At 37.1% G+C, this 53,216-nt stretch overlaps 7 protein-coding genes across 9 annotated transcripts in view; 3 read left to right on the plus strand and 4 right to left on the minus strand.

The window, feature by feature from the left end:
• Nucleotides 1-16,462: 16,462 nt before the first annotated feature.
• Nucleotides 16,463-18,259, plus strand: LOC110909015 (monothiol glutaredoxin-S6). The gene is made up of 4 exons (XM_022154019.2): nt 16,463-16,737; nt 17,690-17,763; nt 17,880-17,978; nt 18,077-18,259. Exons 1-4 carry the CDS (start codon nt 16,559-16,561, stop codon nt 18,130-18,132), a joined length of 408 nt encoding a protein of 135 aa, XP_022009711.1. The 5' UTR covers nt 16,463-16,558; the 3' UTR covers nt 18,133-18,259.
• Nucleotides 18,166-22,197, minus strand: LOC110907151 (probable methyltransferase PMT27). Its single transcript, XM_022152173.2, has 7 exons — nt 21,004-22,197; nt 20,786-20,935; nt 20,010-20,280; nt 19,549-19,659; nt 19,297-19,471; nt 18,942-19,214; nt 18,166-18,845 (listed from the first exon to the last, which is right to left on the minus strand). Exons 1-7 carry the CDS (start codon nt 22,195-22,197, stop codon nt 18,434-18,436), a joined length of 2,586 nt encoding a protein of 861 aa, XP_022007865.2. The 3' UTR covers nt 18,166-18,433.
• A 1,446-nt stretch (nt 22,198-23,643) lies between these two features.
• On the minus strand, nt 23,644-28,160 carry LOC110909011. The gene is made up of 13 exons (XM_022154016.2): nt 27,924-28,160; nt 27,685-27,843; nt 26,447-26,698; nt 26,228-26,347; nt 26,074-26,154; nt 25,886-25,981; nt 25,675-25,770; nt 25,543-25,596; nt 25,271-25,474; nt 25,017-25,142; nt 24,860-24,925; nt 24,479-24,778; nt 23,644-24,383 (listed from the first exon to the last, which is right to left on the minus strand). Exons 1-13 carry the CDS (start codon nt 27,984-27,986, stop codon nt 23,907-23,909), a joined length of 2,094 nt encoding a protein of 697 aa, XP_022009708.1. The 5' UTR covers nt 27,987-28,160; the 3' UTR covers nt 23,644-23,906.
• A 1,834-nt stretch (nt 28,161-29,994) lies between these two features.
• LOC110909012 (purple acid phosphatase 5) lies at nt 29,995-32,519 on the minus strand. Its single transcript, XM_022154017.2, has 8 exons — nt 32,362-32,519; nt 32,042-32,269; nt 31,584-31,695; nt 31,267-31,493; nt 31,008-31,146; nt 30,710-30,930; nt 30,495-30,616; nt 29,995-30,378 (listed from the first exon to the last, which is right to left on the minus strand). Exons 1-8 carry the CDS (start codon nt 32,512-32,514, stop codon nt 30,183-30,185), a joined length of 1,398 nt encoding a protein of 465 aa, XP_022009709.1. The 5' UTR covers nt 32,515-32,519; the 3' UTR covers nt 29,995-30,182.
• A 2,920-nt stretch (nt 32,520-35,439) lies between these two features.
• On the plus strand, nt 35,440-37,132 carry LOC110909010 (protein RTE1-HOMOLOG). Of its 3 annotated transcripts, none has more exons than XM_022154013.2 (3): nt 35,440-35,568; nt 36,026-36,327; nt 36,417-37,132. In XM_022154013.2, exons 2-3 carry the CDS (start codon nt 36,055-36,057, stop codon nt 36,840-36,842), a joined length of 699 nt encoding a protein of 232 aa, XP_022009705.1. In that variant the 5' UTR covers nt 35,440-35,568; nt 36,026-36,054; the 3' UTR covers nt 36,843-37,132. The 3 variants fall into 3 exon arrangements, with proteins under 3 accessions (XP_022009705.1, XP_022009707.1, XP_022009706.1); XM_022154015.2 differs by having other exon boundaries at nt 35,462-35,568; nt 36,047-36,327; XM_022154014.2 differs by having other exon boundaries at nt 35,472-35,568; nt 36,006-36,327.
• Nucleotides 36,983-47,519, minus strand: LOC110909009 (beta-galactosidase 3). The gene is made up of 19 exons (XM_022154012.2): nt 47,248-47,519; nt 47,078-47,173; nt 46,149-46,261; nt 40,635-40,701; nt 40,454-40,546; nt 40,227-40,370; nt 40,031-40,119; nt 39,833-39,938; nt 39,661-39,748; nt 39,392-39,510; nt 39,147-39,311; nt 38,890-39,068; nt 38,678-38,787; nt 38,497-38,606; nt 38,304-38,414; nt 38,111-38,224; nt 37,830-38,032; nt 37,411-37,747; nt 36,983-37,325 (listed from the first exon to the last, which is right to left on the minus strand). The coding sequence occupies exons 1-19, from the start codon at nt 47,416-47,418 to the stop codon at nt 37,200-37,202; spliced, it is 2,541 nt and encodes an 846-aa protein (XP_022009704.1). The 5' UTR covers nt 47,419-47,519; the 3' UTR covers nt 36,983-37,199.
• A 4,190-nt stretch (nt 47,520-51,709) lies between these two features.
• Nucleotides 51,710-53,216, plus strand: part of LOC110907150 (uncharacterized mitochondrial protein AtMg00810-like) — a 5,215-nt gene continuing 3,708 nt past the window's right edge. The window contains exons 1-2 of the mRNA XM_022152172.1: nt 51,710-51,888; nt 52,018-52,390. Coding sequence (XP_022007864.1) covers nt 51,710-51,888; nt 52,018-52,390 — 552 coding nt within the window. The remainder of the gene's footprint in view (nt 51,889-52,017; nt 52,391-53,216) is intronic.

The raw sequence follows: 53,216 nt of genomic DNA on the forward strand, positions 1-53,216 counted from the left end.
ATGCGCCCATATAACTATTTTCAATACTTATGTCCTAACATGCTTAGCATCATCAAACTAGGTAATCTGCTCGGAAGAACACGACTACGGGTTGACATGGTCATAATATTTACACATGCTAAACTATACATTGAATAATCCTTATTCAAGCACGCGGGCTTAGCTAGGTAACTTCTCACCACGTCGCCTCAATTGGTGAACTATCATACTGGATAGACAATCTTGAACTCGGTGCAACCGTTGTGTCAGACATATACGCGCAAGACTCATGGGTGTCAGGTTCTTAATCTTATCCTTAAATATGGTACTCTCACATAACTCGACAGCTTGACGGAATACTCCATAAGTCATATATTAAAAGAGCGCCTATCAGAATTGCCTACTAAACAAAAAGTGTCGATAAAGATCTCACCTTTATTTTACGCACACTTATCTACAATTCATTTAAACCGATTAATAAGCATGTCGGAGTCTTCTTAGCATGTTATACTTCATGTTTACTTGTTGATTTCTTTTTATTACTTATCAAGTTCAAAGCTACTAACATACTTTAGCAGCACCGAACTGGGGGACTAGCAGGGTATAGCACCATTACGCCTTAAAAGTGATCAGTTTTTCTCAGGCTGCCCATTAAGGTGATATCCACTGCACATTAACCCGCATCGGCTCTTATATAACGTGGATGTTTCAATACGCCAGACAATATTTATACTTCTCATATCATTTGGCCTACGACTATACCACTTAACCATGCATATGCAATTTGGTAGTCAAGACAAACGCACGACAAAACTAGTATACTTGATTATTCGAATAAGTATTCCACACGCTATGCGACAGGAAAAATACTTATTCGGATATGTATTCTCCACACCAGTCTGTGACATGGATAAAAGAAAACCCTCACGCCATAGTCGGTGAGGTAGTTTAAACAGACACGCCACCTACTATAAGCATTCCACACGCCAGTGCACGTCCAGGAAAAGCACGTAGTAGCTTACGTAAAGTGCTCATTCACGCCTAACGCGTATCAAGCATTTTATTATCTCAATGAGTGTTCACTCACGCCAAGCGTGTAGAAAGCACTTTGTTGTTCAAGTGTTCATTAACGCTGTGCGGGTTATAAAGCACTTTCTGATATCTACAAGTGTTCATATAAACATTTGTAAACACAACATACTACCGCATTTGAACTGCATATCGCGGTAAAAAACAACTCTAACACGAAATATTTTTCATAATAACAAAGTCAGATGATCAAATTATACAGCGCTACGAGTGGGCATCTTGGTAATAGATGTATTCAACCACTACTACTCCAGTGGGTATCTTGGTAATAGATGCACAACCACTGATGAAGAACCAAGTACTTATCCCACAATTATAAAAACATTGTGGGGAACATAAATAACGCTCTAAGCACCCTTCCGAGGTCACTGAGCATAGCAAGCACCTCTGCAGGGGTGCATTGTACATCATTCTTTCTGACTGCAACGATAACTGCTATAACCGGATCATCAATAGCGACTGGTACAACCACCAGCGGTTTCACATTCGCCTAAGGTGGCATAACATCCGCATATGCATCTATGACCACCAATGGCTGCATATTACGACAACGGAGACCCCGATGACACGGACGCTTGGTAGGGACCGTCGTCACATCAACATCAACTCTTTCAATGAATTGAACGCCGTTAGCGCACCATGTGTTAACCAACAAAAGTCACACCACAAGGTGGATATTCTACAGTAGCCCACACGACTGCGTGCGCACCGCTAAGGCAGGGCCACCTCCGCAAAAGTCATCCAAGGGCGAGACATTGAACTACCAAAACTCAGCCTGCTCCAAGGCTCACACGCGGGACCCAACCGCATATGCGCAACCTTAACAAGCTCGTGGCAATGCGCCAATACAAATGGAAATTGTCTATAACCAATCAGTGTGCGTCAGGTTTACCCAACCAATTTCCATGATGAACAATCGTATACTATTCATTGCTCCATTATCTCTACTCACAGCCAACGACAACCACAACAAACATGGCCAACAACTTTCTCGCACCCGGACGACATGTAAGCCTAAAATTAAGTGATCTTCGCTCCCGAGCTCCTAATAAGTCTAAGTGCTCCTCCCACGCTTGCACGCGGGAGCAACACTAGACTGGGGGACATGACGAGGTATGGTACTGGACCCGACCCGAACGGTCGGACTTTTCTACTATTTATCACTTTTATATTAATTATATATTATTATTATTATTGTGTACTAACCTGCGAAGCCCAGCGCATTGTAGTTTATACTACACTAGGCTGTGGGCTCGTAGAGACAACCCCTAACTGGGCCTGGCCCATTGAGGTTAGGGTTTTCCCATATCTCCTATATAAGGAGGTCTCCATCTCCTCATTAAGGCATGAGATATAGGGCAACACTTTTGTAGCTGGAAATAGGGATTCTTCCTCTACCGGTCGTCTCTACATTGCCTCCGTTTCTCTTTTCTTGCTTATAGGTCTAGGATGAAGTGGAAAAGACGAGGTGTAGCCATTCATCACCGTAGAAGTACCGACCCGCTCAGGTCCATGCTTCTTCAGCTGAGTTGTGGTGTCAACATGGCATGAGCGCCTCTAATGTATTAGCAAAATAAACAATGGCAATTTGAATAAATTGCATGAATAAATGATTTGATTATTTGATAAAGAGTGCAATTCTAAAAACACTTAAAAACTCTTTTAAATAGGCACTTGCTGCCTGAGTACAGGACAAGTATCTATTGAGCACCATCACACTCTGTAATAGTTTTATATAGGCAACAATATGTTTTTACTCATCTTTTCCTTATGTAATTGTTTCACGTGGAAATTAAATAGGTAATGAACTTTTTACTCATCTTTTTTTCAAACCAAGGTACAACTTTGGTAAGGATAGACCTAAGCCAGAATTCATTATGTGAAGCTACATATTTCGGAACGCAATTCTAGGTACAATCCTATTTTATTGCTTTATTTAGTAGCGCGACACACTTTTACTTGTTCAAACGCGCTTGGCATCTCATCGCACGCCCTTGGTCCACTCGACTATATATATAAATATCTATATAATGGTCCGTATATAACCTGACATGGCGACGCTACCTCAAAATTACAAAATCCTAAACGCATGAATGGAAGATTTCATTGCCCACACATGGATGGGGCCACGCTCGATCGGCCATCTGACATGTTGCATGCGCCCATATAACTATTTTCAATACTTATGTCCTAACATGCTTAGCATCATCAAACTAGGTAATCTGCTCGGAAGAACACGACTACGGGTTGACATGGTCATAATATTTACACATGCTAAACTATACATTGAATAATCCTTATTCAAGCACGCGGGCTTAGCTAGGTAACTTCTCACCACGTCGCCTCAATTGGTGAACTATCATACTGGATAGACAATCTTGAACTCGGTGCAACCGTTGTGTCAGACATATACGCGCAAGACTCATGGGTGTCAGGTTCTTAATCTTATCCTTAAATATGGTACTCTCACATAACTCGACAGCTTGACGGAATACTCCATAAGTCATATATTAAAAGAGCGCCTATCAGAATTGCCTACTAAACAAAAAGTGTCGATAAAGATCTCACCTTTATTTTACGCACACTTATCTACAATTCATTTAAACCGATTAATAAGCATGTCGGAGTCTTCTTAGCATGTTATACTTCATGTTTACTTGTTGATTTCTTTTTATTACTTATCAAGTTCAAAGCTACTAACATACTTTAGCAGCACCGAACTGGGGGACTAGCAGGGTATAGCACCATTACGCCTTAAAAGTGATCAGTTTTTCTCAGGCTGCCCATTAAGGTGATATCCACTGCACATTAACCCGCATCGGCTCTTATATAACGTGGATGTTTCAATACGCCAGACAATATTTATACTTCTCATATCATTTGGCCTACGACTATACCACTTAACCATGCATATGCAATTTGGTAGTCAAGACAAACGCACGACAAAACTAGTATACTTGATTATTCGAATAAGTATTCCACACGCTATGCGACAGGAAAAATACTTATTCGGATATGTATTCTCCACACCAGTCTGCGACATGGATAAAAGAAAACCCTCACGCCATAGTCGGTGAGGTAGTTTAAACAGACACGCCACCTACTATAAGCATTCCACACGCCAGTGCACGTCCAGGAAAAGCACGTAGTAGCTTACGTAAAGTGCTCATTCACGCCTAACGCGTATCAAGCATTTTATTATCTCAATGAGTGTTCACTCACGCCAAGCGTGTAGAAAGCACTTTGTTGTTCAAGTGTTCATTAACGCTGTGCGGGTTATAAAGCACTTTCTGATATCTACAAGTGTTCATATAAACATTTGTAAACACAACATACTACCGCATTTGAACTGCATATCGCGGTAAAAAACAACTCTAACACGAAATATTTTTCATAATAACAAAGTCAGATGATCAAATTATACAGCGCTACGAGTGGGCATCTTGGTAATAGATGTATTCAACCACTACTACTCCAGTGGGTATCTTGGTAATAGATGCACAACCACTGATGAAGAACCAAGTACTTATCCCACAATTATAAAAACATTGTGGGGAACATAAATAACGCTCTAAGCACCCTTCCGAGGTCACTGAGCATAGCAAGCACCTCTGCAGGGGTGCATTGTACATCATTCTTTCTGACTGCAACGATAACTGCTATAACCGGATCATCAATAGCGACTGGTACAACCACCAGCGGTTTCACATTCGCCTAAGGTGGCATAACATCCGCATATGCATCTATGACCACCAATGGCTGCATATTACGACAACGGAGACCCCGATGACACGGACGCTTGGTAGGGACCGTCGTCACATCAACATCAACTCTTTCAATGAATTGAACGCCGTTAGCGCACCATGTGTTAACCAACAAAAGTCACACCACAAGGTGGATATTCTACAGTAGCCCACACGACTGCGTGCGCACCGCTAAGGCAGGGCCACCTCCGCAAAAGTCATCCAAGGGCGAGACATTGAACTACCAAAACTCAGCCTGCTCCAAGGCTCACACGCGGGACCCAACCGCATATGCGCAACCTTAACAAGCTCGTGGCAATGCGCCAATACAAATGGAAATTGTCTATAACCAATCAGTGTGCGTCAGGTTTACCCAACCAATTTCCATGATGAACAATCGTATACTATTCATTGCTCCATTATCTCTACTCACAGCCAACGACAACCACAACAAACATGGCCAACAACTTTCTCGCACCCGGACGACATGTAAGCCTAAAATTAAGTGATCTTCGCTCCCGAGCTCCTAATAAGTCTAAGTGCTCCTCCCACGCTTGCACGCGGGAGCAACACTAGACTGGGGGACATGACGAGGTATGGTACTGGACCCGACCCGAACGGTCGGACTTTTCTACTATTTATCACTTTTATATTAATTATATATTATTATTATTATTGTGTACTAACCTGCGAAGCCCAGCGCATTGTAGTTTATACTACACTAGGCTGTGGGCTCGTAGAGACAACCCCTAACTGGGCCTGGCCCATTGAGGTTAGGGTTTTCCCATATCTCCTATATAAGGAGGTCTCCATCTCCTCATTAAGGCATGAGATATAGGGCAACACTTTTGTAGCTGGAAATAGGGATTCTTCCTCTACCGGTCGTCTCTACATTGCCTCCGTTTCTCTTTTCTTGCTTATAGGTCTAGGATGAAGTGGAAAAGACGAGGTGTAGCCATTCATCACCGTAGAAGTACCGACCCGCTCAGGTCCATGCTTCTTCAGCTGAGTTGTGGTGTCAACATGGCATGAGCGCCTCTAATGTATTAGCAAAATAAACAATGGCAATTTGAATAAATTGCATGAATAAATGATTTGATTATTTGATAAAGAGTGCAATTCTAAAAACACTTAAAAACTCTTTTAAATAGGCACTTGCTGCCTGAGTACAGGACAAGTATCTATTGAGCACCATCACACTCTGTAATAGTTTTATATAGGCAACAATATGTTTTTACTCATCTTTTCCTTATGTAATTGTTTCACGTGGAAATTAAATAGGTAATGAACTTTTTACTCATCTTTTTTTTCTAAAGTGCGTAATGATTTCATATGGAAATTAAATACAAGAAAAAAAGTGAGTGTGAAGCAAAACATTGTGATTAGTTAAAAAATGTAGTATGGCCCCACAGTCCCACACCTCCGCCCCATGCCTATGGCTCCATTCATGTCTGAGCCTCTCGCGCCCTAGGGAGACGGTGTTTGTTAGTGCAGAATATCTATCGCCTTCGTCAATCGGAACCGTAGCTGAAATAGAATTAAAATAGGCTTTATATTGTAATTTGTAAACAATAGGCAAGGTGGCATTATTGTAAATAAGGGGAAATCCCTTATAATCTTGTGCCTATAAATAGGAGCCTTAGGGTTTAGATTTAGAACTTTTGCCACATTAGAGCTTGGAGAGCTAGGTGCTTAGAGGGAGAAACTAGAGAGAGAAAGTGGCAAAACGTGATTCACGGAGCTTGTATTCGTCACATCATAAATAGAATCACCGATTAGTGTACGTTATTGTGTGTTCGGTCACGCACGTTCACGTGGTATCAGAGCAGGAGCTCGATTGCACTGATCTATCACACGATTTCGCACAGGATTACATCAGATTCAGATCTGAATTTCATCTTCTTCTTCGTCTTTTTCATATTTTTCACGGTTTTTACTGTTTTTCGTCAAATCGAACACGTTTTCACGGTTCGTTTCAGCTAAAATTTGGATATGTTGTGCGTATATACCTGATCTACAAACCTACCAAGTTTTAGATCGAAACTCCTAGCCGTTTAGGAGTAATCGAGGTTTTTCGGTTCGTTTTCGCGTCAAACGTACAGGTCCGCTCGTTCTGGTTCGCTTATGAGAGATCCGCTCCAAATTATATGTTTGGTTCGCTTTTTCGAACAACAATAGTAGGTCCGCTCATTCAACAGTTGAGATTCGCTTATTGGACAAAAGTATAAGGTTCGCTTATTAGTTGGTTCAATAGGATTGCTTATAGTGTTCAACAGATTCGCTCATTGATCACAGATTAGGTTCGCTTATTGTGACATAATTGGAGGTTCCCTCGTATTGATCATCTCTTTACTTGAACAGGAGAAAACTTCAAAGAGTTTGTGGGAAGCGTTAGGGAAAAAGTGTGTTGGTAGTAATGAAATTGTTAAAAACAAAAAGAAATTGTTTGATGCATTGCCCAAAGATCAAGATTGGCAATACTTTGCTCTAATGCTGAAGAATACAATCAAGCCTGATGATTTAAAGGTTGATTTACTGATTGAAAGGCTTGAAAGCCATGAGTTGGAGATAAAAAGATCTAATGTCAATAGTCCAGCTTATCAGCAGAATGTGGAACTTTACTACAGAGGGAATGTCCCACAAGCTGGGTCTCTAAAAACAGCATTCTCTGCAGAAAGTTCAAATTCAGTGAACAATGAAAGTCTTCACAGTGGTTTTCACAGTGGATCTTCTTCAAACACTTCAGACCAATCTGCTTTAAAGAATCTATTCCAGTGTAATATCGCAGTTGATTTGAAAAATGGGCAGAATTTCAGCGAAGAATCGGCGAAATAACAGATGGTTTTCTTGGCATCTGTACTTGAATCGTATGAAAGCCTCGTTGCAGGGAAGATTGGCAATACCAATTTGACGAAAGAAGATTATGATCAATTAGACCCCGAGGAGATGGAACTAATGGATATAAGATGGTGCATGGCCAGTGCGGTTCGTCGAGCACAACGGTTCATGGAAATCACGGGGAGAAAGTCAATTGGTGGACCAACTACCAAACTGGGATTTGATAAATCCAAAGTGACATGTTTCAGATGCAAACAAAAAGGTCACTTCAAGCGCGAGTGCATAAATGCGTATGCTGCTGATGATTCTGAGAACCCATTCAACGAAGATTACTACAAGAAAGCGATTTACCATCAGAACAAGTCTGAGCCACCAAGGTTGAAACAGCAAGAAGAAAGATCAAGAGCGCTTCCAGTTATCTACGACGATGAAGGATATGATTGGAGCAAAGAAGTTTTACCTGAGCAAGATGCTGTTGGGTATGCTTTTGTTGCTGATACTGATCCTGACAGGTGGTGGAAAGCAGACTATGCAAGGTGGGAAATTGGAAAGTTAGATGAACCTTTCAAAGAAGCTCAAAGAGCCAAACGATGGAATGAAGAGCTTGAATGTTACATGGATCCACGGGGTAATCCTGTTGTCGACCCTTCAAAAGTGGATTTCAAAGCTGTAACAAATCTGCTTCCAAGGCAAGCTACGTTCAACACACGAAGATTATCTGATAAAGAGTATTTGCCTGACTTGGAGAAGAAGATAAGAGAGGTTTTTGATGCAAGTCTACCGAAGGTGGTAGAGATGAGAAAGAGAAAAGAAGAGGAATTGAAGAAGTTGATTGAAGAAGTGAAGGCTGATGCGAAGACTGCTGCTGAAGAAGAACAGAAAGCTGAAAGAGACTGAGGAAAATGAATCTTCTGACTTATTGAATGTTGGTTTAATTAATGAAAAAGAAAACAAGTGCAGGAATTGCATAGAAATGTGCAAAGCCTGTACTGAAAAAGATGAAATAATAAAAGCAAAAGAAATTGAAGCAATCAAACTTGAAAATGTTTTCACAATAAAATGTAAAGAAATGATTGACAAAGAAGACATTTTGAAAACAAAAGTTGAAAAGCTAACACAGAAATGTCATGATTTTAAAGAAGAAAATAAAATTTTGAAAGAAAAATGTGCCGCAAAATGTGTTGATTGTGTTGAGAAAGAATCTAAATTTCTTGAGTTACAAAAACAATATGATTCTTTAAAGTGGTCGAGTCAGAGAGTACAAGAAGCTTATGATACTTTGAAGAGCCAAGTCAAAAGTTTTGATCAAAGATTGTCAGAAACTTTAGTCACTAAAGAAATGTATGAAAGAAAAGTTAAAGAAAAGCAAATTGAATTGAACAAATGTGTTGATGAAATTGCTAATCTTAAACAAGTCTTGGCTGAAAAAGAAAAGATTGTTACAAAACTTCAAAGTTATCATAACTCTTCGTACATTCTTGAACGCATCTTTAACATCACACCAGATGACAAAGATACTAATAACTGTAAAAAGGGTATTGGTTCAGAATATCATCAGGTACCACCACCATTGAGAGACAATTATACTTTTTATGATGAGGAAAAGGTGGCAAAGGGTTTGAACATAGCTGACCAATTACCTGAAAGTATCGATGTGACTTACACCAAATCTGATGATGCTGATGATTCAGAGGTTGTAAGTAAGGTGGTTGATAGTGTTTTGAAAGATGAGTCTGCAACAGGTAAGTCTGAATCACAGGATGAAGATGAAGGAAATCTTTATGATGGTTATCTGAAAAACACAAAATCTGAGAAAAATTTGAATGATGATTCAAAGGGATTGGTTTATACCATGATTGGATCGGACAAATTATTCTTAGATGTTGTATTCCCGATTCAGAATGTGATTTCAGAAAAGGTCGATAAAGTTTTCAAAATGGTTGAGATTGAGAAGTCTGAGATTCCGAAGTATGCTGGTAAAGGTCATAAATCTTTTTATAATAAACCTGGTTCTAAGAAGAAATACATGAAGGCTGGTTTGGGTTATAAAAGGAAACAGAACTGGAATAAAAGTAAACAACAAAATTTGCAACAAAAGATGAATTTTGTTCAAGGGAAAAGCTTGAAAGAAGAAGAAAAACTCAAATTTGGACAACAGTCTAATGAGGAGTTTGATGCTATGAAAAAGAAACAACAACAGGCCAAGGATGTTTCAAAGAAAGTGTGTTTTAAATGTGACCAAATTGGACATGTTGCACGAAAGTGTCCAAATCCAAAGCCTGTTGATGTTGAAAAACAGAAATCTGAAAGTGTGAAACCAAGGTCAACCAGATTTGATTCGAAACAAAATTGGAGGTACAATACAAACAAGTTTGCTTCAAATCAAAACTGGAAATCAAACCTAAACAAGTTTGATCCAAGACAGACCTGGAATTCTCACACACCCAGATTGAGAACAACACAGAGTTGGAGAACATCTGTTGATATGACAAAACCTCAAGAGTTTTGGAAACCTAAAAATGTTGTTCAAAATCAAGAGGTTCAGAAAGGAACAAATTTCTACAAAAGAGGTACTCCGAAAGGTCAAGTGTGGAGTGCTAAGAAACAAGTGTCGTCGGTAAAAGATGAGAAAGTTGAGATCAAAGCTGGAAAAGTTTTAAATGACAAAGAATTTCCAAAATTGAATGAAAATTATTGTGTTGAAATGCCTAAGGTCCAACAGACCTGGGCTAAATTGTTCAAATGATTGATAAAGTTTGAATGTGCAGGTGCTCAATGGTGATGAAGATTGTGAGATTGATAGTTGGAGCAGCCTGGCACGGGAGGAGGTTGCAGGACCCTGGTTTGGTTGAACAGGGAGTTTAGTTTAAGTGTTGTTTGTATATAAATAAACAATATTTTCAAAACCCAAAAAACTTGAAAAATTAAAAACCAAAAATATGTTATGTTTTAGTTTTTGTTAGAATAAGTGTTGATGGACTACGCCGAAACCCTCACGGCTGAACAAGCATGATTAATGTCACAGATTGAGAAACGGTTTTCTAACTGTCAAAATCAATGGGTTGTAAATCATGGGGGTACTTGATAGTGGATTTTCTGCAAATCAGAGCACTTTAAGCAGAAAATGGATGGCGAGACAAAGCTATCAGTATCGGTTTGTCAAATTTTTTTTTAATGATTTTGCATTTTAGGGGGAGAAAAATTGTCAGAAAATACAAAAACATTAGAAAATTTGAAAAATACAAAAACATGATAAAATTCAAAATTTTGAGTTGTGCGTAAAAAGAGGAAATGATAGTGCATCAGTAGACAGTTACAGTATGCTAAAGAATTGTAAAGAATTAATAAGTGTTAAACAGTCTCACTGATGATATGCCGATAGGTTTTTATACACTTAGTAAACCTTTCCAGGATATAAACCTAAATTCAAACACTTGCTTATTTCGTGGGGAACACTACTTGAATATATAGGTAACCCCTGAAATCTCGTTTGAAATGTCCCATATTCTGAGATACTAGGTCTTTATGCTCAGTGATATCTGGGGTATTATTCCGGGACTTCTGCTGTATGGAAGTACTGACCTAGTCCCGAATAATACTTTATGCAAAATGCTTGAAACATAGCATCGCCCTCAGCAAGCTGATGAAACAATAAAATTGATAGTCGCTGCTGTTGTAACAAAAAGATCCTCTAAAGGGGACACACCAAAAGTCGAGCCGTCATCTCTCTGCTGAACGGAAGTTCTGACCTGAGCTCTCACGGTTTCGCATCTAACCCCTTACAGATATCATCTGTGGTATACTCACCTGTAAGACTGAATATCTGGGATTCTGGATACGGGAGTATATTCAAGAGGTGGGACACATGAATGAGTTTAAGTTCTTAAAACATCTAAATCGTATCCTGAATCAGTTGAAACTTGTATGAAAATTTAAATGGATCAGTATATCGACAATCTAAGTGAATTGTTTAATTCTTAATGTGTATCTAAGCTCAACGGTACTTGTGACTTGTCAAAAACTGATATGATCCTCTGTCGCATACTCAAAACAAAAAATATTATTTGTAAATATGTTTGTACATATTTCTTTACTGCTTTATATTTTCAGAAAATACAAAAAGATTTTGATTTCTGCTTTATTTTCGACAACCGATATCTGAGTTCCTGAGTTTTAAAATCTAAGTAAGCTGATTGTGTTTCTGAAAATAAAACAAGTTCATTAATTTGAAACTTGAAATTTCTAGAAAAACTTCAAAAACAGTTTGTGAATATCTTCAAGGTTATTAATTTGAACTTGAATGATTAACTGAGAGGGATTTGGATGTGTAGATTGTTAAAATCTTTGTAATAGAGATAGTTTACGATCCGGTTTGTTAATATTGTCAAAACTATGAAGTTTGTTGACAGGGGGAGTGTATTAGAGAACATGTTTAATGATTTCGAAAATATTGTTACTTATGAATGTTTGAGGATTACAGGAAAGATCCAGACTACGATCCCAAGAGCTGAGTCTAAGGGGGAGTCTGAAGACAAGCTCAACGAAAATGAAAGCATACATAGAGCCAGATATCATTTCTCGAAGAGCTTGTAGCCGGAAAGCAAGGTGTCGATCCCAAAGCACGGAAGCTTGACGAAGGGGGAACCTGAAGAGTTTACCAAAAAGGGAAGCTGAAGCTGAAGACAGATCCACCGGGATTTTGTTTGAGAAAGAGGGAGTCTATGGTTGCTGAAACCGTCAAACCTTCAAGAAGACTCAGAGAGAGAGAGAGAGAGAAAGTCAAGTTGCTACGAGTTTGACTACAGATCGACTGCGACAATATCCAAGGGGGAGTCTGTTAGTGCAGAATGTCTATCGCCTTCGTCAATCGGAACCGTAGCTGAAATAGAAGTAAAATAGGCTTTATATTGTAATTTGTAAACAATAGGCAAGGTGGCATTATTGTAAATAAGGGGAAATCCCTTATAATCTTGTGCCTATAAATAGGAGCCTTAGGGTTTAGATTTAGAACTTTTGCCACATTAGAGCTTGGAGAGCTAGGTGCTTAGAGAGAGAAACTAGAGAGAGAAAGTGGCAAAACGTGATTCACGGAGCTTGTATTCGTCACATCATAAATAGAATCACCGATTAGTGTACGTTATTGTGTGTTCAGTCACGCACATTCACGGATTCCGCACGTCGAACGTTCGTTACGCAATCGTAAGGTGTCGAAACCGATGGTACAGTGTTCCACGCCCTTTTGGGTTGAGGTGGCAAGAAGCGCTATATCATTATACATAGTCTTATAGTCTATTAGTTATCCATGTAGTTGATGCGTGTTAATGTTTATTATCTAAATATTAATAAAAGACTTCATTTAATGTCACATGACATTCTCTCCTACAATCTCTCATTTTTTATTTATATTTTATTTAACAGATTAATAAAATTTAATCAAAGTCACCTCTTCAATTTAAATTTAAAAAAAAAATTATCTTTATCTTTTATCCTTTTATATTATTATCGAAATTATAGTTCATGATATTAATTAATTTTCATTTGCCTTTTATTACTATTATCTAAGTGTTGTATTTCTTTTGGAGATAACTTTATTATATATTATTGGGAAATTGGCCTATAATAATCCAAACTAGACCTTATTGGCCATTAATAATCCCACCTCAGAATATTTCCCCCACCAGTCCCACCTTTCACATATTTTTCCTACAATGGTCCCCCGTTAAAAAAACTTAACGGAGTTAAGCTTTTTTCCAAATTACAAACAGATTTTTTAGGGCTTTTGATTAGAACAACGATACGAGTCCATTGATGTAAAAGTTGCCTCGAAACGGTGCTCCAAACGATGAAAACGACGCTTCAATTCGGGTGTTTAAATTTCCAATTAACCAAAATCAAGTCACTTGGAGCATCATTTCGAAGTAAGTTTTACATCAATGGACTCGTATCATCGTTCTGATCAAAAGCCTGAAAAAATCTGTTTGTAATTTGGAAAAAAGCTTAACTCCGTTAAGTTTTTTTAACGGGGGACCATTGTAGGAAAAATAGATGAAAGGTGGGACTGGTGTGGGGAATATTCTGAGGTGGGATTATTAATGGCCAATAAGGTCTAGGTGAGATTATTACAGGCCAATTCCCCTATATTATTTTCCCTACTTTTAGTGTTATATTACACGGTTAAAATTTTATGGGTTTTCATATTTGTTTACATCTTATTAATATGTACAAAATAAATAATATAAATTACATCGTAACAAAATTTACAAACAAGTTTTCTAGACCTTTTAAAGAACAAATCTTACTTCTAATACACGATTTTAAAGAATATCACGTGTTAATACCATATCATCTCTAAAAAATCGTCTCTAATCAAATTGATTTTTTATTTATTTTTAAATCATGTTAATATCATATAATGGCAATATTGCTTCTTTTAAAATCATTACCTTAATATCCGCTCCTACTTCAAATATATTTTTAATTTATGATAATACTTTTGTGTTAAAACATACTAAAAACAGTTAAAATCTTTTATACTTATAAGGGTAAGAATAAGGGGTATTGGATTTTAATAATCCAAAGTTTCACTAATTGGCCAATAATAATCCCAACTTAAAAAATTGCCTACAACAGTCCCAACTTGTAAGATTTTGGCCACCAATGATCCTTGTCTAACTGGGTTATAACCTTGTTGGGCTGGTGACCTGCAACTTATTCCGGCGAGGCGTTTTACCCCTGAAACCACCAAACGAGACCACCACCAATCATCTCCGACCTCCTGTAATCTTCTCCGCTTCTCAAAAGTTTAAAATTTCCACCATCTACGCAACTCCGGTGACCTGCAACTTATTCCGACGACCTTCTTTACCCCTGAAACCACCAAAGGAGACCACCACTTGTCATCTCCAACCTCTAGTGACCTTCTCCGCCGCTCAAAACTTCAAAAAACTAACTGGGTTATAACTCAGTTAGATAAGGATCATTGGTGGCCAAAATCTTACAAGTTGGGACTGTTGTAGGCAATTTTTGAAGTTGGGATTATTATCGGCCAATTAGTGAAACTTGAGATTATTAAAATCCAATACCCCTAAGAATAATTATACTTTTGAATTAAATTGCCGAAAAAATGCAAAATCTACGAATTTTGAAATGTTTGAAACAAACTTCGAGTTACTATGGAGAAGATCAAATGTGAATTCAAGTATGAGTTTAAATATCTTTAATATTTAACTATATTACGTGATTTAATAGTTTAATCTTTTTATTATAAACTTTTACCTTTATCAATATAGCTTAACAATTTATTACTATAGCCTAACGATTTTTTAAATGTTTTCAGTGTTTAACTACATGACGTAAAAATAATTACAAAGCTTCGAAAAAATTGATGATTGAGTACTTTAGAAGCGGTAATGATTACTATGAGCAAAAGATTGCAAGTTTGTGAGATGATTATCATGTACATCTACTTGTCTTATTTATTGTGCAAACAACTAGTTTTTATTATTCAAATCGTGTAATACACGGGACTATAAACTAGTTTTTGTAATAAAAATATAAAATTTTAATGTTTATGATAAGATATTCATATGATATAAATTTTTAATTGTTAGCAAATATGTTGAGAAAGTCAATAATTAAAACAAATCAATTGAGAATTATTGTATATAAGATTCATGGCCAGTAACATGGTCAGACTATGTATCGATCGTCCAAATTATACATCAAAGCATATGTTAAGGTTAGGGTCATCCCTGAGATTTCGTATGTTTTGTATGACTAGTAAAACTAGACCCTTAAAATGAATATATGTCTCAAACTATAACAAAATTAGGGCCCTACAAGAGAGATGAGAAGTGAGAAACAAAGGTGTAGTTGCCAACTTTATAACCCATAACCTCATATAAAAGGTACCATTGTTTTCGCAACAATTCAACTCAAACATGTTGTTCTTCTTGCATAAGAGGACACTTATTGTCTTGAATTTAGGTTCTTTGCTCCTTCGATTTTATTAAAAGCACTGAAGTGCTCAACCTTGTTTAGAAGCTCTTTATTTGTCACACCCCAACCAATGGCGAAAATATCAGAGTGAGACGAAAACGAGATTGCTCGAGACTTCATAACATGCTAATGTGATAATATTTAAATAAACCAAGTTCATTTCATATTAAAAGGATTACATTATCTTGAAATGGAAAAGTACAACAATTGCAACTTAAACAAATACAACATTATAATTACAAATAAAGAATTTAAGTGTGTTTCTAAATCCATCCTAAATAGATTTCTTCAAGTGTCAACATATGTTTCCTGCAACATATATTAAAATAAAATCAATGAAAAGTTGGCAAGTATACAAGTTTGACTACATAGCATACGTATAAAAGACTGTCTCAAATCCAGCATGGCATTTTGTATACTAAGTTGAAGCTAGCATGCATAACTATAGGTCAAACACTTGGGTCCACTGTGTAATGTGCATCCCTCGTCACCAAAGTGAACGAGATCGTATATTGTGCATCCCTCGCTACCGAAGTGAGCGAGACCGTAAAGATTGAAAATCTTAACAATACCCCTAAACAGGCGATGTGCTACTTCTATAGCGCTATAATTATTTAGGTGGACTAGTAAAGTTAATGATAAATAGAGTGCATGAATGTTTTCTAGAACAATCTTACGATATACATGATGCTCATGAGTCGTGACTCACCGCTTAAACGTCATAATCAATAACGAAAAGAAAGAACTTCCGAGTGGGCCCTTAACATTTATCACGAAGCCCACAAACTCTGTCCACTAAAAGCCCAATGCCTCGTTTCAACAGTTCTGTTCCGTTGCCTAATTTCACAATTTCCAATTTTAGACGCAAGCTCGAACGCCGAGACCGAAACCAAAACAACTTCGAGACGAAGATGACGACGGTGCACCGGCCAAATAACCGTCGTAAGCTCGGAGTTTTAGCATTCGGAATCATGATTCTGTTGGCGATCCATGCACCGAAGAAAGTCGCTGCTTCCAAGTCTCCGTCGGCTTTCGTTGAGACCGTCATTTACTCCAATAAGATCGCAATTTTCTCTAAATCCTACTGTCCGTTAGTATTCTTTCTATTAACATGTATATAGCTTAAAACGATTCATATGCTTGATTTATGAAGATTTGCGATGATTTTGAGTTGAATATGTAGTTAGGATTGCTAGAAGTCATTTATTTTGACTCCTTATATCTGCGAAGATTGATTAATAATTAATAGAATTATGTATAGAGTGTAAAACTGATACACAGAGATAAGTTTTGATTAGGTATCTGAAAATCTGAAATACATATATCTGAATATCTGTTTTATGGCGGTATCCTTCGGTAATTCTCGAATGAAGTTGTTCGCTTAACTGAATTGATTAGAAGTTTCTAGTTAATCTCATAGGCTTACTGATCTTGTATTTATAGAAACTGATAACTTATTACTACTGTCCTTTTGATAGGCATTCTGATTACATATCCATGTTTAGATTTGGAGGATTGATCATTGAGGTATTCGTAGGGTAGCACAACATGGTTAATGTATTGGTAGTTATGATGCCATATGAGAGCTAATTAGGTATGTAACTAACTATTGTAGTTAGTATTGAGATGAATCGAATGATACAATGCATAGCCTTCTAATGTATAGGAAGCTAGATCGCAAACTAACTGAATGTACAACTACTAGATGGATACATAATAGAATTTTACAATATGCTACTGCACTAACTGATAACTAACAGCTCATATATATAGGTTTCTAAGACGTCTGCTACATACATACAGTGTTGCCTTCTATTTACTCTGCTTAAACCCTGATTATTGTTGAAGCATTGTTATATACCATTAATATTATGAGATATTATATTGCTAAATATTCGAAGCAAGTCGACAATTTATTTTAAAAAATTTAAGGATAATATGTGAAGGAAGCACATGGTTCTACTCCAATAGATTGAATAGACAAGTCATTTATTATTGGAAACAATGTTGAGAACTGTCGGTGTTATATGCCATGAATGCAGGTACTGTCGACGCGCAAAACGTGTCTTTAGTGAGCTAAAAGAGCAACCTTATGTTGTTGAGCTTGATCAAAGAGGTATTTGTCATCTAATCTTACTTTGACAGCTAACTGTTAATATTGTCTTGAATCAGTTTCACTTGGAATAATATAATGTCTAATGGTCAAAACATATCAAACAATGTTATTTTCAGATGATGGGTACAAAATCCAGAATGTGCTTTTAGACCTGGTTGGCCGTCGCACGGTTCCTCAGATATTTGTGAATGGGAAGCATATTGGTGGTGCTGATGGTTAGTTTGACTTCTCTTTTGTTTAGTTATGCTCTTTGGTTACTTTAAAATCAATTAGTAAGGTTTCTTATTTTAATATAAATACTTTATTCGTGTAGATCTTGAAGTAGCTGTTCGGAATGGTGTGTTGCAAGATCTCCTGGGTAAAAAGTGAATATGAAGAGAAACTGTCAGTATTTTCTTTTGATGTGGTTTTAACTTTTCTTCCACCTGAGCATGTAAAATGTAAATCAATTACTGGTGATAGTATAATTTGGAGAAAACTGAAGTTTGTTTGCGTTTCTAGTTGTCGACCTTATTCTGTACAAACCAACTTCTTTACTCTTATCTTCTCTACAATTAGTCTACTTTCCAACACTTTATCATGTGTTTTACCACATGAATTCACATTTCATGATCTCAAAACTAGAATCATCTATTTATGTATCTGGCATCTGAATGATCATGGTTATGATTTATGAACCTGTTGCATAAATGTCGGGCCTCCATGTTGACTTTTGGGCACTTAGTATTCCTTCTTGGTTCTTAGAAGAGGTTAAGTGAACTTCCCAATGTAGCGACTTTAACAATTGCTCAACTTCCATTATCGTGCTGGAATCATCTCGAACAATCAATTTCCCACCTGGCCTCACGATTCTATCAATTTCAACAACGACAGGTGTGATTTTGCACCTTTTTGCCAGCATGAAGAAAAGATGATCTGCATGAAGGAGATCATAAGTTCGAGGGTATGTACTAAAAGATTCACACCAGTCATGGTAAATTCCAAAAAGACCCCTCTCAAATATTATTGGCAGTGTATCAGGAGAGCTTGTGCTAACGACATTCAGCACCCATAGCTTTAAGTCCTTCAGTGCTGCAGCAAACCTATATAAAAACAGGTTAACATTAGTTAGATTTCAATTTGTATCTTAATATTAGTCATGTAGAGGGAAACCGATGATGGTTTGATTTCACACTTACCCACCATAACCAGCGTTCATATCCATTACATTTCGTACATTTGTCCAGTTTAATCCTAAATCACTCATATATGATTTGCTAACAACCTGTTTCCAGTGGTCATAATCTGCTTTAAAATCATCTGGAAATGGGTTGCCATAAATTCCGATTTGGGATTTGGTTAGCCAATATGGGGGTGTTTGGACCCTAGCTGGCCATTCTTCGGGCCATCTTGAACCTCTCTCTATGTCCCCGATTGGGTTGTTGTGCATACACGCCTGTAGAGGTATGTACCTGCCAAATAAAAACACAAATAAATTATATTATATTATAATTTAAAAGTTAAATCTGATCTATTTTCTTCGTTAATGTTTACCATGCAGCATTTGGGTCATCATCAGGTTTACACATTGGTGGTTCTTGTTTCTTTCTTCCACTGTAGCATTCATTTGATTCTGGTTTTCGGTAGATGGCAGCAGCAACACCGTTGACTTCATCTTTTGTGACAGTAACAAGTTCCCAACACATTGCAACCGTTAAAGCAGACATTTCTGAGTACAAGTTTTCTGTTTTAGTTACTTCAATGTTAATATAAATTTCATAAATTACGGAGATTATTCAGTGATACCGTTCCATATTATGGAATCCTCTCCGTATTTTCGGTAAACAGGTGTTGCTGACCAAACAAAATAACCTCCTGGCCGAAGCAAACGATTAACCTCCAGAAGAAGAATCCCACCTTTAGACAAAGAAGAGTCAAGAGCCACTTATTTGTATGCTATTTCAAGGTTTTAAAGCTAATTTTTTTCTTACATTATTTTTATTAGAGGTGACAATTTTGACCGATTTACTTATGATTTAGTTGATTCGGGTTATGTTTTATTCCGAATCAGTCAAATAGGTAAAGTGATAGAAATAGCTTGAACATTTAAAGTCACCAAAAGTGTATACTTTTAATGCGTAAAACCTCATAAATCATTTTATTAAAAGAAGACTATTACTGAACCGTCATATTTAGCACACTAATTATTTTGCTGCTATCAGTTTTAATGGGGCACACGGAATGAAAAAAAATGTTAATATTTGAACCTTCTTTGTGCCAGGGTACTCTACAACGAGCGCAATGTATAAGATCATAAACATTGCTTGGAAACGGAAGGCGACGAGTGCCCATAACAGCAGTAATTGCAGGTATTCCTCGTTCAAGTGCAAATTGAATTTGAGATTCATGTTCATCATTAGGTGCAAACGACATTGTAAGGGTGTTTTTGTCAAAAAGGTACCCTCCAAAACTTGCTACACCACATCCTACATCTAAAACTACCCTAGTGTGCTTTCCCCATTCAATATCGGGCACTGCCTGCATCAGTCAAAAGTCCGTTGAATTATTCATATTTAGAGTAAAATGCCATCTTCGTACCTAAGGTTTGGCCAGTTTTGCGACTTTCGTCCAAAGGTTTGAATTCCGCATTTGGATCCAAAAGGTTTGGAATTTTGCTATTTTCATCCAGCTCGTTAACTCCATTCATTTTTCTCTGTTAAGTCAGGGGTATTTTTGTCTTTTTTGTTAACTTAAAGGGCAATTCGGTCTTTTTCAATTTATGTACAAGCATTTAGCATAATGTTTGTATTCAAAACAAAACAAAGTAGGTAAAAAGACAGAAATACCCCTGAATTAACGGAGAAAAATGGATGGAGTTAACGAGCCGGATGAAAATGGCAAGATTTGAAACCTTTTGGATCCGGATGTGGAAAAACAAACCTTTAGACGAAAGTCGCAAAACTGGCCAAACCTCAGGGATGAAAATGGCATTTTACTATTATATTTATGAGAGTTTATCCAGTTTGATAATTACGTAAATTACCTGTTGTAGCATGTCAATATAGTGTAGAGCACCATGAATAAATTGAGTTCCACCTCCCGGGAATGTAAGGAATTCTCCGGTCACTTTTACCCAATTTTGGTGCCCTTTTATATTTGCCAGTGACTTGTGTGGTACGTTATGGAACCATATCTGCCATTTACATCTTTAAGTTATCAGTCAAATACAAAATTTTTATGGATATTATAGTAAAACTATACCCTGTCTCTGCTCTGAGGCCATGGAATAGGTGACTTGTAACCCTCGGGTATCGGGACAAGACACGTAGGACCCACCTCTGGGCAATGTCGTTCCCTATGCTCAAAATGATGCCTACCAGCCAGTTTCTTGATTGCGTTTTCGTTATCCAAACAAGGTACATAGTCTGCCCCACTTGTAACATTGCATAATTCCCATTTGTGATAAGCTGTTGTTTCAGCTACGTCACTTCTGTCTTGTTGTCTCTCCTTTTCGTTGACCGACTCACCTGCTTGAGTTTTCCATTCCTTCTTTGATTCATTCGACTCCATTGGAATCCCGGAAGAACTTCCGTCAACCATCATTGTACCACCGCCTGCTGCTACCTTAGAATCTTCAGTCGATGCTATGGTGGCGATGACGGTGGTGTTGGTTTCACTTTCAGTCTTGACTTCCTCTGCTGGCTGTTTTGTCTCTTTTTGTGAATGCGTTTCACTTTCTACTGGCTTTTCTTCGTTCTGTTGTGTTGGATCCTTGCTTGTTTCCTCTTTTTGTGACTGCTCTTGCTCGTCCTCTGTTGTATCGTGTTCATCATCGCTCACCATACCCCCTTTATCATTGCCACCTGTCACGTCCATTTTCATATCGTTTTCACTCTTTTCTTGTTCTTCGTCTGATGTATATTGTTCTTCATTGTTCACCACATTCGTTTTATCGCCACCTGTCACGTGTGTTTGTTTATGAATTTTCTTTTCTTGATGCTCGCCTTTTCGTGCATGATCTTCAATCCCTGTAGTGTTGTCAACCTTCGGGATCCTCTCAGTATTTTGATTTTCAGTCATTCTACTTTCCTCTGGTATTTGAATCTCTTCTACTTCCTTTTCAACATGGGGTTGTTTGTCAACTTGAGGTTTGGTTTCATTTGACCCACTGCCCGGGTGGTCAAAACGTGTCCCGGAACCATCATCCGGCTGGATGGCGTCTTCTGGAAGATCGCCCGGATTGTCTTCAAAAGCAATCGGGACTTTGCGGAAACTGTATCGGGCAGAAGAGTTTTGAGAGATTCTGTTGGTGGGCTTGTTTGAGGAAGCATATGAGTTAGAATTGAGCATCCAGACACCTAAAAGAAAGATGCACACAAAGACGATGGTGGTGACGGTGGATGCATAGGAACCACCAGAAGATCGCTTGGTGGTACGGTGTTTTCCGGTGGCCATGGTGGTAGCAGAGAAGTTTTAGGATACAAAAATAGATTAGAAAAGGAAAAACAGAGAGAAACATTGTCAAGATCCAAAAGAAAAGGGTATTGGCCATTTCTTGCCACTTTTCTGCCTCCCCCTCATTTCTCTCAACAGTCCTCCTACACATTATTTCTACCACGTCTCAGAAAAGTCTCCTTTGCCAAGATACTATTTACTTATAAATTAATAACAAATAATAATAATATGTTGATGTTATATTAAGATACAAATGTTGATGTTATATATTTCTTATACAACCACACCTCTATGCATCTTTTTCGATTTCATTTTCACGAATTTGCTGCGGTTGTTTTACTCGCATTCAGTGGTTGATGTATTTTTGTTATTTATATTTTATACACTAAAATTTGGGATTGTGCATTCAAAGATGCTTGCGCTTGTCTATCGTTTCAAACCCTCTTGGCGAGCAGTTATTGATATGAAAATACTAATCCACTCCAAATGGTTCTATCCTAAAAACTAACATATGATGGCATGTTTATCCCCCCAAAGATCGGCAATAACTCCTAAAGAACTTGAACCTAGGAGCCAACAGTCCCTGACTGTGACTTATGGAGCACCTCAAAGGAAGCGATACTATGCAACTAGCTGATGTGAATCCCAAACGAAGAAACGTCAACGAAATGAAGAAAATCAGTTTAAAAACAACAGGTCATTGAATGGTCATTCAAACACCTGACGCCAAGTAATAATGATTACACAACGTAGAGCCCAAAACATATGCTTCTCATACATATACACGTGTAGTATATATCTAAGGGACAAGATACATACAATTGCATTTCATGTTTATTTGTTTTTTACCAAAAAAAAAAAAAATATGTTAAAAGACTAAAAATATATGTTGGAAAACAGCAAAAAAGAAATTTGCTGCTACCGTAGTTTTTGTTTTGATTTTACATCCGACTTTGAAAGGAAAATATTGAAAATTTAAGCTTAGCTTAGGATTTTGACCATTTCTTCAATAAGCTAAGAATGGTTAAGGAAGTAACAAAAGTCAAAACATGTAAAAGAAAACTGACCCAAATATTTGAAAGTTAAGAAATTAAACATAAAAAAGGAATCAACAATAATCGTCGCACAAAATAAAAAACAAAAACAAATTGATCCAATGAGAAACGATGCGTCATGACTTTTGTAACTCTTGTTACACTGCATGAATTGAAATTCTTTCAACATTAGCAAGTTAGAGATTAAGAGTAGATACATCTTCCTTTGCAGAATAAATTTAGTTATTTAGATAATTAGTAAATTAGATGTAAACAATTAGTTACACAGATTTTAAGAAATGCTTATTTAAGAATGTGCAACTCAAAAAACATAAAATTCAACCACATACCAGAGCAACAATGGAATGTCATGAACCCCTCCACATCACCCTATCCAAAAAAGATAATCATGCACATCAAATTTACAAAACTCTTTAACTGTATTATGACTAAATGTGCTATGAGCTGCATCAGTCCAGGAATTCGTATACATGAAGCCTCAGGAACGGTTCTCTTAACATCATATTCGATAACCAACTTAAAAACAAATAAAACAGAGACATCTAATTAAGGGTTTTGCTACTAGAGCCTGCTAACTCACATTACTAAAATCAGAAACCCTTCACCGTCTGATTAAGCACCTCAGCTTTGTATACCATCTATCGTTACTCTTTTTTAAATGTGGCCTGATGGAGCTCGAGGTTTCCCTTTCATTGAGTTTAAGTGTTGAGTGACGAAAAAAACCCCCATCACAACTATTAGGCAGCCAACAAGTGTGCTAAAAAAGAGCGCCCCCGGTTGCCTCGTTTGAACAAACCCGTACACCCCATTAGAAGTCACAACAATCAGATCGGTTAACCCATCATTTGAAAAATCCGCATCAACCAAGGCGTGAGTTGGTGGTGCAGGAAGGTCAATAGACGTCAGTTGACTTCCACCAGCCGAAATCACTACAGCCTCTTGATCACCTGCTGCTAAGATAAGATGCTGATTATCATGCATTCGTAAATTAAACGGTTTCAAACTGGGGATCACATAACCGGCATCCATCATCCCTGCTGGTGACGGGAGGTTTGACCATGTTGCGCCAGTCAACAGCTGCCACTGCCAGACCGCTTCATGTCCATGCAAACCAGGTGAATATGCTGTAACCTACCACACGTGATCTTACCCCTTTAGTTTCCAATAGTTTATTAAAAGAATAATAACAAAAACTAGAATACTTAATAATTTATACAAAATTATACCTCCCCACGGTTTGTTAAAAACACAATGTCTCCATGGCTACCCTTTCGATGTTTATGGCCATCGTTTGTTGGGATGAGGATCGGTGTTGCTACCTCAAGTGAACTTACATCTACAGCTCTACCGAAGGTTCTAGAGTATTCTCCATGCGGGATAAAGTTGAAATGAGAGCGATGACATATCGAAACATTAAAAAGCTGTTCTCGTACTGGTACACCAGATGTTGCAACAGCCCAACAAGGTTTTAACACCTCCATTGATCCACTAACAACTGTTTGTTCAGCACCATTCCCCCCAACAGCCTGCACACATATTAATATATTATTAATATAACCCTACATTATATTAATGAGCCACAAAAAGAAAACCTCGAAGCTGCAAACCTGGACGTGATCAAGAACTCCATCTCCATTAATATCAGCATGCAGGCCACCCTCTTGAAGGTGAAGCTAGAAAGATTAAAGTAGTACCAGAATAAATGTTTTGTGCAATAAGCCAATAAGTTGCTTATTTTGGTTAATTTTAAAGGTGTCATGTTACCTTGCATAATGTGCGACCGGATGCCAAATGCAAAACCTCAATCCCTTCCTTTGCATGAGCCACAACAACATTAGGTACCCACCAGAGCTGTGTGTAATTTGTAATTGTGGGAACATACGGGGATGCCTGAAAGCAATCATGAAGTTCCATCAGTAACATGTGAAAATAACGCTAAATTCATAGTCCAATTTTAAGGCATGTAGTGAAACTTATTACAATATTGGATTGTTAAATACACATCTACAATAATTTACCTTCTTAGTCTTGGCTGAATTAGCAAAATTTGCAGCTTTTCCAATTAAATTTGAAATCTTTTTTGTTGAGTCCTTCCCTGGAGGATGGTTTTCCTCTGGCTTGTGGAAAGGGTAATTTGAAGTTTTTCCAGGTGTTCTCTTCACTGACTTCCTTTTGTGCCGCCTAAAGTGGGCCAGCTTCAACATCGTATCCTCCCGTCTATCCTGATGGAGACAAAACTTGTCAGACAATTTAAAAGAAAAAAATTGAAAAACAAACGCCGTGGACCCACCCAGTGATGTGGCATAGTTCCGAGAATTGATTCTCTAAACTCCCTGCATTCAAACTACAGACGAAAAATGTTCAGCAGCAACACCATCAGAATTTTTATTATGATATAAAAATCATGTTGTGTTTTGAGTACCTCTCCTGGTTGGCGCCTATCGAGAGCATGGACATCAAGCTTATAATTATGTTGTGGGATTAGTGGAGATTCATCTGATGAAGTTGCTTCAATGTTCTATTATTTAAGAATAATAGCTGTAAGTAAATGAATAAAACAGAGACAAGATCCCATTTCAACCGTATGCTATAAACTAATGACCAAAATAAAATAAACAGAAATCTCGTATAACCTCATTCTTTCTACTCCAGCGAAGGGTACCAGTTCGCCCCGCAAAAGCATAAAATGCAAAATGGCGTAAGTCCACAGCACTCGAAGCATCTGCAGACTGAATGCAAATAAATCCTTACACTTAGTTGCTATAAGAAACATATTTGATTAAACAAAATTGATACAGAAATTTAATTTGCAATTGCTTACTTCTTTTTCACTTGCACTTCTTCTATGCTGATCGGCACTTTCTTCAGCCATTTTAATTTCTTCAAAAGGATCGAGGTGCATCTGAAACAATGCAATTAGTTCTAAGGTTCACCATTTAACATTGTATAATGTATATGTGTAGAAAAAGACATACATGTGGCTGCATTTCCATTCGTCCTCCAACAATTACAAGGCCAGCATCTCCGTGTTTTAACGTATAATTACTTACAGAGATAGATATCTCCCTATGGTGAGCATTATGTGGAAAATCCTCCTAAAATAGAAAAGAAAAACAGACCAAGTGAAACACGGTGTATATTTTACCAATTTGATCAAATAAACCGAGACTCCAAACTGTCTTTCATGCTCTCACCTGAACGTTTGTCTCCCATAGTTTTTTGAGGTTGTGATCAAAACACATAATGGACCAACCTGATGTCACAACAACCAAGACCTGTTTTTGTACTTGACCACGTTTGAAAGTTCGGTCAACCACCCCTGTTGCCATGGCCACTGCCCGTCTGCCCGAAGCTACCCGGATCTTATCAGGTAACAGGCTCACCTCTGCAAGAACACGGGCCTCACTAAACCCTTCATCCACACGCCTAGTGTGAGGCTCCAAAACCTACATCAGTTTGAAAAAAGTACAAGATGTCACAAAATTGTAATTTTGCTCCATTACTGATATCCAGCGGGCATTTTGAAGCATTATTCTACAAGCGCAATTCAGTGTTTTGGCTTGAAAGCTTGCCAAGCAAGAACTGTCAATACAGAAACTTAAGGACAGGGCATTGCCAGAGTTCCAACTAACAATGTATTTCTTTAGCATACTTATAAACTTACACCAAACAATGGACTCATTGGCATTAATCTTGGAATAGGATGTGTAATACAGAAGGGAAATCAAGTGTGAGAAGAGAAAACAGTGAGAAGAGAAAACAGTGAAAAAAGAAAGATGATGTTTATCTTTGCAAAAGGTAACCCATGAACCAAATGTGGGATTCAAACTCATAACCCCTAAATGTTATCACAAGAAAGCCCCCAACACTAGGATAATTATACTAATATAAAACTTTACCTCATGGGTACCAATGGAACCATATACTAGATAATATGTAACAGGTATCAACACAAAAGCCCTTTCCATGTAATCTGTGGCCAACACATTCCTCGATCACTCTTATTTACCCGTCACTGATGGATGTTTTAGTATTTAACAACAAAAGCTCCATGAACACATAAATACAAATTCCAAATATGACATAAAGTTAAGTTAACAAAAGGTTACAAGCAAACAGAACACTAATATCTTTGGAATAAATCAAAGGGTATAAAAAGGTAAAGATTGAAAAGTATGTAGCTGTTCTTATGCAAACAAAAGCGATAGGAGACCAACAAGAGTACCAGTTAAGGTGATGATACATACAACAAAATAACAGTGCCCTTCAAACACACCCTTGACCCTAGAGGAGATTCTATAGCAAATAAAACCCTAAACTTATGTTTAATTTTGGAATCTGAACATAATACCAATTAATTCCAAATTAGAACTACAGGTGCCCTAGGTTTCCCAAACACAGCTAAATATGCCAAAAATAAAACCCTAAATACCTGAATTTTAGCGTCATGAGTAGCCACAAGAACCTCTTTCTTGCCATCGCCATTAAGATCGGAAACAATAGGTGGAGGAAGACGTTCGCCTTCGTATTTGATGGGATATTCGTCTGATAAATGGTACCATGCCTCCTTAAACGAAAAATCGCCTTCGTGCTAATTAACTCAAATAACAGATTAGTTAGATTAAGTGATGATGTAATTTCTATAAAAATAAAGAAGTGTGAATGATTAACCTGAAGGGAGAAGAAAATGGCGAAAGCGGCCAGCATAAGGATTGCTAAATCTCGCTTCCTCATGTTGATGCTGATGCGATTGTATGCTAATTTTTCTTAATTTAATCGATCGATTTGTGAAAAATTAAAGGGAGGCAACGATCATTGGGGGTGGGGAGTGGACGACGGTTTCGAGCGTGCTACTGGCGGTGTAGCTAAGACCGGTGGCTCTGCCTCAAAACAATTATTTTGTCAATTGCCTCAAAATAATATTTGCATGAATAACCCTTAGGCTTACGTTATTATTGCAAAATACACTGCAAAGTTTCAATTAACGCCTAGCTGGCGGTATGCGCATATAATATATATATACGTGTGGGTGTTTGGGTGGCAAAAGTAAAAGTGCACTAATTTTAAAGTTATTTACTAATTTCGTGAAAATAACGTTAAAAGAGGGGATGGTTAATCATACATCATGTGGTGGCGTTGATAGCTGAAAAACAAGATAGTACATGCACTAATCGGCCTTTGTCTTAATTGCTGAGTATTATGTGCCTTATGTCTAAGGCTTGATGCAAAACTACTATCGAGTCGGGGGTCTCACTGGAAGCAGCCTCTCTATTCCTAACGGGTAGAGGTAAGGTTGTCTACATCTTACCCTCCTAAGATCCTACCTTAGCTTTGCTATTGGTAGGATTTACTAAGTATGATGACGATGACTGTGAATTGTCAATTAAGATTTGAGAGTTACCACCATAACCAAAAAAAAAGAGTGGTTAAAGAGTGGGCCGGGTTACCTTTAGCTCGACCCGAAGTTAAGCACACCCACTCGAGTTGATTTGTTTATTCTTAGAGAGCACGAGGCGTATGTGGGTAACGTAATTCAGGCAGTGTACCTGAATCGTGAACGAGGGGTCAAAGGCCGTCACCCACTCAGGTAATCTAAATCGGGTAGTTGTTTCGGGTGATAGAAACTGATTAGGGCAGGAGAGAGTAGCGTGTAGAGAGGGAGTAATGTGTAAGGGTGGGGGCCAATAGTTTAGGGTAGCGTTATGACCTATTAAGGTGTTTTAGGGTAGTTAGGCCTTTAGGGTAAAAGTGAGGTAGCAAGACGAGATTGATGGAATACGGAGTCTCTCATTAAGACTGAGGGGAGTGGGGCGACTCCTCCCTTTGAGATGCCCCAAGATGCCTCAAACACCGCGCCCCTTAGGCAACTTCCATAGCAACTTCATCTTAGGTGTCTTGCAGAGGATGCCATCCTCCTTTTTCATCCAAGCTAATATTTAGGGTGTGTTCCCGAGTTAAAAATCCCTCCCCCCCCCCTTCCCTCCCCTCCCCCTGTTAAGTGGATATCTGGAACACAGCATTAAGCTACATATTAGCTCGTAAAAAACTTCAACCCGATATTTCAAGTTAAATTAATATGTGGGTGGTTTTATGGACCTTATTATATATACTAAATGGAATTAACTTATCAACATTAAATTTTAGACTTAACTTATATGATCCAAATAAGGGATATCCAATTTCAAGCAAACATATTTGGATCTTTTATGACGCTTTTTAGACATTGAACCTTTTTGGTTCTTTTTAAGGCTTTTTAAACATCACTATGCACCAAAAGGTCCATAACTAAAGATACCTACAGAACTTGCACTACAAGACTTCTTTTGGTCCTCACAATTTTGACTTTGGATTGTTTCTTTTTATACTATACTATTCAAAAGTTGGTTGTTTGATCACAAATCCAGTATTTTATATGTTTTCAGTATAAAATTTAGAGTAATCTGTCATTTTCATTTCGTCACTTTCATTTATAAACTGTTTTTTTTTCCTCGAATCTGAATCCATATGGTTTCAAAGTCTTGTCGTTTTCATCTAATTCGTTAACCTCATCCATTTTGTAGCGTCAAATGAAGGGTATTTCTGTCATTAATATAACTTTGCATTTCATTTTTACATCATAATCAAGAATATATTGTCTTCAAGGAATCAATGGTTAAGTTATGTGCATCAACCAAGTAGTTGATGAACAAGTGTGTGTGTGTTTGTTGTTGAAACATGTTTATCGGTACAATTTAAGGTAACACACGATTTATAGAATAAATAACAAAATGCTAAATAACCTTTCACTAAATTAACTTCTGCATTTAGGAAATAAACCAACAAACTAAAAAACTATCAATACTATAAGAACATTAGTAGCTAATGAAATATGAAAATCATCTAACCAAAACTAATCAACAATCAAAACTCAAAAGATATTCATTAGGCCGTTCATGCGTTGGAGCTAGTCTCTTCTTTAGGAAACCAGTAACGATTATAGAACCAAATAGAATCTCCGGCTATAGGCACATTGTCTTGATTACGATGCCAACTGTAAAACGCGTGTGTTCTATTCTTTATCTGGAGTAACGCATGCCCAAAGCTCGCTTCTCTGAAAGCCGAGTAACTTGGTTGATGTTCTATGAAACTGCAAATTCAAAAATCATTTCAAAATGTGCAATTTACACTATATAAGTGTGTTTCGTAGTATTTGTTGTGAAACACTTTTATTACAAAATGATAATAGAACAATAGGATAATTACCTATCAGCAATACCCTCTATGTTCCCACCATCACCTACAGTGAGATAAACTGGAGCTGAAGGATCTTTCACTGGGCTACTTATTCCTTCAGTTATGTTATATTGAATGTTTGATACTCTCTCCTACGTGCATATATATAAAATCATAATTAACTAATACGTAACGGTAAACAGTAACAGTAACAACAATAATAACAATAAATAATAATGACATACCGAACGTTCGTATGAATGAACATGACCGGCAAAGACAAGATCAACTTTGTACTTAACAAACCATGGCTCAAAGACAACTCTCATGGTTTCTCCTTCCATGAAATGGTAGTTGTTACTGTTGTACATTGGTGAATGCATCAGAACAATCAACCACGGGGTTTCAGTCCGGTTAACTTTTGGAAGTTCGTCTTTCAACCATCGATATTGAGGAGTGTATATCGCTAACAGAGACATTAATCATGTTAGATAAAGTTAAAACTATATTTAATTTTTGTAACTAAGTTGGTTTGATACGTACAGAAGGCCGAGTAAGATGAAAGCACGATGATGTGTGTTGAGGCACGCTTAATCGAGTACCACAGTGGCGATGTACTTCCAGAAGCTCGGAAAGGTACGTGGTATCTGTGCTTGTATGGCTTGAAAAGAGTGTGTTCTCCCTACAAAATGAAATATGTGATTTATTAGTAGTTATACTTATTATATTTAATTAATAATACATAATATGTTATGTGGTTTTCATTATTCTCAGGTTTCACACATATTAATATTAGTCTTACAATTTCAGGAGCAAGGTCCAATTCATGATTTCCAGGGACATATATCCATGGCTCGTAAGCGCTACTCTTCTCAATGAAGCGCCCGAATGTATCCCACTTCTCGTTATCATGGAATGGATGAACATCAGCATACGAAAAGTCACCAAGGAACAACATAGTTTGACCTTTCCCGCAAGCCAAGTAATGCTCCAAGGTTTGATTTGATGCTTGTGTTTGTCCCAAATCACCTAACACATTAACCATAATACCAAGAATTAATTTGTTAGCTAATCATTCATTTGCCATGTACTTTGTGTTATATGGGCCCGAATGTGTACCAATTATCCCGAACGTGTACGGAACATCAGGGCCTACTTCTGGAGGAGTTGTAAACCAAAATTTTCGTGTGCCGTTGCCATTGCCAAGCTCATATATGTACTTTGTGTTGTACTGTGTGTATTCACAAACCAATAAATAAAATTAATTAAAAGAATAAATTAATGGTTTAGGAACACTTCAATCCAACTTGGTCTAGTATCTAAAATCATAAACATGTGAGTATTGAACCAAAGATGGAAATAAAGTAAACAAAACCAACCATTTTTTTTTATTTATCCAACGTATACACTACTAGAAAATTGACTTTCAACGATAGAAAAATCATCACCGGATATATCCATCATTGGATAAAACCACAACAAAAAATGCATTTAGTAATATATGTTGGTAATTAAGTCAGTCACCCCCCAAAAATTATACTTATAAAAAAACAATGGGTTTAGTTTAGCTAGGGTACCTTTAATCTCTTGATTGTAGCATGATGAATGTAGGCAGAAGAATAGTTATAGTATCGGTAAGTAGTGGTTATTGCGTGAGCACGGTTACGCTTGATACCGCCATTTGTCTCGACGCTCTTTTTCTCATTGGCTTCCCAGTAAGTGACGAATTTGGGTTGATCCTCCAACGGAGTCACCCATGAAACGATCATACTCCTCCCAATGTAATCACCTTGTGTTATATGAACCTATATAAATAAGTACATGCATGTTAATATTTTCTTTGAAAGTTATAAAAATGCAACAATATTTGATACAGAAATAATAATTATTAATTAACCTGTTCAGGAGCATTGTAACCAGAAGGTGGTGGGAAATCTTCCTTAGGAATCTCAAGGGATGGTAAGGCTTCTCTAACGTAGCTGCTTGTTCTACCTGCTTCACTTACTCCGTTTAGTAAAAGAAATGATAATAATGTTACGAGACACCACATGATGATGATTTTAAGATTAATGATGACAGATTTTGGTAGCAGTAATTTGAATTTATAAGGGTGTGGGGTAGTCCTAAAAAAGCTGATTCGGTTGGAATATTATTAAAATATGCTTCTGTTAAGATCCGTTGGATTCTCCGTGATATTACATTTGAACGATAAACAGGGGAAATAAAATCAGACCACCCCTGCCTGCCCAATTTTAACTGGAAAACTCTTAGCTTCTGTTATTGGAAATCTGATTAATTAATGAAAATCTGAGTAAATAATTTACATACTGAACTTAAACATGATGATATCCACTCAAAATTTATTGATTTTCTTAATGCCTAATTTAACGGAAATTTGAGTACTTGACTTCGTAAATTTCTATTGTCACTAAATTTAAGTAGTGAAACATAATAAACACTTGCAGTTTATTAGTTTATTATGCGTAGTTCCCGTATGAGAGATAGGAGGTCTATTCCACATTTTATATAACCAGTTTATGTAGGGGCGATTCAATCTATTCGATCTAGTGCCCAAGTCAGATTCTAAAATTTAGGTCTTTTTTGTAAAAAAAATGGTTAGGATTCAAACACAAAGGAAAATGATAGCACACAATTTTATTTGCGGTTTCTAAAAACACATAATCACATATATTTGAACTGCTGTGAGTCTTAGTTAAAAGAAAACATTTCCAACTATTTTGACTCTCCGTACTTATAAAAGCATTAAAATTAAACGAAGTTAAACCTTAAATCACCTATTTTTATTGGCCACACAACCTCATGGATGACATTTTAAAGCATCTATCTTATAACTAAACATGGGTGGAGATACAATAGGAAGTTTATTTGGCTAGGAAGGATATGAAGTGATCTTGACCATCCATTAAGTTAATCAAGGGCTAAAATTAAATCAGGGAAATTAAAAGGAAGAAAAGAGGCGCGTGAGTTTGTTCAAGGGCATTCTAGTCAATCCAAGCTAATAGTTTCTCTCTCCTCCAATTCCCCCCATTTTTTAAACGTTAATAACTCTTTCATACGACATTATTTTTTTATAAAAATTGCACCAAAAAAACGAGCGTTTTTTTATCTTTAAAACGAGTATACTATTGCTATATTTAAAAAAAAATTCAACCCACTTGCGTAAAACGCAATAGAAAAACCACGTAAAACGCAATGAAAAAAAACCTAAAAAATGACATTTTTCTAAAACGCAATGCACAAAAAACACAAAGAAATGACTTATTTTAAAACGCAATGGCCAGAAAACACATAGAAATGTCTTATTTGTAAAACGCAATGGCCTGAAAACACATAAAAAAGTGTTTTACCTAAAACGCAATGCACCAAAAACACAAAGAAATGACTTATTTGTAAAACGCAATGGCCAGAATACACTTAAAATGTCTGTTTTCTAAAACGCAATGGAATGAAAACACATAAAAAGTGTTTTACCTAAAACGCAATGCACCAAAAACACAAAGAAATGTCTTATATGTAAAACGCAATGGCCAGAAAACACTTAAAAATGACTCATTCTAAAACGCAATGGACTGAAAACACCTAAAAATGTGTTTTACCTAAAACGCAATGACTAAAAACACTTAAAAATGTGTTTTTTTTCTAAAACGCAATAGTCAGAAACCACATAAAACTCTCTTATTTCTAAAACGCAATGGACACATAAAACTGTCTGTCACTGTGAACTGTCTGAATTGTCTACGAATTACTGTCTTCGAAATGAGCCAATTTCTGGAAAATTAAAACGCAGCTCAACCCCAGCCAGCGGCTCTGCCCCTTAGACCCCGCCAGGGGCTGCCGCCCCTGGGACCCTGCTACCGGGGGCTGCCGCCCCCGGACCCCCGCAAAGATCGTAAAATGCAATGACTAAATCAAAAATCCAAATCATGAAAATGAAATTAAAGAATTTCTTACATGGATTGAAGCCGATTTCTTCATCAATTGACGAAATTTGAATGATAGAAACACTTATCAACGCTCGAATCGAACGAATCGAGTGATTATCTCCAAAATCACCGGAAAAACGAGATTTTTTTTGTGAAATTAAATTGGGTTTTCTTCAAAAAAAGCTGAAGAACACGTTGATCGGGTTCTGAATCATTGATTGGTGATGAAAATCGCACTATAATGTAGTGATTATTGAGATAGAAAGTGAAGAAATAGTTGAAGATGGTGGGTTTTGAAAATGGTGGGTTTTTGAATTTACTGGGTTTTGAAAAAGGAAGAAGAAGAAGTTGGATTGACTAAAATACCCTTTCTCTTTATTTTAAAATTTGCCACATGTCATAATCCTATGGCTTCCTATCCTTTCTAGCGAAAATTAACTTCCTATTTGATCTTTTCCCAACTAAACATACTTAAAATATTGGGATATTAGATTTAAATAACTCAAACTTTCATAAATTAGCCGATAGTACTCTAACTTTTTGTACCACACCACTCCCAACTTTCAATTTATTGGCCGATAGCACTCACAAACTAACCTATTACTAACCCAGTTTGCTGACATCAGCTGCCATACCACCAAACCAGTGCCACGTCATCAAAAAATCCAAGTAAGATACCACGTCATAAAAAAAGCCAAGTAGCTGCCACGTCATCAAAAAAATTCACTTTAGATGCCACATCACCACACAATTATACATCCGCAAAAAAAAGTAAAAAATTGAGTGAGTTAGGTTCAGTTACATGTAGGGATGAGCATAGTTCGGTACCGGTACCCAGTTTACCGAACCGGGTACATTTTTGGTACCGATTCGGTACCAACTTTTGACTTTTTCGGTACCGGTCCGGTATGGTACCGGTTCGGTACCGGTATTTACCGGTTTTTATCCTCAAATGCTGGTACCGTACCGGTACCGAACCATACCGTACCGGGTATATTCGGTACCGGTCGGTACCGAGCTGATCCTAGTTACATGCATGATGCGCGCATTTCCTACCTGCTGGTCAAAGCATCACATTGACTTTCAAACCAAAACAACCCGCTTTGTGGCTCGCACTTCCTGAATCTCTTCTGAAACGATAACTTGTTGCAGATCGTACGGTAAATTCCCTCCATCTCTTACAGTCTCAGATCTTAAACTTTTTTCATTTCCTCATACTAGATCTTCTTCAATTGCCGCTAAAAATCTCTGATTATAATAACTTAGGGTTTGTTTCTGAACTAGATCAGAATAATAACTATCTGCAATATGAATTACGTTTGTAGATTGTAAAATTTGTAGCAAGTCTTGATGTCATGTTATGAGAAATTTCTAGATTGTATAATTACATGAGAAATTCAACATTAGTGTTGATTTAGTTTAATACATTTGCCCTAAATGTTTGTTAATGGTTGTTGAAAATTAAAATTACTAAGCCAAGTGTTTCATCTTTCAATTGATAAACAAATGTTGAAACATAGATATCCTCATGGTCTGTTAATTGTCAGCTGAGGAATGTATACATGATTTACTTAATCGAATGATTGCCGACATTTAGGGTTTTGTACGTTGATGTAGTTAAAAACTTGAGCTCGACAGATTTGGGTATGGAAGCAGATACCGAAACGGCTAGAGGTAGCATGATGATTGAGCAAGATGTTACACATAACAAACAGATTGATCCGGAAAAAGCTCGTTTTCCATGCTGCATTGTATGGACACCTCTCCCGGTTATTTCATGGCTCCTTCCTTTCATCGGTCATGTTGGGATAGGCAGAGAAGATGGTGTCATCCTCGATTTTGCAGGGCCCAATTTCGTCTGTGTAGATAATTTTGCATTTGGGTCGGTGGCTCGTTACATCCAAATAAACAAAGAAAAGGTAAAAACTAAATCATATGCTTGTTTGAGTTGTTTCCAAGGGTTAATCTTAGTGATTATCATGCCTTACTTGCTTTCTGTTTATAACAGTGCTCAATTACTTCCAATCCATCAACGACTTTCAGAACCGAAGAAGAGTATGGGCTAGTAGAGTCGGGAAGAAACCGATACACGTGGGATGATGCATTACGAAAAGGCACACAAGAATACCAGCACCGAGCCTACAACATCCTTAGCTGTAACTGCCACTCGTTTGTAGCCAACAATCTCAACAGGTTGGAGTTTCAGGCTGGCGGGTGGAACGTGGTTAACTTGGCAGTGTTAATATTGTTGAAGGGTAATTGGGTAAATAACGCATCTATGATTCAGTCTTGTTTGCCGTTTGTGTTGTTGTTCTTCATTGGAATCACCTTCGGAGGGGCAAGCTTTCTAACATTCTTGGTATTCTTTGCATTTCTTGTTGTTGGATGGTTTTTTTGTGGTACTTATTATTTCAAAAACTTTATACATGTCTAGTAGCTCTTTTATTCATAGAAACATGTAGTTTTACTAAATTTGTGTTTGTTAGATTTTGTTACATGAAACATCACCAAAGTTTATAGAAGTTCTTATCCTTAGAATTGTGTTTGTACCATTAGAATGAATCAAGAATATGGTTATTTGTAACAATAGCTTAACAATTGACTTTGACCACACAAAATTTATTTATATATCCCCATGAACTGCACAGAAAACTCTCCATGATGTTCAGTTCACTAACTTATGTAAACTAGCATTTCTAACTATGATTAAATGAAAAAAAAAAACCCTGTGAAGAAACTAATCTAAATAAATATTGGTGTCGGATTAGTTGGGACGTTTGGCGTGTTCAGCTCAACCCCTTGAAGTCGGACCGCAAACAGCTTCAACGGTCAATCGTTTCAATGTGTTTGGACACGGGTCTTGACCAAAGTTGTTGTTTGATATGGTGACTGCACATCTCTCTTTTCCTATGCACCTCTGTACAACACAAAATCTATTAGCCCCTGCTTCATACAGTACAACTGAATACGCTACAAGCTAATGAAAGCATATAAACTAGTACCTTGCTAACAACACCGTACGAAGCGCGGGCATGGCAGGTTCCTCTTTGGAAGGTACCGCACGTTCCGATAGGAGTTCCGAAGCTTGCAAATTTAATCGAAGATATTAATAAACCTGGGCCGCACTGAAGGTGAATTTTTGGTCTACGAATTGGTAGTGTTTTCCCGTTGCTTTCAGTCTGCCAGTTCGTGATGTTTGTGTGGTATTCAAACATATCAGCACATACACTTGTCATTGATCTCTTTGTTAGTGTAATCCTCCTTGGATCGCCCCCGAGTTCTTCAAAAAGTACCAATATATTGCCTGTTGGTTTTAACCATGATCTGGGTACATGGTACCTGCAACATATTTTAGACAAAACTGAAACCGAGCTTTGAAAATTGAAGTTATTTGGTGTGTTGGTGATTTAACTAATTTTACCATCGTTGGGTTGGTCGACCGCAACCAACTTGACACTTAGTAGGGCGATAATTCCCATTATAATGACACCGCCGGCAATCACCAGTTGCATAAGCAGTCCAATACCGTCCAATGCTTTGACCATTGATCCACACTTGACCCTTCCCCATACTATGCATGTCTAGTGCCAACGGTTCATTGCCATTAGGTTCATTGAAGTAAGCCTGAAAACATTCTAGATGGTTAGGTTTGTTAACAAGCTCGCCGGTCACCACAAACCCACGGGGTTCAGTTCGTCATACCTTGTGCCATGTTAGTGGTTGGTTCTTTTGAGTGATTAGCGAACTTTCCTCCCATTCAACAGAAGACATGCCGGTTGTGGAAACAGCATCCATGGCCTCACCCTTTAAACCAACCTGAGTGAAACCGTGAGTGACATCTTAGTACATAACCCGAACATACAACGTAAATAGGGTCAACATGAGTGGATCAAACCTGGTAAGACCATTTGGCGTGGGTCAAGTCCCGTTTTCCGTGGTCAAGACCATATAGAACCACTGGACCTAGTACTCCGGTCTCCCAACTCTCATAATGTCCCCCAATATTCTTACAAAAAAAAAAAAAAACATTCGTGTTAGAGTTGATTGAGCATTGTGGAATCAGCGTGTTAAAAAGACAAGAAGCTAACCGATAATCCCATGGCAACACTAAGTAGCGCAATTCGGTTCACTCCAGAACGGAGTTTGATCTTATTCTTGTATTTGATTCTCCTATTTTCCCTTGTTCCAAAAGCCGAACCTTAAAACAATAACCAGGTTAAGGATTCTGCGTATATTAGTCATCTTTCTTTCACTATCACCAAACAATACCTGAAAGTTCTCCGTTTATGAACACATGAAGAGCGTGCCCAGTTGACTGCACTAAGAGCTTTGGATGCTCCCCGCCATGAAAGAACGATTCAGATGGCCCGACATCAACACTGTAAAGTCACATTTTAATTCGAGTCATAAAAACACTTAACTTTTTTAAAATTAAAAAGAAAAAAAGAGAGAATTAGAGTTGCACAGTGACACAGTCATACCTAGTTATATACCAAAGATAATCACTAGCATCTCTAGTGACATTCACTTGGTCCAAAAGACCAAATGTGGTGAAAGCAGAGTCTTCATCACTAGTGGTTAGTTCTTCACTATATGTCTGCCATGATAATATCTGAGAGTTGGTTGGTAACATCGCCATTCGTGTCGATTGAACTCCAATCTGCACAATTTGTCAGATGTTAGACAACAAAATCACACCATTGTTAGTCAAAAGTCAAACGCTAATTAAATGACGTACTTTGGCTGTGTTGAAGACGATATTGTTACAATCGGGAAGAATACTGATGGACCATGGAGGCAAGTTATGGTGCTTGTTATTGAACGTCACGCGCGTGGCATTAGCCGTGTCATAGTTAGATAGAAATGCTGCACAATGTCCTAATTTGGAATAGTATACGTGCGCCTGGAGATCAGTAACCGTTTAGTACAAATTTTCCACATTTTTAACCGAAGTTTAAATTTGAGTTCAATGAAGATGAGAACCTTTTGATTGGCTCCTAAAGAGAAGACGGTAGGATCTCCAGAAACTAAAGCTGGTTCACATCTTTTGATCGCTTTGTGAAGCTCCGTTAAATGGCCATACTTCGGCTGTCTGATCAAGCCTAAAAATTAAAGATTAATATCAATAGTCAACCCTTCCATTCCATTCACAAGAGTTTGACTTTTGAAATCAAACAAACGTAAATATATGGATTGGTAACAATGTGTACAAGTTATGAAGTATCGATCCTATTCGGTGTTTAAAAAATTACCATATTCGTCCAGTGGAGCATCATAATCGTAACTAGTAGTGATAAAAGGGCCTCCTGCAGATCGCCCAAAGTTCGTGCCTCCATGGTACTGTCACGTTTCAAGTCAAAACGATCAACTTTTGTACGCACATTGTATCATGGAGTGAAAATGACTTTATAAGAAAAAACAAACCATGTAGTAATTGACAAACGACCCGCCCTTTTGGATGAATCGTGCAACAGCAAACGCCAAATCTTGAACGGGCCTCTTGTGAACCGCACCACCAAATTCAGTAAACCTGTAGGGGATTAAAGAAGTTAAGAGGTGTATACATTTTGATTATTTAACTTTTTTTATATGATGTAAAGTGTAATGATCCAAAATCGATACCATCCAGTCCATGCCTCGGTCCAAATTGTTGGTTTGTATGGCTTGTTGGGTTTGAAAGCATCACAATAGAAACCATTGCATGTATTTATCTGCCACATGATGTTTATGAGTTAAAAATTGGGCCCATAGCCCACTAGCCCAGGCCCATAAATTTTGACGATTAGTAGAAAATGGGCCGGGTTGGAATAGTGCTTACAATAGGGTCCGGGGCATCCTCTTGTTTGCACATGATCCAAGGGACACCTGTCCGCAATCCAACGGCCATTTCGGCAGCCCAAGTCATGTAGTTATATCCAGCAGCTCCAAATTTCTTATCTAGTGCCCCATACTCATTCTCTATCTGTACAGCTTTTACTACATGAGATTATGCAAGTGCTTGTGTGCTTGAATTTACAACTTTGCCATTATCAAACAAAAGAGAACCTGAGAGAGAATGATTGGGCCTCCTTGGGATTCAAACAGCTTTTCATACTTCATCATATTCACAATTTTCTCAGTGAACCCTTTCATAGCCCTCTGCAAAAATTAATAAAAATATATTTAAAAAATAGTCTATTTTAGCATTAAAGAAGATGAAATAAATTGTTTATTGAGAAAATGTCACCTTAAATGGCTCATTATCAGTTCTGAAACTAATGCCAGGCACATACTTCAACCAAACTGGAAATCCTCTGCTCAAATTGTTAAAATAACTGTTTAATATATAAAAGTTGACATTTTTTTTTCATAAGGGTTTCAATTTCATTGACACTTATAACACCATTTTAGATATATTTTTTTTCTGAAAAAAGATGTTATAAAATTATTAAATTAACTACTATAAAACTTAATTAACACGGTTGTTAATTACTATGTGTAGCATATTAAATAGGGAAAATTACCAAAGTGGCCGTTTGACCAAGCCATTTTCCAAAATAGCCATTTGACCGGGCATAATGCACCCTCCCATCAAAGTGAACTCCCATATTTATGCACCTTCAATCCAACCACCAGCTAGCCGACACGTGTCCCTGAAGCCTGAACCGGCTTTATGCCGCGTCGCCTGGCAGCCGAGCCGCTTCCCCCCCAAGCCAAGCCGCTTCGCAGAACACCTGATTTATGCCGCTATGAGGACTGCCTCGCCGAGCCGCTTCATGTTAAAGCCGAGCCGCTTTACCCCATTCCAAGCCGCTTCATCAGACTTCCAAGCCGCTACACCTCCAAGCCGCTATAACCTGTTCCAAGCCGCTTCATCAAACTTCCAAGCCGCTACACCCTGCAAACGAGCCGCTTCAGCTTCCCGCCAAGCCGTTTCACCTTGGTCAAGCCGTTTCATTCCAATTCCAAGCCGCTAGACATGTTTTTTTATTTATAATTTCGTATGTATAAATATACATCTGTTTTTTGTCTTTTACACACATCTGTGTTTTGTCTTCTCGTTATCTTTGTAGTAATACATTGTTTGGTCACGTTTAGTATAACTCATGGGTGTTAAGTGTGTGATATACACCGGGGGTAAGTGGGAGGTTGTTAACGGGAACATCGAGTATGTTGCCGGTCACGATTGTATTACTAGACGTGGTTTAGAAGTTGAAACTACTTTTTCCTACATCACTTTTTTAAGTTATATTCGAAAGATGTGTGATATTCAAAATATTACTCGGATATCCTACCGGATGTCTTCGTTTGCAGATCCGATAGATATAATGAATGATAATGATGTTGTTTTTTCTTTAATTTGGCTAATAGTAAACCATTTGAATTATTTCAGTTATATGTCATTCAAGAACCCGGTGTTGAGTCTTCTGATTGCGCATTTTTAAACAATTTCAAAGTTCCTGATTTGAATTTATCTTTTGATGATAGTGATAAAAAAATTAATGAAAACTGTACCCAATTATATTTACCGAGTAATACCCAAGGCATATCTTCTATTGTGTTTGAGCCAGGCCACATTTTTAATAGCAAAGAGGAAATGAAACTTGAATTGGGTAAAAAATGTTTGATAGAACGATTTGAGTTTAAAGTTGATAGATCGTCTAAATCACGGTACGAAGTGTCATGTTGTGTTGATGGTTGTGAGTGGCGTTTTAGGGCATACAGCTTTGCTGGTGATAGCGCATTTTACGTTAAATATTTTAACGATAAACACACTTGTTCAAAGACGCTCACACACCCACATTTTCGTCAGGCAAACCCCCAAGTTGTGGGTCATTATTTAGTGCCTCAATTAAAAGACGGTGGTCGAATTTATCGCGGAAACGAGATAAAGTCCGATTTTAAACAAAATTTAGGAATTGATATTAGTTACATGCAAGCATGGCGTGGAAAATGTCATGCTTTAGAACTCTTGCAAGGTACAAGCAGAGATTCTTTTGCCGAACTCCCAATCTATTGTTACAATTTGGAGCGGGCGAATCCGGGAACCGTGACTCACATTTGGGTTGACGACGAGAGTCGGTTTGAAATGGTATTTGTGGCTATTGGTGCAGCGGTAAGTCGGCATGGACCTTAATAATATTTTTTTTATCTTAAAATATGATGGTCATTCACTGATTTTTTTTTTCAGGTTCGTAGTTTTATGCGTAATTTAAGACCTGTTATTATTATAGACGCTGCCCATTTGAAGGGTGAATTTAAAGGAACATTGTTTTTAGCAGTTGGCATGGACGGAAATAACCAGATTTTACCAATTGCCTATGGAATAGGCAAATCAGAGGATGGTGCTTCTTGGACATGGTTCCTCTCAAAGCTTAAAGGTTGTGTTGGTGAAATTCCAGATATGGCGATCATATCGGATAGGGTCAATTCAATACATTTAGCTGTAAGCAACGTGTTTCCACACGCTTATCATGGTCTCTGCTGTCGACATTTAATGGTGAACTTAAGTTTACCGTCGAATAAAAAAAAAGGAATACGAGAGCCTCTGGTGGAAGACCTGTAAATCTTACCGGTTGTCTGATTTTAATGAGTCTTTCCACACTCTATGTCTTGCAGTTCCTAGAATACGGAACACTTTAATAAGTATCGGGTTTGGACGGTGGGCAAGAGCGCATTGTCCCGGCAATCGATATCATTATATGACATCTAACAGTGCAGAGTCAATTAACGCTTTGTCTAAAGACTATCGTAAATTGCCAGTAACCCAACTTATTGAATTTTTCCGTCAATCTGTTCAAAAATGGTTCTATGATCGTCGGCTGGAGGGAATTAAGGAAAGACATGAGCTTACCCAGTGGGCTCAAAAAAAAATTGCAAAGAAAATTGATGGGTCTAGAACTTGGACTGCCGCTGGTGTAGGGTTGAACACTTTTGATGTTGACGACAGGAAAAAACGTGGTTTTGTAAATTTTTACGATCGAACATGTAGTTGCCGTGTTTGGCAAGTTTCTGGACTACCCTGTGGGCACGTGATTGCTGTATCCAAATTCTTAGGTGAAACTGACTGCAGTCATTATGCTTTCCGATGTTATTCCAATGAAGTGTATAAAAAAACATACGAGGAAGCGATTAATCCTCTTCCTCATAAATCTGAATGGGAGATACCAGAAGGTCTTATAAATGTTCGCCCCCCCGCATATGACAAAACGTCAGTCGGGCCGTCCGCGAGCAAACAACAGAATCTTGTCTCGAGGGGAAGAACCCACGCCTCTATATTGTGGTAGGTGTAAGTCACACGGACACCATCGTGACGTTTGTTCAGCCCCAATCCCATCGCAACAACGTTCGCGTAAAGGCAAGGAAACCGTTGCTCACGAAGACCCAGGAAATAATCCGTCTGATAATTATTTTCCGTCTTATAACTTGGGAGATTTTTAGTTTTAGTGTAGTATTTTGGAATTTTTTTTATGCACAACATTCTGTTGAAATCCTTGTACTTGAAAAATATATTTATATTTTAACTTGAATTATTTTAACATGCATAGATACAAACATCAGTTTTTTGTAGGTGTGAATCGGCCAGCGTAGAGTTCATCCGCCATGTACCGTCTGTATCTGACACAAGCATCCTGTAGATTTTCCTCTTCCCATGTCAATGCAAAGTTTTGAACAAGTTTTTCCGAGTTTGCACCGAGTTTTTCGTCACTCGTAGTTTCTATTTTAGTTTATTTATTAACTATCAATACCCCTTTAATTTAACTAACCTATTAAGTTTTAATATTTAAAAACATAAAAAAACCTTAAATAGCCACAATTCTTTGGTGGGGGATAGCTATTACCGCGGTTGGGGGGTGGGGGTGGGGGTGGGGTAGCGGTGTGGGGGGGGGGGTGGGTGTGGGGTAGCGGTGTGGGGGGGGGGGTGGGTGTGGGGTAGCGGTGTGGGGTGGCCAATGTTGGCTATAAATAGCCACAATTCATTAGTCTCCCAACATAGTAAAAAAACCATTCACCACCAACATTAATTAAGTTTGTTACTTAAAAAAAACACAAGATGGTTAATTGGACAGAAGAAGAAGAACTAGCATTAGTAACAGCTATCGTTGACGCTAAACGAAATTTACAACGCGGACAAACCGCGTACTGGGGGCAAGCGTTTCAACACTATCAACATCACGTCGGCAACGCGCGACACAACTTAAACGCGTGTCAACACAAATGGCGTGATCTTAAACCGAAGTTGGATCGGTTTAAACGTTACTACAACCATGTCCCGGCGGCTGGGTTGAGCCACGATGATCGGGTATATATCGCGAGGGTCGAGTTTAGGCACGAAGAGAATACGGATTTTAAGTTGGTTGACCACTTTAATATTTATCTTACTTTGTAGTTTTTTTTTTTTTAATGTTATGTAGTTTTATATTTTTAGGATTTAATAAGTAGATTGTGTAATATTGTTAGGATTTAATAAGTAGGTTGTGTAATATTGTAATATTTTTAGGATTTAATATTGTAATATTTTTAGAATTTATAAGCCCGTTTTGTATAATATTGATTTAAGTATAATGTTTATTATTTCTAATTCAACTCTTATCGATAAAAATATATACAAATTTCCGATATAAATCATGATTAGTTATTTAAAAAATTATATAAACGATATTTCTTAGTTTCTTGTGCATTTTTTTAAGTAATTGTTAAAAAAAAAATTAATTAAAAAAACATAATGATACATGCAAATTAATAATAATAAAAGTTTCAAATCAAAGGATCTAACATAGCGGCGGAAAATAATTTATTAAAATATTAGTTTATTTAATTTAATAAAATATTAAATTATTAAATTAATAATTGATAAAAAATAAAGAGAAAAGAGATAAAAAATGAATTCCATTATTCACAATATTCAACCGAGTTATTAAATATATGGAGAGAAAGAGTATTTTGATATTTTTGGATTTTTTTTTATATTTTTTGATGTTTTTTGATGTTTTTTGATATTTTTTTGATGTTTTTTTATATATTTTGATATTTTTTAAAAAATGCAACTGTCGCGGCTCGGCTTGTACTTTACGCGGCTTGGCTTGTAAATTAGGCGGCATGGCTTGTACTTGTGGGCAGGCGGTGAAGCGGCTTCGCTTGGGGGGAAGCGGCTCGGCTGCCAGGCGACGCGGCATAAAGCCGGTTCAGGCTTCAGGGACACGTGTCGGCTAGCTGGTGGTTGGATTGAAGGTGCATAAATATGGGAGTTCACTTTGATGGGAGGGTGCATTATGCCCGGTCAAATGGCTATTTTGGAAAATGGCTTGGTCAAACGGCCACTTTGGTAATTTTCCCTATTAAATATATTGTCTTTAAATGTATAGAACCTACAGATTTTGCCATTTATGTACTGGGTGACTTGAACAAAAGGTAATCGATCATTGGTTTCTATTTAATAAGTTTTTGCTTTTAAATTATTTAAAAAAACAACTTGGTTTCTATTTAATAAGTTTTTGCTTTTAAGTTATTTAAGAAAACAACTATTGTTATTATATTTATTGATATTATCAGTATAAAATCAATCATTTTCTTTTTGTAATATTTTTATTTATGAATTATTAAAACCTAAATAAACATAGCCAAAATAGGTATCAAGTTTCGTACATTTAGTTAAAGTTACTAGTGGTTTGTATTTGATCCTACTCCTTTTTAATACATTTGAAATAATTTAAAAATCAAACATTGAAAGTTATTTCTTAACAAAAGTAATGGAAATTACCCAAAATTCCACTCTGCACAAACATAAGGTCCAATTCTGAGATGAGCATAGAGGCCTGCTTTTTGTACCGTCTTTAAGAATCTCACTAAATTGTATCTCCCTTCAAAATTATACTTTTTTTTTTTTTCACATACAAAAAATAGTAGTTAAAAGTATTAGAAAACGGAATGATAAGAAGACATATCATCTAAAAACTAAGTTTCATGATCTAATAATCAATAAAAAAAATACAGTTAGTTTACAGCAAAAAAAAAAAAAAAGATACAATAATTATTAAAAAGTTTGGACTTTTACAGCTCTGAATAAAGCTGAAATATGAGGTAAACTATGGTTGAAAAGGATGGCAGTTGAATGACAAGAAATGCATGGGTTTAAGTTGGATGGTCCCATCCATCTTTACATATGCACACATACATACACGGATTCGGTTTAATTAAAAACTAGTATGAGTTGTGATAATCATGAGAACTCCTACTACTCACGTGAGTTAGGCTACCATTTTTTGCACAGACGCAGATAAAAATGTTATGAACACATATGAAAAAAAATGTCGAGTCGGTAGTTACGCCTGATGTAAATTTTGTTACTGATGTAAATTTTGCATGCAACATTTTTTTTATTTTTTTGTTGGAACAAGTGAATTTTTTAAAGATTTTTTATTTAAAAAAATAACTTTTGGAAGGCCTAGTTCTTATGATTCTCATAACTTAAGAGGGTTGTTATTTTACCTTTTCCCCATACATACACACTATATACACAAACAAAAGATTAGTGTGATTTTTATACAAAAATTCTGATCGACCCCAAAAAAATGTTTTTTAACCCCTCCAATTACCCTATAAAAATCTTGAGTGCGTCACTCCGGCGTACATACATACATAGATCAAAACGGTTATGAAAGTTTTGAAAACATTAGAGAAAGCACATACATTGCCAGGAGAAGGTTCATGAACATTCCAAAACACATAAGTTTCAATGACATCCAATCCTCCTTCTTTAGCCTTCATAATAACATCTTCCCACATCTGCAAATAAACCAATCCAAATTCATCAAACACCCAACAAAACAAAACATAACCAAAACCATCATTAACTTCACCTCAGGAGTACTTCTGGGATAATGTATTGAACCCGACATAAGGATCCTTCTTCGACCATTAATAACAATGGCTTTGCCATCATACGTGACCGAACACGAAATCAATTGGCAACCCAACTGAAGTGCAATGAAAAGCAACAAAACCCGTGTGGAAATCGAGTTGGTTTCCATGGTTTAGAGTGAGATTGAGAGGAGAAATGCGTATGTGAAGAAGAGTGGAGTGGTTGAGGAAGAGCAAGAGTGAGTGATCAGGGGGAAATATTAATATTTGGTGTTTGTGAGGAGGTGTATACGTATAGTTTATATATTCACACGTTGTGGGTGTGTTACCGTGTGTACGTGCTTGGTTTAGTTCAACTTGCTTTTTGAATTTTTTTTTTAAAGGAGGGAAATAACATCGAAGGATGCATACTTGTAAATAATATACTACTAGTAGGGTGCCCGCGCGATGCGACGGGGGCGACACTTTGCATTGCGACACTCGTTTCTGGTAGTTTTCTTATTCGTATAATATTTATGATAATATTTTTATGGTGGATATATGTCATAAGTTTACACGTATATAAAAGTTTTGTTTTTTATAAAAATTAATAATCAAAAGACAAAAAATATTGTTTTTTATAAAAATTAATAATCAAACGACAAAAAATAAAAGATAAGTTGTTATAATTGTAAAGTTTGTTTATTTTATTGGTTAAATTATAAAGTATAATTTTATTCTTTAAAGTTCATAACTTTTTCTAAATATCCACATAGTACCCTTCCAATAAACTTTAAGTTTAAATTTTTTTGTTTTTATAAAAATAAAAAATAGTATTTGACTCGTAAGTCCATTTTAGAGCTTTAACTTAAATTGTTAAATTTCGGTTTTTACAAATATAAAAAATTTATATTTTTATAAAATTTCAATAAGTGTTTTTATAAAAAAAATAGGATGATAAGAGTGTATATCTTTATTAACTTTATATCATACTAAGTTCAAATTTTTAGTTCCTAACTAATCTTATCTATATAAGTCTACTTTTAACTAATAATCCCTAAAAATATGCAACACAATCTACTACTATGTATCTAGTCAAGTTGGTAAATAATTCTTTTAGAACTGACTAATATTATCTATAACAATAAAGTTGAACTAATAATTCCTAAAAATTTGCAACCTAGTTTAGAATTTATCTAGTAAAGATTGTAAATTTCTAGAGTATTTTATTTATATACTTGTTATAAAAATGTTTATAAAATAATTATTTTTTATTAACGTTATATCATAGTAAGTTCAGTTTTTTAGTTTAGCTTTAAAGTTTATTACTTTATTGCTTTTTAATTAAAAATGCAAATTATTAGATTAAATTCCATGAATAACTGCAATATTTTATAATTTCAGCTTGACTATCTCTAACTGCAATATCTATTTATTGCAACTTTAGGATATTAACATATATAAGTTAAGTTGACTTGTAAATTTATGATATTAACTTTATTTTGAACTTTATTAATATGGTTAATAACTGCATTAAATTAACACCAAAGATAAAGTTCAAATATAAAATATACTTAGGTCAACTGAAAATGAAAAAAATATATATATAAATACACTTGATAGATTTCATATTAGACTGCATGAAATCTGTTCCGCTTCTGAATTGATACTCGACGTATTTTTAATCAGGTTTTCTGGTTTGTGCTTGAATCGGCTATATCTTCTAATTCCTCTTCTTTGTCATTATCCTCAGAATCGTTTAAATTAATAACCTCACTCCATTTCCACTAAGAGAGTCTCTTGGATCTCTTCCTTTGAGTCTCAAACTTTCGATCCCTATAATTAACAAAAACTGAATACAAAAGTTAAAAAAAGATTAAATAAACCTTAAAATTACATTTTCACTAAATTCACATTGAAGATTAGACTTGTATGGACTAAACATTGCACCATAAGAAATAATATCAATAATTTTATCACCATCATCCTGCAATAAAACACACATATAATAACATAACGAACATGTTAATATGAAAGATATACGCAAAAATAATACTTAAAAACCAGCAAAATCAATACCTTAGAAGCTTGTTCGACAAATGTGTTGTTTAAATTGGCATGTTCATCATGCAACTGAATCTGAAAAATCAAATAAGTTAACATTCACATAAAAGTAAATAAAAGAAAAAAAATATTCGTTGCTGCGATATAAAAAAACTGACCTTTCGCAACAATTGAATTCAGAACTGGATCCATTTTTTTTAACTTTGTTTAGCAATAGATATAGGAGTGTCCTGCTATATTTATAGTAGTAACTATAGAAGTGCATTATGGTTAGTTTTTAGATTTGCCACCCCTTTATTTAGGAAGTTTGTTGTGGTTAGTTTTAAGTTTTTATAAGATATATCTAAGTATAGATATTAGGCAGTTTCAATAAAATAAAATGTGACACATAATATCTTCATTTTATGTTACGGTACTTTTAATTCCTTTTGTTTTTGTTTTCTTAGATGTACCCATCTTTGTAGATTAGGCACATTAGATCACAAATATTAATTACTTGTATATTAACGCATAATCGACTTGTATCTTTTAATCCGTGCGTCGATATTAAACAAGACAACTACCGAAACGTCAACAAAAATGTGTAGGTCGTCATGCTATCTTCGGATTTTTTTTAAACAGTGTAGTATATAAGATATGTTAAGAATACGTAAAAAAAATTATAAGTTTGTTATGGAGGGGTGAATTGTAACTAATTATCTATAATTTTGTTAAAATCTTAGGGATTTAAGTGTAATAATTTTAGGGGCTAAAAATAAATAATGTTTAAAAGACCAAACTACCCTCATTTTAGGGGTCTTTCTATAAATAAAGAGGGGAAAAAGTTCTTATTTTTTGGGTATCTTAAAATGCCCCTCACTCATGCATTATAATATAGTATATAGATATATCATGCTTTATTTTTCAACTAGGGTAATATGTTATCATGTTTTTATGTTAGGCTGACTTGCTATATGGAAATTGTATATTAAAGTAACATGTTATGATCTATTTCCAGTTTGAGTAACATTTTTTTTTCAATCTACGATAGCGAACTTGATATATTAAAGTAATCCTAGATAGCTTCCTAAATCGTTTATGGGATATGGTGAAACACCACTCTACTGCGGTGTCGATACTGTAGGGGAGGTCCTGCGGAAAAATAGCTCGATGCCAGGATGATAATTGGGATTTCCCTATTGGTCCAGGTCATTTGAATACTTATAATAGGAAAATGAAAATATAGCAAGGATAAAAATTTAGCCCGACCCTATTTTTAAATGTGTAATTATGATTTGTATTGAAATGTTGTATATGATGAGGTTACAAGGGATGGGCATTTATAAACCCATATTTACCTAATACTACCTCTAATACTGGTGACAATCAGAAGATAAAACAGGTGTAACTCCCCAAACATCACTGTATAAAAGATCAAAGTAATCGGCACTGCGAAAACTGGAAACAGGTAAATACTATTAACCGATAATTGTGATCCACTGCCAACCCACAAACCACCCCACCCACTCACGAGTTCCTTGATCCCAACCCCTCGCTTTTTGACCCACACTCTTTCTTCACTCCTACACCCGACCACCCAATCTCACAACAACAGCCGGCCTCCCCTTCACACTCCTCGGCCGAACACCCTCCTACAACAACCGGCCCAAACCACATGGCCCACACCCACAGCCCAACTCCTCCTCCCTCCCTAAACCAACACCAAACGGCCCAACCTACTCCTCATCACACCTCTCACGTCCAACCTGACCAACCACACGTGTCTCCTCAACCATCCCATCCCATGCAAACTCGTTCCTGCTCGGGCATCTTCAAACCAAAACAAACCTTCAACCTTAACACCCGTACATCTCCCACCATGTCTCCCCTCCCTAAATCCCACCTCACCACTCTATCCGACCCAAACTAGAACATTGCCATGACCGATGAATATGAAGCGCTATTGGCCAACAACACGTGGGAACTTGTTCCCCGACCACCTGATGTCCCTGTCATCCGATGTATGTGGCTTTTTAAGCACAAGTTCCACGCTGATGGCTCCCTCGAACGCGATAAGGCACGTTTAGTTGTCAATGGGAAAAGCCAAACAGTGGGGGTCGATTGTGATGAGACATTTAGCCCGGTGGTCAAACCCACCACCATTCGCACTGTTCCGAGCCTCGCTATTTCCCGAGGATGGCCTACACACCAGCTTGATGTCAAGAATGCGTTTCTACATGGCCACCTCAAGGAAACCATATACATGTTTCAACCTCCTGGATTCACCTCCTCCACTCATCCCAAATAAACAAATCTTTATACGGACTCAAACAAGCTCCACGAGCTTGGTATCAACGTTTTGCAGGTTATTTACACATGTGCGGATTCAGGAGTAGTGTTTGTGATACATCTTTATTCATTTACCATCATGGCGACCAAATGGCCTACCTCTTGCTTTATGTGGATGACATTATTTTAACCGCTTCCAGTGACTGTTTACTTCAGAACATCATTAAATCCCTCACCGTTGAATTTAAGATGACTGACTTGGGCACCTTGCACCATTTTTTGGGAATCGCTGTAACAAAACAGGCCAATGGGTTGTTTTTTATCACAAAGTACTTATGCAGCCGACATCCTATCCCATGCCAACATGTCCAATTGCAAACCAGCCAGCACACCTGCCGAAGTTGGATCTAAATTAAGCGCTGAAGTGGTTCTACCTTTTCCGATGGTTCGCTATACAGGAGCTTAGCTGGGGCCCTTCAATATCTCACCATCACCAGACCCGATATAGCCTATGTTGTTCAACAGGTGTGCCTCTTCATGCATGCTCCTAGAGAACCCCATTATCAGTTTCTGAAGAGGATCCTTCGTTATGTCAAGGGCACTTTAGATCATGGCCTATTGCTTTCTTCGTCCTCCTCCACCGCCCTAACTGCTTACTCTGATGCCGATTGGGGAGGATGCCTCGACTCCAGACGTTCCACTTCTGGCTACTGTGTCTATATGGGATCCAACTTGATTTCATGGTCTTCAAAACGACAATCCACGATCTCCATGTCAAGTGCAGAAGCTGAATACAGAGGCGTGGCGAATACTGTTGCTGAACTTAGCTGGGTTCGCAATCTCTTGCTCGAATTACATGTTCCTGTTCGCCACGCGTCCATCGTTTATTGTGACAACATATCGGTAGTCTACTTATCCGACAATCCAGTTCAACACCAACGAGCCAAACACATTGAACTAGATATTCACTTCGTCCGAGAAAAATTTCGTTTTGACAACATCAAAGTTCTTCACGTCCCTGCCGACTATCAATATGCAGACATATTTACGAAAGGCCTCCCGAAGCACCTATTCAAAAAATTCCGTTCCAGCCTATGCCTTCGGTCTCCTACGGCTCTGACTGCGGGGGCGTGTTAACCGATAATTGTGGATCACAATTATCGCCACCTATGATTGAGGATCTCCAGCTATTTGTAAGCAATTGCATTGATGTGGATTGACTTGTTTCCGTATATAGTCTCTGTATTGTGACTATTTATAGGGGTGTATTATTGAATAGAAATCATTCAAACAATTACCTTCACTTACAAATACATTTTGGTCAACTTGCCTATGACAAGCGGTACATGAAATAGAACTAAATGTCTTGATTATAGGTAATGAATAACTAGAAAACATGAAACTGAAAAGACTCTCGTGTTGATGACTAAGCCAGACATCAGAAGATGTGTGAGTGGCAGAGAATGCATGCTTATTGATATATTGGAGAAGCGCAAGATGAAGAGTGTGGAGAGACATTTTCCCCAGGGCCCGTGAGGAGGGTAGTACGTGTAGATTCATCCTCCACAAAAAAGAGCGAAATTCAGGAAAACATTGTTGTCTAAGCAGAATTGTTGGACATATAGAAGTTGCTTTTTAATGTCAGGAACATGAAGAA

Source organism: Helianthus annuus, chromosome 14 (assembly GCF_002127325.2).
Source record: "Helianthus annuus cultivar XRQ/B chromosome 14, HanXRQr2.0-SUNRISE, whole genome shotgun sequence".
In the NCBI taxonomy this organism is placed as follows: Eukaryota; Viridiplantae; Streptophyta; class Magnoliopsida; order Asterales; family Asteraceae; genus Helianthus; species Helianthus annuus.

Bases quoted from the DNA above. Each gene is read 5' to 3' on its own strand.
- LOC110909015 (XM_022154019.2), top strand. From the start codon at position 16,559: ATGACGACGGTGCACCGGCCAAATAACCGTCGTAAGCTCGGAGTTTTA. The intron at 16,738-17,689 runs GTTAGTATTCTT...CCATGAATGCAG, and splicing joins TTCTCTAAATCCTACTGTCC to GTACTGTCGACGCGCAAAAC. The intron at 17,764-17,879 runs GTATTTGTCATC...TGTTATTTTCAG, and splicing joins TGTTGAGCTTGATCAAAGAG to ATGATGGGTACAAAATCCAG.
- LOC110907151 (XM_022152173.2), bottom strand. From the start codon at position 22,197: ATGGCCACCGGAAAACACCGTACCACCAAGCGATCTTCTGGTGGTTCC. The intron at 20,936-21,003 runs GTATAGTTTTAC...TGTAAATGGCAG, and splicing joins GGCCTCAGAGCAGAGACAGG to ATATGGTTCCATAACGTACC. The intron at 19,472-19,548 runs GTATCACTGAAT...ACTTGTACTCAG, and splicing joins GGATTCCATAATATGGAACG to AAATGTCTGCTTTAACGGTT.
- LOC110909011 (XM_022154016.2), bottom strand. From the start codon at position 27,986: ATGAGGAAGCGAGATTTAGCAATCCTTATGCTGGCCGCTTTCGCCATT. The intron at 25,771-25,885 runs GTTATACGAGAT...CTTAAATAATAG, and splicing joins GCTGGAGTAGAAAGAATGAG to AACATTGAAGCAACTTCATC. The intron at 25,143-25,270 runs GTAAATTATTGT...GATTGCTTTCAG, and splicing joins ATTCAGCCAAGACTAAGAAG to GCATCCCCGTATGTTCCCAC.
- LOC110909012 (XM_022154017.2), bottom strand. From the start codon at position 32,514: ATGTGGTGTCTCGTAACATTATTATCATTTCTTTTACTAAACGGAGTA. The intron at 31,696-32,041 runs GTACCCTAGCTA...GAATACACACAG, and splicing joins CTACAATCAAGAGATTAAAG to TACAACACAAAGTACATATA. The intron at 31,147-31,266 runs GTAAGACTAATA...TTCATTTTGTAG, and splicing joins TGGACCTTGCTCCTGAAATT to GGAGAACACACTCTTTTCAA.
- LOC110909010 (XM_022154013.2), top strand. From the start codon at position 36,055: ATGGAAGCAGATACCGAAACGGCTAGAGGTAGCATGATGATTGAGCAA. The intron at 36,328-36,416 runs GTAAAAACTAAA...TGTTTATAACAG, and splicing joins TCCAAATAAACAAAGAAAAG to TGCTCAATTACTTCCAATCC.
- LOC110909009 (XM_022154012.2), bottom strand. From the start codon at position 47,418: ATGGAAACCAACTCGATTTCCACACGGGTTTTGTTGCTTTTCATTGCA. The intron at 39,939-40,030 runs GTATCGATTTTG...AATCCCCTACAG, and splicing joins ACCGAGGCATGGACTGGATG to GTTTACTGAATTTGGTGGTG. The intron at 37,748-37,829 runs GTAAAATTAGTT...AATATGTTGCAG, and splicing joins GGTCGACCAACCCAACGATG to GTACCATGTACCCAGATCAT.